This window comes from Camellia sinensis, chromosome 3, assembly GCF_055761805.1.
Source record: "Camellia sinensis isolate YWXY chromosome 3, ASM5576180v1, whole genome shotgun sequence".
Classification (NCBI taxonomy): Eukaryota; Viridiplantae; Streptophyta; class Magnoliopsida; order Ericales; family Theaceae; genus Camellia; species Camellia sinensis.
The window spans coordinates 73,045,429-73,117,517 of record NC_138963.1 but is presented as its reverse complement, the minus strand read 5'-3'; the positions used below and the strand labels follow the sequence as shown (position 1 = coordinate 73,117,517).

Below are 72,089 nucleotides of genomic sequence, written 5' to 3'. Positions count from 1 at the left end.
GGCTATTCTGCATTCAAGAGCTCGGTTTGTGATCTCCAGTGCAGTGTTATTCAGACTAGGGGCAACTTTCCAGTTGCTGAGGATCCGGGGTTGTACATCTCAGTGATAGATCTCGGGCATGTCCAGTTTTGATCCATATCGAAAATGGTTTTGAAAAGTTTTAACAAAAGTTGATTTTTCTCAAATTAATCTTTTTATGACTTAGACCATTTTTTGACCAAACGGAAAATTTTCAGCACCCACAACCTTCAATTACATTGATTTCAGTACAGAGTTCTCCTACTCTTGAATACAAATTGAAGTTGTTTTTTACTACATTCACAAAGAAAACTTGAAAGTACTGATTAAAGCAAATAAATTTGGGGTATAGTCAAGTCAGGTGTTCTTGCGTCCCCTCCCAGAGCTGGTCGAAGCCTCTGATGCCAAAGTAGGCCCTACATGCGCCTCTTCATCAAGCCAAGCTATGCACTCATCAGAGAGGGTGCAACTGAAAGTGGGAGCGGGGGCCAGAAGCTCTCTCATCCTCCATACTGTGGCATACCAAGCTAGTTGTGCGCCTCGAACTGGAAATGCAGCAGGGTACTCTATCCCTGCCTCCGGGTAAGTCTGATCATGACCAAACTGACGCCAGATTCGAAACGAAAAATAAAGGACACAGTGTGTCAGGCCGATCAACTGAATCCCAGGTTGGCGAGTCATGCTGTAGCTCATCACCGATAGATTAAGCCAAGGGCAGCGCCAAGCAATGTCAAGAGCAGTCAAACTGCGCATCCATTCGTACCACCATCCCTCATCAGGGGCATCAACTAGACGTCGCCAGAAGAAATAGCTGCGAGCTGAATATGTTGGGCATGAGTTCACAACTTTTAATTTATCCATCAACCATATCTAGGGAGGGATGAAAAATGAGAGATTAAAGAATAAAGAGGTGTATGTGGAGAGAAAAGTGAGAAAAGGGTTTTGAGAGAAAAACCGAGCCTGAGGGCCGAGTGATGTGAGAAATATATGTGAGATAGGCTGGGAAACATTACCTGCAGCAGTGGACTCCCCGTGAATCTAGTCGTCTCTCGGTAATGGAAAGCGTCCAAACCCATCAATGTCTCGGCTAGTGTCATGGCAATGCAATTTTTGCCCTCTTTCAAGCCCTCGGCAACCTCAATCAAATGAGCACTAAACCCTCCAGAGCCTGGGGCAAGCAAGAAATGTTACAGCATGCACAAGCAAAACGCATGTCGCCGAAAGCCCTGCCAATGATGGTCGCCGCGGTCACCGACATCAGAAAACCGATGAATCAAACTTGGAATGTCCAGCACTCCGTCACAAATCAATGACCGAGCGACATGCAAAGTAAGCCCACACATCCGTCCTAAGGCTTGGACATGGCAGAAGCGGAACTGGGGCACGATTTCTTGGTTGCGTTCGGATTCCATCAAAACTTGGAAGTCTTTGAAAGTGGGACACATCTCTTATCCGCCAAAGCTAAAGACGTGAGTTACCGGATTCTAACATCTTGGCACGGCATGAAGGAACAGAAAACTCAGCGGGGTGCAACTCAACGTGAATAGTGCATTTATGCCGAAGCCCCGAAAGTTCAACTTTTCCGAGCCATCTAAGTTGGTGATCCAATTTGTGAGATTTTGGACGATAACTGCCTCCATTTTGGTGCAAAGCTGAGTTAAAATGAGGGAACCACGAAGCTAGAACCTTTATAAAGGATAAGGCACTGTTTGGAGGACAAGTGTCAGAAAACTGGAGGTCCCCAGGCAAAGTGGTCGGCCGACCACTTTTTCTGGTTGGCCAGCCAGTTTAACTGGTCAGCCAGCTACCTTTTTTGGTTTACAGACCAAAAAATTGGTCAGCAGGCTCCTATGGTGGTCGACCATGAGCAAAAAGGTGGTCTCCAGCTGTTTCTTGTCTCCAGAAGGGAGTCTCTAGTTTTCCTGTGTGCTGAGAATGCTGAAGGTCTGAGTTTACCTCTATTTCGGATGCATTCCTTCGCTTCGTTTGTCCAAAATGCATTTGCTTATCAAGTTGTTAAGTTCTGCTTATTGAGTTGTTGCTCTTTGTTTATCGAGTTGTTACTCGTTGCTTATCGAGTTGTAAACTATTTAAGGTCTTGTTGTTTCTTAGTGAGTTAAGTTGTTTAGTTGGTTATGTTGGTTCACTACCTGACTTGGCAATACATGAATGTTCAGTTTCCACTCAATCTCATTTTTGTGCAAAATGGTGCGATGCAATGCTTAGAATACAAATACAACACTTTTTGAACAAGAAGGCGTTTTCATTCCATTATAGCTTCTTTTTTTACAACATTTTACAACAGGGTACAAGTTTCGAAGAAAATAAAACCACCTAAACTGTACAATGTGCTATAACTACATGTAAAAAGAAAAATAAAGCAGGAACATCTGCATGAGTGCTATCAAGCTCAAGACCGAGAGGCCCTCTTCACCCTCTTCGGCTGAGCAGCCTCTGCACCACCGCCGCTGGCACCACCATCTGAATCGGAGTTGCCGTCCTCGAAATCCTCCTCGATGTCACCTCCACCCTCAGAACCAGAATCGGAGTCGTCATCTCTGCCTGTAGATGTCTCTCACTGTGGATGTGCTAACTCCTCCTCCTCGCTGGACTCGTCATCCTGTCTGGTAGGTGTTCTGCGTCCCCCTCGACTGCATGCTGAGGCCCCTCTCCTAACTGCTTGATAAGGCCTAGATGGCCCAGTCTGTAGAGGTGGGACCTGAAAAGGACAGTTTGAATGCATCAGCCAGTACGTATATCAGATGCAGATGCGAGAATGATACATAGAGTGGGTGCATGCAAGTATAGTATGTGGATGTGATGTGTCAGATGTGCTCTATACATGTAATGAATCAATGCAGTGAAATGTTCAGTTTCCATATGTCATCAGAAGTATGATAAATGCAAGGAAATTGAAAAGTACTCGAATGCCGGAGACGTACAGCAGTGTCTCCCTCTGCAGGACCATGCTCTCGAGTGAGGCCACCACTCCGAGCAACCCCTCAGTATACTCTCTAGAAGGCTACAGATGCAAGTTCAAGCCATCAATGAATGAATGCCTAAATATCTGAGTGATAAATGAAAACTGTGGAGCATACCGATGGTGAGTCAGGGTCACTGACGTATCGATGATCGGACAATGGAGGCTCTAGTGGAATCGGATATGATGTCCCATACTACCAGCCCGTCAGCTCGGTCGGAAGATCTGGCCACCCAGCATACTGGCAAGTCGAAGGCATCCCTCCAGCCTACCCCTCGATGTGCTAGCCCTGCTAATGGAAGGAATGTCTGCAGCTCGAGCGTGACTCGATGATGGCATATCACCACCCCTCCTCGTAGGAGTACGGACGCCTGTCAGTGGAGGCATCAAGTATGTATGGCAGTATGTCACGTACTCTCCCTCCTCCAGGAAAAGAACTGCGTCGGCACCCTGCATAAGGTCGTCAACCTCCTGGGGAGTGAGGCTCTCTGTAGAACGCATGTCCAGTGAGGGCGGTAAGGGGATCTCCTAAGCGGGATTGCCCATCGTCTGATGCATGAAGCGATCCCTGAGAAACCAGGCTCTGCCGGCTAGTCCCTCAAACAAAACCCTATATCAGGAGGAGCCCCATACCCCGGCAAACTGGAACCGAGAATAACCGGGCATCACCAACCAAGGCTGTCAAGTGATCTGCGGATAGCAAGTACATAAACTGATTAGATGTCATAAATATGCAAGATGAATCAAAGCTGAAAGCATGAAGAACTGAGAGTTCTAGTTTACCTCGGTCGCCCACACCGTGTCAAAGTACTGCTGGAGATATGGAAAAGTCTCCCGGGGCCTGGACCGGCACCGGCCATCGAATCTGCATGAGTACAGTATCTCAAACGGTGCCTCGACCTCTAGCTCGAGGGCAAGCATCGGGAAGTAGGCGTAAACCCACAGCTATGAAAGGCAAGACAGTGGTGATGAGTACAGAATGTACAGAGAATGCAAAATGCTGAGTGTAGAATGCAAATACAGAATGTATAGAAAATGAAGAATGTTGAGTACAGAATGTAGGGTACAAAATCTGATGTGTGCAGTGCACTGCGTACAGATAATGAAAAGTAGAAATGTAAATCAAGTGGGCAGAATGTACCTCCCAGGCTCTCCAGTAGCCACCTACTATGGTCTCCCGCTCACGGGAGGTCGCGCTCATGTAGCAATAAAGGGTAGCGAGGCCAGCGCCACCCCAATCAAAGTGTCGAACCTGTGATAGGTCTACCAGAGCACTGAGCAGATGAAGCCTAACTGTGTTCCCCCTATCGGAGAATAGAGTGGTCTCGAGAAGGAACATAAAAAATCCATGGGCATACTGCTCTATCTCCTCAACAGCCTCAGGCATAGTCCTCCTGTACTGCTCAGCAAATCAGGTGTACCTGACCCTGCCTGATGATTTGTCGATCGGCGGATGGGCTCCGAGCAGATAAGTCCAAGTCGCCTCCCACTCACCCATATCTACATCGTATGGGATCGGCCGACCCGCCACGTCAAGGCCCGTCAGTATGGAAAAGTCATACGGGGTCATCGTCATGTCCCCGGTGGCAGAAAAATGAAAGGAGTTGGTGGTGTCCCACCATCTCTCTACTAATGCGCCCAAAAGGGTCCTACTCGCCGGATGACGCAACAACCCCGCGCAAAACAGGCCAAATCCTACCTCATTAACAATATGCCAAACAGCATCCGGGAGCTTCATGTACCACTCCCTCGCAATGATCAACCCATAACCTCGTGTGAAACGGGAAGATACCTATATATAGAAAGAACAAATGTATTCAGTTTCAAAATTAAATAGAATGTTGTGTTATGAACTGCACGTTCAGATTGAGCAGTGTTATGAGCCGTGTGCAAATTAAATAGAATACTGTATTATGGATTGTATGTTCAGATTGAGCAGTGTTATGAGCCGTGTGCAAATTAAATAAAATCCTGCGTTATGAACTGTGTGTTCAGATTGAGCTAATCTTGCGTTATGAACTATGTATTCAGATTGAGCAAAATCCGGCATTATGAACCGTGTGTTCAGATTAAGCAAAATCCTGCATTATGAACTGTGTGTTCAGATTGAACAAAATCTTGCGTTATGAACTGTGTGTTCAGATTGAGCAAATCCTGCGTTATGAACCGTGTGTTCAGATTGAGCAAAATCCTGCGCTATGAACCGTGTGTTCAGATTGAGCAAAATCCTGCGCTATGAACCGTGTGTTCAGATTGAGCAAAATCCTGCATTATGAACTGTGTGTTCAGATTGAGCAAAATCTGGCGTCATGAACCGTGTGTTCAGATTGAGCAAAATCCTGCATTATGAACTGTGTGTTCAGATTGAGCAAAATCTTGCGTCATGAACCGTGTGTTCAGATTGAGCAAAATCCTGCATTATGAACCGTGTGTTCAGATTGAGCAAATCCTACGTTATGAACTGTGTGTTCAGATTGAGCAAAATCCTGCATTATGAACCGTGTGTTCAGATTGAGCAAAAACTGCGTTATGAACTGTGCGTTCAGATTAAGCAAATCCTGCGTTAAAAACTGTGTGCTCAGACTGAGCAAATACTGCATTATGAACTGTGTGTTCAGATTGAGCAGAATACTACGTTATGAACTGTGTATTCAGATTGAGCAAAATATCACGTTATGAACTGTGTGTTCAGTTTGAGCAGAGTACTGTGTTATGAACTGCGTGTTCAGATTGAACAGTGTGCTATGTTATGAGCTGTGTGCCCAAAATGAGCTGTGTGCCCAAATGAGCTGTGTGCCAAATTAACAAGAGTGTTGTGTTGTGAGCTGTGTGCCAAGTCAGCATTGTGTTATGACTAAGCTGTGTGCCAAGTCAATAATGTGCTATGTTATGAGCTGCGTGCCAAGTAAACAAAATACCGTGTTGCGAGCTGCGTTCCAAATCAACAAAGTGTTGTGTTTTGAGCTGTGTGCCCAAAAAGAGCTGTCTGCCCTAAATGAGCTGTGTGCCCAAATGTGCTATGTGCCCAAAACGAGCTGTGTGCCCAAATGAGCTGTGTGCCCAAATGTACTGTGTGCCAAACGAACAAAGTGTTATGTTGAGAGCTGTGTGCCCGTATGAACCGGATGTTGTGTGCAAGTTATGTTCAGAACATGTAGAAGTACTGTGTATGTGAATGTGTTCGAAACAAGCAGATAAAATACATAGCGAAAGCATGAAATGTGCAAGAAATACGAAATACTTCGCAGGAAATGTAAAAGTGAAGTACGCACCTCTCGCGCATGATGAGATAGGTGAGACTCAGGCTCCCGTAGAAGTAAGTCTGCAGGCGCCCGTCGCGCGAAATCGGTAAAATGATGGAAGGTACTGGGAGGTAGGATGTGCTCCTGCGGGCGATACTCCTCTGGGTCGAATAACCGCATCCTCGGCGGCAACAGTATAATGTCAGGCTCATCCTCTACTCTCGGGGAGCCTCCCCCATATGGAATATCATCAGCCATCTGAAAAAAGATGCAAAAATGAGCAAAATGGGCCAAAATTACAAAAAGCAACAAAAGTCAACTCTCAAGAAGAGAAAAATTCAACAAAAATCCACGCTCGGGAAAAGGTGCTAAACTTCGAGAGAAACTTACCTCAAGTGGTGAAAATGGAGAAAGAAGCTCCGAAAACAAATTCTAATCGGTTCAAAACGAAGAGAATCGAAAGTTTTCGCGAAACAACTTCGCGTGGGGCGTTGGAAAACGCGCATAAAGTGTAGATTTGAGAGAGAAAAGGATCTAGGGAGGGAGAGAAATGAATTTCGGCCTTGGAGGTGTGATGAAAAGTGTTTTGGATTTGAATTTTTAAAGATCTCCATGTGAAAAGACCAAGCTGCCCCGAAATTGTGTAAATTGGTCAGCTAGCCAGTTTTTCTGGTTGGCCGACCACTTTGGTGGTCAAGAAGTGGTCGGCCACTGGCCTAGGTGGTCGGCCATTCCTCCCGGGTGGTCTCCAAGGTCCCATTGTCCTTCCTGTGTGTTTTGGTAATGATTGGAGTCCTCGGCTCTCGAGAAAGTGCATAGAAAGTACACTTTTCAGCTCAAAATCGTCCCCGTGGGAATTTCGAATCAAGTCTTCGATGCATAGCTCATCAATTACTCGTCAAGAGCAAGGTATATCCTTTTGAATACTTTGTGACCCCTCCGAGAGGTAACTCAGAGGTTCAGGTTAAATTGCTCGCGTTAAGATATATATCTCTTTTTTCAGTATTTTGCTTCGAACGTACTTTTGGAGTTGCACATTTCAAATACATCCTTATGCACACCTCTCTCGCATTGTAATGCACATCACTTCTTGCATTGTTATGCACACCACTCGTCGCATTGTTATGCACGTTTCTCTCGTATTGTCAGGCACACTTTATTTGCGTTGTCACGCACATTTTGCTCGCATTGTTTTGCACATTCCTTTTACATTGTTATGCATTTCATCCGCATCGTTATGCGCACACTGAGGTTGCATTGTCATGCACCCCTCCGCCCGCGTTGTCGCGCATACTTAGGTTACATTGTCATGCATCTCTTCACCCGCGTTGTCACGCACACTTAGGTTACATTGTCATGCATCTCTTCACCCGCGTTGTCACGCACACTTAGGTTACATTGTCAGGCACTCTTCACTTACGTTGTCACGCACGTTTACCTTGCATTGTTATGCACTTTTCACTTGCGTTGCTATGCACTTTTCACTTGCATTGCTATGCACCTTTCCATTGGCATTGTGTATGCACGCGCTTATCTCACATTGGAATTGTATCCTGATATAGCATTGAACATGTGTTTCTAACTATATTGTACCTGTTGAGTGTCTTTCTTGTGCAGGCACGATATTGTATGTACAATTCATTTGAGGCTGGTGTGACTAGACGATATCGTATGTACGGTTCACTCAAAAGAAGTTTTGACGCAGTTTGAGAATTGCATAATTTTCTTACATCCTTTCTGCATGAGATGTAGTTTGGTTCGTATTTGCTTGCTTAAAATGTTGCATTTATTTTGCATATTTGCTTCATCACAACCCTCTTTGCATGATTATAAGTTATGTTCAGCATCGTGCATGTCATTTGCATCTTGCCCCTGCCTGCGGGCACATCTCTTTGTTATCTTACCTGTTTGTCTAAGTCTTCGGTCTTGTCAAAAATGGGTCGTCTCTAGGCTTTGACATTCACTCCCGTCACTTCTTGACTTTCAAGTTCTGTCAAAGAGGGGCAACTATAGACATCCCATTTTTGACTGACCTTAAGACTCAGACGTCATCGATTGAGCGCTCGGTGATAGTGCATGTTGTGCTCGTTTCGAGTTTCCAAAGTCTTGGCTGAGGGCCTTGCCTCGGGCCTCTGAAGTCTTTGTGCTTTGGCCCAGTTTGTGGACCGAACCTTGTTTTCCTTCCCTAGAGGGAGGGAGGGGTCTTGTAAACCCCCTATTGTGGTCATAGACCACTTTTTGCGCTTGGAGACTAGTTTCTAATTTTTGAAGTCTTCAGTCGCATGCCTTGTCTCAGGACCGCTTAACGTTCTCCGTTTGGCGTGATTTTTGAACCACACCTTGTTGCCTCTGCCTAGAGGAACACTGTGGTCTGCGAGACCCCTTTTGTGGTCATAAATCACTTTTGATGCCTGTAGACTAGTTTTCGAGGCTCCCCGCTACGCGCTTGGCCTCCCGAACTTTCGTCTTGCATCCTTTTTGGTTTGTTTTTGGTACAAACCTTGTTTTCCTTGTTTGGAAGGTGGTACAAGGGTGGGAGACCAGTTCTTCCCCTTGGAGACCACTTTTCTCCCCGCCAGCCAGTTTTCTGGTCGGCCAACTAGTGTTCTTGGTCTTTGGACCACCTTTTCTGGTCGGCCACCACACCATTGGCTTGCTTTCAGTGTGTATACTTCTCCTACCCATGGCCGACCAGTTTTCTTCTTAGGAGACCACTTGTGGTGGTCGACCGACGACTACAAGTAACTGGCCGACCACGACGACTTCAAGTGGTCGGCTGCTTTTCATCACCTTTTTGGAGATATTTTTAGGCCAGCTGTGCCAGCTGGAAGGCACAGAAGCCATCCTTCATACACGTGTATGGAAGGATGGCTTTAAGCCTAAAGCTTGTCCAACAAGCTTGAGCATTGTTTTTCTATATAATGGAGCCTTCTCCCTCATGCCTTAGGTTCAGATTTTTGGGCTTGAGCTATAGATACATATATATCTCTATATCTCTCTTTTGGTCTCATATTTGTGCCTTAAAGTGTAATTTCTCCATACTATTACACACAAACACACACTCAAACACCATCCTTTTGTTGTTGAGGCTTCTTGAGGTTTGTTTTGGAGTTTTTAGACTGGTTTTGGTTAGAAAAAGCTGCTGGAGTTGTAGCTTCAAAGGTGTTCTTCAAGGGTGAGTCAGCTAGCCCTTTTACCCTTGTTTTGGTTTAAGCTTTTGAACCTATTTGTATGCTGTTTTTGCCTTGACTTTCTACTGAAAAAAGTTCTGTTTTTCAGTTCTTAACATGTTTGTTTAAAATACCTTTTGTGTTGGGGGTGGTCTACCCCCTCTTGTGCCTTGTTAGGCCTTGTTTTGTACCATGCTTTTAAGCTATTGGGATCGCCTTGTTTTGGCCTTCTCGCCACTGAAACTCAGAGGAATTTCAGTGGTGGAAATGGTGTTTTGAAGTCCCAAATAGGAGAGGGTCATCCCCTCTCCTTGTGTTCTTATATGCTTGCTTTGAATACCTCATGTTTGAGCATGTTTGTTAAGCTTGTGTTGGCCACATCTCAGCCTATTTTAGGCCTTATTTCAGCATGGCATACCACTATTTTGACTTGGTTTTGTCATCCTTTGCATGCCTTATACACTTGTAGTATAATCATCATAAACTATTCTTGTATGCTTCATGAAGTAGCATGTTTTGAGTCCATCTCAGCATGTTCTTGCTGTTGTTTTGCCATCATATACCTCTGTCAAGGTAAGGTTTGGTTTGATAGCCCCATGCATGCTCCATGCACTTGTAGTGCAATTCCATGAACTAGCCTAATGTGTACCATGCTTTAGACTATCATTCCAACATGATTTTGGCTTAACTCTAAGAAGCTTTTGTCCATGTTTTAGCATTCTCTAGCTCTGATTTGTGTTGTTTTAGTCATGCATGCCATGCTTTGTATAGCTATAATGCATTCTAGCTTATTAGCTTTGTGTATCAAGTCTACTAGCATGCATTGCTTGGCCTCTTTGAATGATTTGGAATCATTTGAAATGTTATTTCAGTCCATATAGCATGGTCATACACTCTCATCTTTCACTCTTTCAGTGCTTTGGAGAGTTGGTGTTTTATGCCTTAAACATGAGTCATTGTGTATGCCTTCATGCCTAAGCTTGCGAGCTATCATTTCAGTATGTTTTTGGGGTTATTTTGCCATGATATAACTCTGATTTTTGTTGACAAAGCCATCCCATGCTTGGTCTTGATAGGTGTAGTGTAATCCTCCCTTTTGGCCTTGCATATTCCATGCTTTATGCCCTTCATGCTAGCTTATTTTGGCTTCCTTCCATACATGTTTTAGTATCATTTTGACATGTTTTAGGATTGTTTTGGGTTGCCTTGGCCATATGCTTCAAGTTTGGTATAGCTATAGTACAAATGTCTATGCTAGTTTCAAGCTTTGAGCACCATAGTATGCTTCATTTGTGTTGTGCACATGATTTGGCATCATTTATCGTGACATTTCAGAGCTTATAGCATTGTTATGTTCCCACTTCATTCACCCTTTGAGAGCCTCTAAGGGTTGTGCATTTGCCACCTTGTTTGTGGCTAAGCTTGCACGCCATCTTGCCTAGGTCCTTGAGCCCTTATCTTAGCATGTTTTGGTCTTTGTTTAGACCTATTTGAGCTCTGTCCTTGATTGGTTCATGCATTTTTGCCATGTATTGCATGCCTCCCCTTTGTAGTCCTCTTTACTAGTTTCATGCGTTAAGGACCCTAGCATGCCATGCTTACATTGTTTGAGTGATTTGGCATCATTTCTTGTTTAATTTTAGAGCTTATGGTGTTGCTACACTCCCATGTTTATCACTCCTTGAGCACTCTTGAGAATTGTGCTCTTAGGCCTAGTTGATAGGCCAATGCATGTGCATGCTTGTATATGATTTTGTTCCTTCATTTCTTAGCATTATGGCCACTGATTTGGGCATGACTGAGGTCTATCCATTTTGGTTTAAGTCCATCGAGCATGTTATGTAAACATTGCTACATTGTATCATGTTGTTGCATGCTTATGTTGCCTTACATTGTGTGTGCATGCATTAGCATTGTTTGCATGTCATTAGCGTTGTTAAGTTGATCATGTCACATTGCATTGAGTATGTCATGTTGTTGCATTGCATTGTGTATGCATGCCTTACATTGTGTTTTGCATGCTCGAGTTGCATTACATGTTTGCATGCTTGAGTTGCATTGCATATTTGCATGTTGATTGCTTGCATTGTGTTTGGATTAGGTGTTAGTCCAAACACGGGAAATGAGGGACGTTTCATACTTGAAGTGATGAAACGTGCCTCAATTCTCGGTCGCCGACGCTCTTGATCATACATGATAGAGTTCTAGGCTTTATGTGTTTATGTGTGCATTCATTTTACATTGAATTGTGAAATTTGACTTCTCGGCCATTATGCATCGAGATGCATGATTGGTGGCCCGAGGGTCGAGTACCGCACTCCCTTGAGCTTATGAAATGATAGGGAGGGTGGTTGTGCACACATATCTTGCAAACACATTGCCATGCCCTTTCTTGCTCTCTGTTGCAGCAAGTTGGAAGAGTGCAGCAAAAACTGGTCGACCAACTAAAAGAACTAGCTAGCCGACCACTTTTTCTGGTCTGCAGCAAAGAAAAGTGGTCGGCAGGTGGTCTTCCCCATCAACAACTGGTCGGCCATGTTAGGTTCCCATGGTGGAGTTGAAGTTTTATGGAGCTTTATGCAATGTTCTGAGAACAGTTGCAAACAGAGGCAAATCAGAGCATCGTGACGGATTTCCGAACGAGGCGACCGGGCATGCATGCACTCCTCTTCCCGAGGACCTCTCTTTACTGCTTTCCTTAGCTAGTTTATGCTTTGGTTCTGTGTTTAAGTAGTTAATGCGTTTAGCTGCTTATTTGTGTTGTAATAACTAGTTAGTTAACTTGTTAGTTAATTAGCTTTGTTTTGTACTTAATTAATTAGCTTGTTAGTTAATTAGTTTTGTGATGTAATAATTAGTTTAATTAGCTTAGATTAGCTAGTTAGCTCATTATTCGGACCCTTTATCGAGAGGGCCAACTGTTGTAATAAGCATGCGTGTGTGTGATGCATGTCTTCCAACCCCCATTTCTTTCTCCCTTTTACTTAACCGCTTACGATGGTTAGTTTTAGTGCATATTTTGATTAGCATACTTATGCTTCGCATGCGTGCATTCATTCATCTGTATTGCATACACCGGGCTCGGCGCATCATACTAACTGCATTGTATTTCAATACATTTACTTGAATACGTGTTCAACAGCATGTTATCAAGTTGCATTTCACATGACATCTTAAAATAGTCGGGCCCTATCTGAGTTGCATTTTCGCATGTGTTGCATTAGCCATCTTAACATGAACTAGGATCATGCATGATTTCTAACTAGTTCTCTGTTTTAGGTCGGAGTACACTGTGAGTGTTTACGCTTTAGCATACTGCATGAGATGTGCATATTGCCATGTTTAGCATGCTTGCCATGAGGCTAACTGCTTATTTGATTAACTGCCTGAATGCCTGTGGATGAAGGTTAGATTACTTGAATTTGAACAATTCATTCAAATCCTCGTCTTAGCCTACTTGCGAGTAGCAAACTTCAAATCATTTTCACAAACGAATATGCAATGTTTTGTTCCAACTTAGGCGATCTAGTCTATACTTGTTTGTTGTGCGCATAACATAGTAATTCTAGGTTAATAAACAGAATAAGAGCACATGTGTTCTCAAAAACAAAATAGCTTGCTTAGTAAAGGCCGATCTTTTGATCGGGCTAGCAGGTGTGCTCATTGCATGACCTGCCCCTCTCGTACCCAAGTTCTTGAGCCGAGGCAACTTTGGTGATAACGGACACGTGGCCTTAGGCACGAGTCAAGGTTTCCTAAATTTCCCCAAAATAAAATATTTAGGTGGCGACTCTGTATCTGGCAAAGTAGTCCATGTTTGGCACTTCTTTATAAAAATCAGCTTTCCAAAACGATTTGCTGGATTTGGACTCTTTGGTGATTTATCAGTCTCACATTGCACTTTTGTAAGATTAGATTCAGAACCGTGACATGAGTCCGAACTTGTAGTAGCCTAAAGAACAAAACAGAATTCGCGCCCTCGCGCGCGAAACCGAGAGTTCTCCGGGGCAGTCTACAGGTGATTGTAAATAGGTTGACTAAGTCTACACATTTCATTCTGATGCGCACCGGTGACTGAATTAAGCAATTGGTAGAATTATACATTAAAGAGATAGTTCGACTTCATGGGGTCGTTGTAACCATTGTATCGGATAGAGATTTTCGTTTTACCACCCGGTTGTGGCAAAGCCTTCAAAAGCGTTGGGAACTAAGTTGACCTTTAGCACCGTTTACCACCCTCAAACCGATGGGCAGTCGAAGCGTACCATTCAGATTTTGGAGAACATGCTTAGAGCTTGCGTCCTTGATTTCAAGGGGTCTTCGGAGAGACACTTACCATTGATCAAGTTTGCCTATAACAATAGTTACCAAGCTAGCATTGAGATGGCACCATTTGAGGCCTTCTATGGTCGACCTTGTAAATCACCGATTTGTTGGGCCGAGGTGGGTGATGCACCATTGTTGGGTCTTGAGATTGTTAGAGAGACGACCGAGAAATTTGCTCTCATTCAGAAGAGGTTAGCTCCGGCCCAAAACCGATAGAAGAGCTATGCCAATAAGAGGAAATGACCTTTGTCCTTCGAGGTTGGTGACCACGTGTTCCTTAAGATCTCACCCAGGCAGGGTTTAATGAGATTTGGCAAGAGTGGTAAATTGTCTCCCAGGTTCATTAGGCCTTTCGAGATATTGGAACGAATTGGGGAAGTGGCTTACTGGTTAGCCTTACCGCCACAACTTTCGGGGGTTCACAACATGTTTCATATATCTATGCTTAGGGAGTATGAACCCGACCCTTCTCATGTCCAAGATTGGGTTGATTTTGAGGTAGATGGGGATGCCTCTTACAAAGAACGACCGGTGCAAATTTTAGACACCCGAGAACAAGTGTTGAGGGGAAAGACTATACCGTTGGTGAAGGTGTTATGGAGACAACATGGGGTTGAGAAAGCCACTTGGGAACGGGAGGCGTAGGTCTGTTCCAAGTATCCGGATTTGTTTAAAAATGCTTAGTTGTTTTAATTTGTAATATCCCCTAATGTTTGAGGGAAATCTATTAAGATTGTTAACCTTGTGTTGTTATGAGTATTGTTATTTTGAGCATAAGATTAATATGGATTGCCATTATTATTGTTGGAAATTTTTATGCTTATGTGGTATCACGACACGTTGTTGTTAACCTTGTGACTAAGGCACTTGGAAACCATGATGATAATGGTGAACTTTGGTTGAGAATTGATATTGTGATATGAAATTGTATTTAGCATATTTTTAATCGCTTGTTGTCTTCTTTTTGTTGTGTGGTTTAATTTAATTTCGGGGACAAAATTTCCTATGGTGGGGAGGTTGTGATGCCTGGGTACGTAAACGTCTCATTCTTCCTTGGTTTATGTTGAGTTTACTCTTGTTAGAGTGTCGGGTTTTAATGCGAGTCCTTGTCATCTTTTGGGCTCATTGTTTTTGTAAACTTGCTGTCAAAATTCTCGTTCTTATTTACTTTGATTCTGAGTTTCACTTGTTTTGGAAAGTGTGAGGTTGGACCCGAGGTGTCTTGGACTGGATTAGTGAATTTTTCGTCTGGGCTTAGGCCGCACATACGGGGGCTTGGGCAGCATGTGCAGAAAAGGGGCCGCACGTGAGTTGAGGAAGGGAAGTTCTGGGTTGGCTGCTACATTATATGCAAGTGCAGAGGGAGTTGCGGAGGAAGAGTGTCGCACGTGCGGGGGTGAGAGCCTCACGTACGGAGGGGGTTGCCACACGTGCGGGAATGGGTGCCACACATGTGGGATAAAGCTGAGTCCGAAAACTTTGCTTTTTCATTCTTCTTGGGCTGAGTGTATATCACTTTTTCTTCATCTCTCTCTCTCTAAAAACACATTTCTCTTCCTTCTCTCTACATTTCCTACACCAAATTAGATTAAGTGTTTGATTTCTTCAAATCCATTGGAGTTTTGACCCAACACCCTTTATTAATTTTGGAGAGCTAACCTAGGGCTTCGTTTTGTGCGGTGAAAATTAGATTTCAACACCGTCAAATTTGGTGGTTTCTCACCTTTTCTTCTCCAAAACTTGAGGTAGGGATTTTCTTAGAGTTATATATACATTTTTACAAGATTGTGTTGATTCGGAACTTCGTGGGAAGCATGGAAACTTTGAGTTTGGCTCGTGTGTTGTGAATGACAAAAATGAGTTTCTTAAATGTTTTCCAAAATGTCTAGAGATTTTGGGTCATTTTGTTGTAAAAGAGCATTAGTTTGAACTAATTTATTTTGAAATAAAGAGAAGAACTTAATTTATGGAAACCCTACAAATTTTAAAATTTTGACAAAATGTGGTAATATTATGAAATTGATATTTGACTAATATTATGACAAATGTTGGCATGAGGAAATTTATGGTATATGAGTATTGGTGGCTTTGGAAGTTTGTTTAACAATGCTGATATAGTCATGAAGGGACTAATTGTTGAGAATGCATGAAATGTGGGAATGTACTACTCTTTTGATAAATGTAAACGAATATATGTTTATTTTGTGGAATTGCATTGGAAAGAGGAATGAGAATTGTGATCATAATGGATCGCTTGTGTGGAAGAATTGAAATGGAAGGATGTTGCATTACACCAATAATTTTTGTATTGGCATTCAACACTTTTGATTGTTACAAAATTTGAATTGAGTTATGAAACTTTTGCATTGAGAAAGTGATGTTGTGGAACAAGTTTTCATTGTTTTGCTTTGGGGTAAATATGTTGGTAAGCCCGGATAGGAGGTGTAGATGAAATTAATTAAGTTGGCTTGAGTGTCCAGGGTGAAAGACCGAAAACACTCGCGGAGTAGGTACCACGTGCCTCCCGGTTAGCTACCAGTAAAGTGGGGTTTTTGGTAGTGCTAGTTATGCCTACTTGCAGACACCAACCTAGGAATTACATGAGTCGTATTTACTGCCCCTTGAGCTTGATGTAAAATTATTGAATTGTTAAGTTTTCAAGTTTTCATGGAACATGATGATTTTCAAAAAGATGTTAACATGACTTATTTTAAAAGCATAGCATGGCATGTGCATTTCAATTTATGAGACTTGTATAAAACGCATATACTTTGTTTAGAATTCTTTACTGAGCTTCATGCTCACCCTATGGGATTTTGGTGCAGGAAAAGATGTTATGATTCCGCCGAATTAAGTGCGCTGATATACGTGTTTAGAGCACAAGGCTCTTATTTTGTTATGATCATATTTTTGCAAGCCAAAGGATATATTTGTATTGGTTCTAACAAGCACTTTGTGTAACCGGGCTTAAGCCTTGGACTTTGTAGCTTGAGGACATTTATTTACTTTTGACCGTATGTTCTACATGCTATAGATTCATGTACTAGACATTGTTGAATGTATATTCGCATGTAGGACTATTTTGTAGCCATCTCTTGATGTATGTAATGCAAATGTTGGGGATTTTGTTCGGTTTATCATAAGTGGCGATGGTTGATGCATTTTATTTTTGTATTTTTTTTTTTTTTTTTTTGAGGGTGGGACGTGACGACTTGGTATCAGAGCTACTGGGTTTGAATACTTGGGGCTCATGGGAAGTGGTTATTTTGCCACAATGGATTCATTTCGCATGATTAGGAGATGTTATATATCTTGTGGCTATGTGATAACATGTTTATATGACTAGATTGGTATGGAATTGGACTTTTGGGATGTGGTTCGCACCTATTAAATTCCTTGAGGTCTTATTAGAATGGTACTTGATCAATACTCGTTCTACTAAGAAGCCTTGGTATTTCGTGGGACGAATTCCATTCGTAAAGGCATAATCTATATGTGTTTACGTGACTAAGTGCTTTGTGGAATGAAATTTAATTGTTTATATGGTAGAGAAATATATAAACTTGTTATGATCGAACGTATGAGGCAAGTTGCGAGCACATTTGGGATTATGTGCTAAATTGTTTACTTTATTCCTTAATTAGGGTATCAAGAAAGGGTTAAACCCGCGGTGGTAGAGGTAGGAGGCATAGTAGGCCTCGCCGAGGTGTGCACGAAGTACCGGTCCATGAAGTTCTGGTGTAAGAGGAAGGGTTCGGCCAAGCTAACGCGGCCGAGCAAGCGGGCCAAGCTAATGTGGCTGAGCAAGTGGGGCAAGTGGGGATTCCGGAACAAGCGGGTCAAACCACAATGGGGACCTTAGCCCGAGAAATGGCAGGGGCTTTGAAGGAGTCGATGAATTTTTTGAAGGCAGAGAACCAAGCCCGAGAGAATGCCGTGGAGACAATGGCGAGTTTTCTCACTAGGGAGTTTTTACGAGCCAAACCGGATGAGTTCCATGGTGGCCTCGAGCCCAAGAAAGGGGATGAGTCGCTTGAACAAACGGTGAAGACATTTGAGATGCTTCACATAGCAGATAGTGGGCTAAGAGTGAGTCTAGCAAATTACTACCTTAAGGGGGACGCGGGCTAATAGTAGAAATATGCCAAGGGTAGGGTGGAGCAGACATGGGAAGCCATTGTGATTGCTTTCCAAGACAAGTACCTACCTCCCACTACTGGGGAAAGATTGGGGCAAGAGTTTCAAGAACTCAAACAACTTAACCTATCCGTGGCCGAGTTTGAGGCGGCCTTCACTAGCTTGTCCCTGTTTGCGCCAAAGTTGGTGGCAACGGAAGAGCACTGTTGCATAGAATTTGAGAAAAGATTGAGAACAAAAATTATGTTCAAGGTTGCAGGAAATATGATTCAAAACTATGGTCGTCTTGTGGAGGCGGCGGCACATGTAGAGATTACGGTGCAGGCTGAGGAGGAAAGACTTCGGGGTTCGAGGTCTAGGGGTTAAGAGTCACAGGGAGATTTTAGATCTAGCAAGAATAACAGGGGCACCTTTTCATCATAGTCCCAACCACAACTGTCTAGATCGATTTTTCCCTTGCCTAGTGAGGGCCTAAAAAAAAGTGCACCGAGTAGTTTTTCGTGTTTCAAGTGTAGCCAACCCGGTCACAAGGCCTTTTCCTATCCACAGAAAGGAAGAGGGTAGTAAATGTTACCACCACCACCTAACCAATCTCAGAGTCAGTCCCAAAATAGAGGGCCATGGCCTATTTGTTTTCAGTGTGGTCAATCGAGGCATATGAAGAGAACTTGCCCACAGTTGGGAGGTGCATCTGGCGCATCAGGATCGAGGCAGACTCAGAGCCACCAGCAGGCTCATTCAGTTCAAACTTCATGAGCTAATTAGGGACCATTTCGGCTCAGTCAGTACAGCAAGCCTATGCTTCGAGGGATGAGTAGGTTGATCAGAGGCCACAAGGACGCATATATACTGTTACAGCGCTAGAGCAGTTACTAGGATCCTCAGTTGTGAGAGGTATTTTTGTTGTGTGTAATTCTTTGGCTAATATGTTGATAGTGCATCTCATTCATTTATATCTACTGCATTTGCTTCTGCATTGGGGTTAGAGATGGCATGGTTAGTACCTCCTCTCAAGGCAGAGTCACCAGTTAGGGGTACAGTTGATTTAGACCTGGGGATGTCACGGTTGTGAGATAGAGATTGCCCGGCGATGACTTTCGTTTGCTTTTGTGTTGCTAGATATGTCAAGTCTTGATGTTATTTTAGGTATGGACTGGTTATCTTCATACCGTGCTGTGATTGATTGTTATCATCAGAGAGTCACAGTGTGCACCTTGAGTGGTGAATGCTTTCATTTTCTAGGGGACTGAGTTGATAGGGTCTTGTCACCAGTTTTTGACCCTCGTGGTAGGAGCAAGCTTAGTGGCCTCCTTGTGACTCTTTTGGATAGTGAGGGCAACGGGGCCCGTGTTGAATTACCAAGGGCAGTTTGTGAGCACCCGGATGTCTTTCCGAAAGATCTTACTAGTTTGCCACCCCACCAAGAGATCGAGTTCTCCGTTGACTTAGTACCTGGCACGGCACCAATTTTCATCGCGCCGTATAGATTTGAACCCGCTGAATTACATGAGTTGAAGATTCAACTACAAGAACTTTTAAATAAGGGCTTCATTCGCCCTAGTACATCACCTTGGGAAGTGCCGGCTCTCTTTGCAAAGAAGAAGGATGGGTCGTTGCGGTTGTGTATTGATTACCACAAGTTGAATTGAGTTACCGTTAAGAACAAGTATCCTCTACCCAGAATAGATGATTTATTCGACCAAGTTAGAGGGTCTCGCTACTTCTCGTAGATAGATTTGAGGTCCGGGTACTATCAATTGAGAGTCTGAGAGGAGGACATCCAGAAAATGACCTTTCACACGTGTTATGGCCACTATGAGTTCCTTGTAAAGCCTTTTGGTTTGACCAATGCACCTGCTTCCTTCATGCATTTGATGAACCAATTTTTTCTAGAATTCTTAGACCACTTCGTGGTCTTCTTTGTGGACGACATCCTGATTTATTCTGCCTCTGAGGAACACAAAGCTCACTTGCGGACAGTGTTTGATTTACTTAAGGAGCGCCGATTGTATGCCAAATTTGAGAAATACGAATTTTGGTTAACCGAGGTGAAATTTTTAGGGCATGTAATGTCGAGAGAAGGAGTAACTATAGACTCTTCGAAGATAGATACCGTACAGGATTGGGAACAACCAAAAAATATTTTTTGAGATCCGGAGTTTCTTAGGATTAGCCGGGTATTATCGATGTTTTGTAAGAGACTTCTCTAGACTAGCCTCACCTTTGACTAGATTGACAAGGAAGGGTGTCAAATTTGTGTGGAATGAAGCTTGTGAAAAGTCATTCCAAGAACTTAAGACTAGATTAACTACCACACCGGTCTTGATAATTCCGGAAAGAGGTTTGGGTTACACCGTTTATTGTGAGGCATCCCGAGATAGGCTTGGTTGTGTCTTGATGCAAGAGAAAAAGGTTGTGGCCTATGGTTCACGACAATTGAAAGCTTATGAGAAAAACTACCCCACCTATGATTTAGAATTAGCGGTGGTAATTTTTGCCTTGAAAATTTGGAGGCACTACTTGTATGGTGAAAAGTTTGAAGTTTTCTCCGATCATAAGAGCCTAAAGTATTTATGCCAAAGGAGGAGTCAATTCATGATAGAATTTCCAATGGGAAGGAAGAGAAGGGTTTGAACATCCACTCGGATCTGAGTGTACGTTTTCTAGACCGTTTGGTTGCACCAAAATCTTGTAGAGAATAAGTACTTTGAGAATTCCATCACTCACGCCTTGCGGTACATCCGGGAGGCACCAAAATGTATCATGATCTTAGTCGCCAGTTTTGGTGGAGATGTATGAAATGGGATGCGCCTTTATTTGTATCGAAGTGCCTTACTTGTCAACAAGTTAAGGCGGGTTTGCTGCAACCCTTACCGATAACCGAGTGGAAATGGGAGCATATTGCCATGGATTTTGTAGTTGAGCTTCCTAGAACACAGCAAGGCAATGATGTCGTTTGGGTGATTATTGATAGGTTGACTAAGTCTACACATTTTATTCCGATGCACACCGGTGACTCAGTTGAGCAATTGGCAGAGTTATACATTAAAGAGATAGTTCAACTTCATGGGGTCGTTGTAACCATTGTATCGGATAGAGATCCTCGTTTTATCATCCGGTTGTGGCAAAGCCTTCAAGAGGCGTTGGGAACTAAGTTCACCTTTAGCACTATTTATCACCCTCAAACCGATAGGCAGTCAAAGCATACCATTTAGATTTTGGAGGACATGCTTAGAGCTTGCGTCCTTGATTTCAAAGGGTCTTTGGGAGCGACACTTACCATTAATCAAGTTTGCCTATAACAATAGTTACCAAGCTAGCATTGAGATGGCACCATTGAGGCCTTGTATTGCCGACCTTGTAGATCACTGGTTTGTTGTGCCGAGGTGGGTGATGCACCGTTATTGGGTCCTAAGATTATTAGAGAGACAATCGAGAAAGTTGCTCTCATTCGAAAGAGGTTAGTTGCGGCCCAAAATCGACAGAAGAGTTATGCCGATAAGAGGAGACGACCTTTGTCCTTCGAGGTTGGTGACCACGTGTTCCTTAAGATCTCACCCAGGCAGGGTTTGATGAGATTTGGCAAGAGTGGTAAATTGTCTCCAAGGTTCATTGGGCCATTCGAGATATTGGAACGAATTGGGGAAGTGGCTTACCGGTTAGCCTTACCGCCACAACTTTCGAAGGTTCACAACGTGTTTTATGTATCTATGCTTAGGAAGTATGAACCCGACCCTTCTCATGTCCAAGATTGGGTTGACTTGGAGGTAGATGAGGATGCCTCTTACGAAGAGCGACCGGTGCAAATTTTAGACACCCGAGAACAAGTGTTGAGGGGAAAGACTATACCGTTGGTGAAGGTGTTGTGGAGACACAATGGGATTGAGGAAGCCACTTGGGAACGGGAGGCGGAGGTCCACTCCAAGTATCCGGATTTGTTTGAAAATGCTTAGTTGTTTTAATTTGTAATATTCCCTAATGTTTGAGGGAAATATATTAAGATTGTTAACCTTGTGTTGTTATGAGTATTGTTATTTTGAGCATAAGATTAATACGGATTGCCATTATTATTGTTGGAAAGTTTCATGCTTATGTGGCATCACGACACATTCTTGTTAACCTTGTGACTAAGGCACTTGGAAACCATGATGATAAGGGTGAACTTTGGTTGAGAATTGATATTGTGATATGAAATTGTATTTAGCGTAATTTTAATCGCTTGTTGTCTTTTTTTTTTGTTACCTGGTTTGATTTAATTTCGGGGACAAAATTTCCTATGGTGGGGAGGTTGTGATGCCCGGGTACGTAACCATCTCGTTCTTGCTTGGTTTACGTGTGTCGGTTTTTAACATGAGGTCTTGTCATCTTTTGGGCTCGTTGTTTTTGTGAACTTGCCCTCAAAATTCTCTTTCTTATTTACTTCGGTTCAGAGTTTCACTTGTTTCGGAAGGTGTGAGTTTGGACCCGAGGTGTCTCGGGCTGGGTTAGTGAATTTTCCATCTGGGAGCAGGGTCGCACATGCATGGGCTTGGGCCGCACATGCAGAAGAGCAGCCGCACGTGCGAAAAGGAAGGGAAGTTCTGGGTTGGCTACTACATTTTATGCAGGTGCGGAGGGAGGTGCAGAGGAAGAGTGTCGCACGTACAGGGGTGAGAGTTACCCGTGCGGAGGGGGTTGTCGCACGTGCAAGAATGGGTGCCGCACGTGTGGGATAAAGCCGAGTCTAAAAACTCTGCTTTTTCTTTCTTCTTAGGCTGAGTGTATGTCAATTTTTTTCATCTCTCTCTCTCTAAAAACACATTTCTCTTCATTCTCTCTACATGTCCTACACCAAATTAGATTAAGTGTTTGATTTCTTCAAATCCATTGGAGTTTTGACCAAACACCCATCATTAATTTTGGAGAGCTAACCGAAGGCTTTGTTTTGTGCGATGGAGATTGGATTTCAACAACATCAAATTTGGGGTTTCTCACCTTTTCTTCTCCGAAACTTGAGGTGGGGATTTTCTTAAAGTTATATATACATTTTTACAAGATTGTGTTGATTCGGAACTTCGTGGGAAGCATAGAAACTTTGAGTTTGGCTCATGTGTTGTGAATGATTTTAAAAGTGGGTTTCTTAAATGTTTTCCAAAATGTCTTGAGATTTTGGGTCATTTTGTTGTAGAAGAGCATTAGTTTGAACTAATTTCTTTCGAAATGAAGAGAAGAACCTAGTTTATGGAAACCCTAGAAATTTGAAAATTTTGAGAAAATGTGGTAATGTTATGAAATTGATATTTGACTAATATTATGACAAATGTTGACATGAGGAAATTTATAGTATATGTGTATTGGTGGCTTTGGAAGTTGTTGTTTAACAATGTTGATATAGTCATGAAGGGACTTAATTGTTGAGAATGCGTGAAATGTGGGAATGTACTATTCTTTTGATAAATGTAAACGAATATATGTTTATTTTGTGGAATTGCATTGGAAAGAGGAATAGGAATTGTGATCACAATGGATAGATTTTGTAGAAGAATTAAAATGGAAGGATGTTGCATTATACCAATAATTGTTACATTGGCATTCCACACATTTGATTATTACAAAATTTGAATTGAGTTATGAAACTTTTGCATTGAGAAAGTAATGTTGTAGAACAAGTTTTCATTGTTTTACTTTGGGGTAAATATGTTGGTAAGTCCGGATAGGGGGTGTAGATGAAATTGATTAAGTTGGCCTGAGTGTCCAGCGTGAAAGACCGAAAACACGCGCGGAGTAGGTATCACGTGCCTTCCAGTTAGCTACCGGTAAAGTGGGGTTTTTGGTAGTGGTAGTTATGCCTACTTGCAGACACCCACCTAGGAATTACTTGAATCGCATTTACCACTCCTTGAGCTTGATGTAGAATTATTGAATCGTTAAGTTTTCAAGTTTTCATGTAACAAGAAGATTTTCAAAAAGATGTTAACGTGACTTCTTTTAAAAGCATAGCATGGCATGTGCATTTTAATTTATGAGACTTGTATAAAACGTATATACTTCGTTAAGAATTCTCTACTGGGCATCATGCTCACCATATGGGATTTTGGTGCAGGAAAAGATGTGGTGATTCCGCCAAATTAAGTGCGCGGATATACGTGTTTAGAGCACAAGGCTTTTATTTTGTTATGATCATATTTTTGCAAGTCAAGAGCTATATTTGTATGGGTTCGACCAGCCACTTTGTATAATTGGGCTTAAGCCTTGGACTTTGTAGCCTTAAGGGCATTTATTTACTTTTGACTGAATGTTCTACATGCTATAGATTCATGTACTAGAATCATTGAATGTATATTCGCATGTGAGACTATTTTGTAAAAATTTCTTGATGTATGTAATGCAAATGTTGGGGATTTTATTCGGTTTATCATGAGTGGCGATGGTTGGTGTACTTTATTTATGTATTTTTTTTGGGAGGGCATAACATCATTCATCCGGAAATGGTTTTGAGCAACCAAATACACGATATTATTCACTACGCAGCATTAAACACGAAACCAATTTGTAATGTTAAAAATAATGCTCAGGCCCCACCTTAATTAATACTCAAAGTTAGCAAAAGATAAGGTTTTACAAAAGCCATTTTTCAACAAATAATACAGTTAGTCTCATAGTTTATATAATTATAATGAATCTTCATAAAATTTTAATTAATATAAAATTTAACTCCATTTTTATTAATAATTTGTGAGTCATGTAAATAGAAAAATAATATTATCAGTTTTTTACGTTGATATATATTTTTTTATTAATTCTATTTTTTTAGTTGTAGGATATTATTGGAGAAAAAAATTTTGGTGTTTGGGAAGATAGTTGAGTTTTTTTGTAGTTGGATGTGATGTTTGTAGGAGAAAAAATGAAATGATTATGGGATTGGATGTGATTTTTTGTTTGGATGTATTTTTTTTGGTTTTGCGAAAACTATCTTTTAGTGAAAAAAATCAAAAAAACCCCAAACCCAAAACTTGCTAAACACCTCCCATATATTTTTATTTGTCTTTGTATCTTCGTATTATCTACATTAATTTTGATCTCCCTATATTAAAATTCTAAGACTTTATGTATGTATATATATATATATATATTTATTCAAACCTTATAAGAGGTTATCTATACTTTTTATCTTTTATTATAATATGTGAACACCTGAGGTGTTGACAAAAAGACTCAAAATTTTAATTCTCAAAATATCCCACAAGAATTACATAATATCACATGTATTTATTTATTTTTTAATTAGTTATAAAATGTTACAATCCTAATTTTAGGAAGCCAATACTCTAATATAAGTGTCATGTCTTCTGTAACTGTTCAGATTAGGGGTGTTTGCGGTTCGGATTTAGACGGTTTGCGGATTGGTTTGGACCCATCCGTATCTATGCGGTTTGAGAAAAAGACAACCCGCAACCGCCCACAATGCGGTTTGCGGTTTATGTGGATAAGGCTCGCGGATGTGCGGGCAGTTATAGGCGGTTTGCGAATTGGACTTTTTTTTTCAAAAATTTATTTTTGAGCCTTATTTTTTTTACCATTTGTAAATATTTATTTTGGGTCATTTTCTCCCTATTTTCTAAAATGCTCCAACATTAATAATTAATAAATTAAAACTTATAAAATTAAAAATACAACAAAATCAATTCGTAACACAAATAAATCATTCAAAGTTTTAAATCAAATCATAAACTAACACAAGTACATATTTCAAAATTCTAAACTATAACTACATATTCATTAAGAAATTTAAAATTCCAAATCACACTTCATCCGAGACAAATTCAATTATGTAACAATAATAATATAATTAGTATTTATTCAATTTCAGTTGATATAATACTATTAGCAAATGTAGTGTTAGAGTAAGTTTAAAGAATAAATGAGTTTTGTTTTGGGCAAAAATATCTAAGTGGGATATATGAATAAAATCAACGGTTAAGATAAAAAAATAAAAATAAATAAATAAAAGTGCGGGCGGTTTTTTATGGGTGCGGGTTAAACCCGCAACCCGCAAATATGTCATATTTCAAAACGCATCCGCCTGCATTATATTTGCGAAACCATCCATTTGCATGCTGATTGGGCGGGTTGGACAGTTTTTGCGAATCGAATAAACCGTTGCCCACCCGTGGTTCAGACCAAAATTTTCTATGACTAATAAAATTTAAATCCAAATCAAAATTTATAATTCATAATTGTCATAAAAAAATTTCAAAATATCCCACAAGAATTACATAATTTCACATGTATTTTTTTAATTATTTATAAAATGTTACAATCCTAATTTTAGCAAGTCAAAACTTTAATATAAGTGTCATGTCTTCTATAATTGTTCAGACCAAAATTTTCTACAACTAATAAAATTCAAATTCAAATCAAAATTTATAATTTATAATTGTTACTTTTTATAGCAAAGCCACTAGCACTGTTCTTTGTTATCAACTCCAACCCTTTGCACGGGCAATTTGGAAACATGCGTTAAAAAAAGTAAAAAATTAATTTTTTTATTTATTTTTAGTCATATTATCTTTCACATTAAAAAAAAAAGTCAAAAAATTAATTTTTAGAGTAATGATTCATCCCCCATTTTCCTCCACCCCCTTTGACCCCCTCTCTCTCTCATTGGTTATCTTTTCTTTTTCTTTTTCTTTTTTTTCCTGCTCCTCCAATCACCCCCTGCCACGTGGCAAAGGGGGTGAGGGGGTGACCCCCAAAAGAGGGTCCCAAGCATTATTCTAATTTTTAATTATATTTTCAAAACACTCGAATGTGGGTGCCCATTTTACCACACACAATTCTAAACACTTGGAACATAGGAGTGTTTGGGAAATATGGTTAAAAATTGATTTTTTTTAAAAAAAAGTTTAGCTTTTTTTGAATTTTTTTATGCAAAAATTGATATGATTCAAAATAGATTAAAAACTAACTTTTTTACCCTTTTTTTTTTTTTAATTATATTCCCAAATGGCCCCATAATTTCCCCACCCCACTACCATGAATGTACTAGTTCCAATATTTAATCCCAAAAACGTTACTCCTTCAATCTCAAAAAATTTTGGAGAATGTAATTTTTTTTAATAGTGCAATTTTTTAAAAATATCAATTATTATAATTATATTTTTTATGTTATTAATGAATTTAAAAGAAAAATAAAATAATAAATTTATATTATTTTATTTCTTAATTTTTGAAAAATAATTAATATTTTAATTTAATAAAAAATAAAATAAAATATTTTAATATTTTAGGACAAAAAAAGTAATCTACTTTATTATTTTTTTTAGCGATTTTTTTTTTTTTTTTTACCAATATTGCTCAGATTAGAGTTCAGTGTAAGTCCCATCTGTCACAATCAAGATTTGGCTGTTCACATACTTCGTTTCTGGAAAAATTATTGGTTGGTTCGGATATCACGTGGTTATGCACCAATCATGGTTTGTTTTGGGAATAATAGTAAAAAGTTTATTTTTTAACTTTTTTAATTTTTTTAGATAAAAGAATCAATTTTTTTATTTAAAACAATCCAATTTTTTGTTAAAAAATTTTTTTAAAAAGTCAAAAAATCAAAAAATTAACTTTTTATTAATTTCTCAAAACACCACATATTGTACTTGTTTGTATTTTTTAATCACTTATAATATAAAATCATGAATTTTATCTTCTCTATCGATCACAATATGTATAGGAGTGATTTGAGAAGTTATTTAAAAATTAATTTTTTATCTTTTTATAAGTAAAAAAATATGAGAAGAGATGTGAGTTAAAATAAATTGATAACTAAAAGTTGACTTTTAGGATTAGTTTGGAGTGTCCTAAAAAAGTGTATTTTTTGTCTTTTTACGAAAAGATGTGCAGAAAAGTAGAGAGGTGGTGTGATGGAAAAAAGATAAAAAGATGGATTATATAGGTTATGCCAAACCTAGCCTTAATTAACTTGCCAAAATACCCCATAGATGGTTAAAAGTTGGTTTTAACTTTTTTAACTTAGTGCCGTCTTGGGAACCAAAATAAAAAGTCACGTTTTTGTCAAACTGTCCAAAAACGCAAGTGGCAAAAACGCAACAAAATTGGTTTGGGAAGTGCCAAAAACGCAAGTGTAAAATTACAAATTGCGACCTATGACAAAAAAATTAAAAAATAAATTTCTTATATTGGGTAAGAGTATTTTGGTCATTTAATTTGATTTAACACCATAAACAAATATTAAACTAAAAAGTCAAAAGCTACCTTTTTACTAACTTCCCAAATCACTTTTCAAAAAACTAAAAAGCTTGGTAAAAAGTGAAAAGTCAGTTTTTACCAACTTACAAAACACCCCCTTAGTTTTTCAATTTTTTTAAAAAGTGATTTAAAAAGTTGATAAAAAGTTGTTTTTAACTTTTTTTTGTTAATAATTATTTATAATGTCACATCATAATAAAATGACTAAACTATCTCTACCTAATTTAAGAAATTTATATTTTTTACCCATGTATAGTCCTAAACAACGGCTCCTTTTGGGAAGTGAGTTATAATCTACTTTCCAGATTATAGCTCACTTCCTCTCTCACAAAAAAATAACTTATAAATAGTTTTTAACTAAAAAACTGAATATAATAATCTTTCCAAAATAATTCACGTAAAAAAATATAATTATAATTTTACATATAATTTTTTTAAACTTATCAAATGACTTTTATGTTAAAAAAGTCAATCTAATTTTTTTTTTTAATAAGTTGCAAAACGTAACTTTTTATGCTGAGAAAGTCAATCTAATTTTTTTTTTTTTTTTTTGAATAAGTTGCAAAACGTAACTTTTAAATAAACACTTCTGTGTGGGTCTTTTTCATTAGTCAAACAATATTTGGTAGACAATATGGTGGCCTGAGAACATCAAATAATTATTCCCAAGTCACTCTTCCGAAGAAGTGCCCTTTGGGTTTGCGTGTCATTTGCTCATTCATTTACTCGTACGCAAGTCAAAAAAATGTTCAACAAGGATAGAGATTATTAATTTTGGAATTTTAAAAAGATTATTAATGATATGATACTCAATAAAAAAAAAATACAACATCAAAGTCAAAATATCAAATCATTCATGATGAGGCCCACTGTCACATCATTAATTGTAGCACTAATTAGTGCTCTCACTCATTTTTTAAAAATGTTGGTACCAGGGGAACCGGGAAGAAACAAACTAGTGAACCTTACGCTTTGTCGGGGATGTTGGTTGATTTTTTAATTTTTTTTTAATTTTGTGGTTATTTTAATTTGAAATTAAAAAGATTTATTTAAAATAAGTTTTTAAATTTTTATACTTTTATTAAAAAAATAAATAAAATGATTAGGATGTAGATGTGACATTTTATTTTATTAATTTTTTAATTTATTTTATCTTTTTATAATTATTTTGACCTTTTAACCTAAAACACCTTATACAAAAAGAGTGCTTAAAGCACCCAATTTCTTTTCTCCAAAGTTTACACTTTTTCAATTTGTTTCACTTTCAACAAATTATCATTGTGTATGAGAGGGCTTAAGAATGTCGTTAGAAAATTTGAAAATCTTTAAAGAAAAATTCAAATTCTCTAAAAAATAATGAAAGATTTAGATTTTTCAATAATCACAACTAAAAATACAAAAATAAAGAAATGATGGAGATAAGAGATTGGGTGAAAAAGAAGACAATGTAGTTAGAGAGAATAATGGCAAGGCTCTCCCACGGATCTCCCACTTACACTCTCAAGGTTGATAATGGAGAAATGAAATTAGTTCTTTCCCAAGAGTTGTCTTTCCAAAATCCATCCTTTGTAAAATTATGGGTGGACGCTATTTATAGGCTCCTCATGATGTAGGATGGAGCCCATGTGCAAGGCACATGGGGAATATTCTCTCTAACCACCTTGTCCGAGAAGGTGACCTCTCCAAGAATAAGGAAAACCTCGAAAAGGAGATCAACTTATCGGCGAACCTTTCTTCTTAGCCACACCTAACCAATTATACCCAATCATCCCAAAGGTCAGAGGTAGTTCCAAAGGACGCCCTGCTGCAGAAGGGTCAGAGGTAGCTCAAGAGGACGCCCTATCGCAAATATTGCCGAGTCTCAGGGACCCCCTAGATCGTGCCACCTCGACCCGGGTATAGGCTAGTTCAGCCGAAGAGTGAATTTATCTCTATTCACCGTCCTCGGAATCGGGTCCTTTGTTCAAACTCCAACACGCCCATGGTTCTGGTGCGTAGATCTCGGAAAGCTCCGAACCCACAAGTGTTCTGAGACTCATTAACGGTGCAACTTCTAGATTTCATTCGAATCCGTTTGAAGCCAAGCTCTTCAAATCTCTAGGTTCGTGGATCCGAACTCTTTCGAGTCCGAGCTCAAATAAGTCTCTAGGTTCGTAGTTCCAAACCCTTTGATGACTAAGCCAATACCTCAGAGAATGGATCTCCTCCGAGGATTTCATCTCTTCTGAAAGTAACGTTTAACCTTTTGGAACGCCCGTATCATTTGGGCTTCCTCGGATAGGCTTGTTGGACTCTCTTTAGAGATATCTACTTGATGAGTCTTTCTCAGCCCAATTTGTTGGCTTTCTTGTGGGCCCATTCAATGGATTTCACTTGGGCCCGTTTGGTAATAATTTCTCCGGACCCACTAATTTTGGGCTTTTCGATTGTGCTCCGATTGGGCCCAATTAATTAGTGGACTTAAGTTAACCCCTCTTACACATTGTAGCACACATACACATAAATCCTACACTGCATAAATGCATTTTCAACTTATTTGAATTTTTTTTTTTTTTTTGATTATTTGTTTAACTGAAAAAACTATCTTTGAACTGACTTGTAAGCGTTGGCAAAAAATACTCCATAGTCCATATAATTTTCGTTTGTTATATTTCTTTGATCAACTTTAAAATAATATTTGGTTCACTGAAATTAAAATAATAGAATAGAATGAAATAAAATAAAATAGTCATTTTTAAACCTTTTTAGGATATGTCTATTCTATACTATATATTAAGTAAAAGGAGATTTTTAACCCCAAACCTTGTTGGAGTTCCAATCTCCCAATCAAAATTTTCTGATTTTTTGATTTAAAAAAAAAATCTTAACATTTATTAACTTCTCCTAACTCCCAAGTCTTACCCTCATAATAACACTTTAATACATTAAGAACAAGTATAAAAAAAATTCTTTAAAATCCAACATATATGAATTCCTTGAAAAGTCTCAACACATATGATTATTACCCTTATAATAACACTTTAATGCATTAAGAACAAGCATAAAAAAAATTTCTTCAAAAGTCCAACACATATGATTATTATCAAAATATTAAATTTTAATATAATATAATAATAATAAAAAAGACATTTAATTACTTGAAAAATTCAACACATTTGATTATTATCAAAATATTAAACTTTAATATATTATAAAAAAAGGAAAAAAAGAAAACATTTAAAAAAAATTAAAAATCACAATTCACATATATAGATAATTGTAAACACAATAAAATAGGAGGACATTCATGTCTACACGTTTTTTTATAAGATCTCCTCCATTATAATAAGATAGTACTTTATTTCTCTCATCTTATAATCTATATATATATATATATATATATCTATATTATCTATCTATCTATATCTATACTATATATTAAGCAAAAGGGGATTTTTAACCCCAAGCCTTGTGGGAGCTCCAATCTCCTAATCTAAATTTTCTGATTTTTTTATTTAAAAAAAAATCTTAACATTTATTAACTTCTCTCAACTCCTAAGTCTTACCCTCATAATAACACTTTAATGCATTAAGAACAAGCATAAAAAAAATTCTTTGAAATCCAACACATATGAATTCCTTGAAAAGTTCCAACATATATAATTATTATCCCCTCATAATAACATTTTAATGCATTAAAAATAAGCATAAAAAAAATTCCTTGAAAAGTCCAACACATATGATTATTATTTTGAAAAGTCCAACACATATGATTATTATCAAAATATTAAACTTTAATATAATATAAAAAAGGAAAAAAAGAAAACATTTAAAAAAAAAACATTTAAAAATCACAATTCACATATATAGATAATTGTAAATACAATCCATGCATAGTACAGGTGATATGCTAGTTCTTTATAATAGTAAATGGTTATTATATTTTTAATACATTTTTTTACCCAAAAAAAAAAATTTGTTGTGATCGCTTCTTCAGAGAAGTCCATACCTCAAAGCAATGATGAAATTGAATAACAGAAGAATAGATCACAGGTGTAAGAGTTGTAGTGATGCAACTAAGCAAGTGTGCATCAATCATGGTCCATTGAAGAAATTTGGGATTAGAAACTGCATCACCTGTTGAATCAGTGATTGTAGACGAAGGACATATGATTGAGCCATCAACATAACCAAGAAGATTGGTTGCTTGAAGAATATTCGAGAGCTGAGTCTACCAAATGATGAAATTTGATCCGTCAAGCTTGACTGTCACAAAGGATGACAAGTTAGAGATTAGGAGAGTTAAATTCAAAGGGAGCGAAGAAGATAATGGTGATGCCATGGATTAGGTGCTTGTTAGAGCTAGAAGCTCTGTTACCATATAGAAATACGTAATCAAATCATATTTCATTCGACTTGAATATACCAGTATACATCTATCATACTTATATACAATGAACCTAACCAACTCTGTAACTAATCTAACAAACACTGTAACTAATTCCTAACCAATTCTATGAAAATATTTGAGCTGATGACTTAGCTAAGTTGAGCTTTGAGGCTTCGAGCTGCAGTCCGAGCCTATGGTGCCTGAGACTGAGCCTGAGTTGCCTGAGCTATGATCCTCAACATCCTCTCCAGTTGAATAGTTGGACTAACTCATTTTGAGGCCCACTTCGAATTATTTGAACATTTAATTTTTGTTAGAAATTGGGCGCCCATGTGGCATGACCCTTAGAACCTTTTGAACCTCATCCAAATGGGTTTTGAATTTAAATTCAAACCTATTTGGATGAGCCACTCAGGATATATATCTATCATATCATGATATGGATAGATGATATAGATATCAGATATTATCTCATTTAACCAATGGATAAATGAGATAAATATAATATATATCTGATATATGGTTATGGGTAACCAAGAGAGAAACAACGTATGTTTTGTTTCTACCCATGATACTGACTCTCTCCCAAAAAATAACGATCAAAGTCATTTTGCACTGTGGTTTGTGTGGGTGATATTCACCATTGTAATATCACCCCACTGCTGGGATTGATTGATTGAGTATGAAAGCACGTGATTTATCCACGAGGTTTTAGATCAAACGAGGTATGATCTAAACACTTTATTCCGCTGCATGTTTTGTGTTTTGATTTACATTGTTATCAGAGCCATTAATGGATATTTTCGTGCTTTCTTTTATCATATGTATATTTATAAAAGATAGTGAGATCCAAAATATTTCATTTTTATGATCATTAATGTCATTTTTTAAGAGCATAAATGATTTTATTTTGGAAAAAGGAGTCCGAAAGTACAAAAATCGGACCAGTCAGTACCCTGGAAGGCGGCGCGTGGCATTCACGCGCCACCACGCCGCAGCCACGCGCTCCCACGCGCTGTCACGCGCGCCCACGCGCTGTCACGCGCCATCACGCGCGCGTCGGCGGCGCTGTCCACGCACGCGCGCCGTCCGCGCCCGCACGCGCGCCGCGTGCTGGAGCCGAGCGCCGAGCCGATGGCTGGAGCCGAGCGCCGAGCCGCGGCTGAGCCGCGCGACGAGCCGCTCATTGAGCCGAGTTGCGCTGAGCCGCGAGCCGAGCCGAGCCGTTTTTCCCGCCTGGCTTGGCTCTAAGGCTCTGTTTGTTTGTTTTTTAATTCTGAATTGCGTTAATTGGCCATAATTTATTCGTTATAGCTTTGTTTTAAGCATGGTTGGTACCCTTAGACTCAGAATTAATTTTTCTACATTCTATAAAATTTTGAAAATTTTACGAAAATAAAAAATATTTTTTCTGTGTTAATAATTCATTTTTATGCTTTAAAATGATGCTGGTATTGCATAAATAATTTTCTGGGGTTGAAATTTTTATTGTGGACTTCTGAAATGTTTTAATATCTACTGGTAATATTGTCTCATTTTATCAGTTTCTGGATTTTTTATTTCTAATTTTATGTGTATTTATTAGTCATTTAAAATTCCAGAATATTTCAGAAAAATTCCAGAAAATTTCAGGATGATGTACTTTCTGTTATGGCATAATTTAAATATTGAATACAGCATATTTTTTTTTGGGTTTGTAATATGTTGTAATTAGAAGAGCATGATTATTTATTTATTTATTAGAATTCCATTATTAAATAAATATAGCATGAGTTATTTGTAGATTTACATTAAAATGCTATTGTATGGAATTTATCATGCTTTGTATATGCCATAGTCAGTGGGAGGTTATTCGGTTGAGAGAAATCTTTGTAGATTAACTCCCGAAAACCAATATTTTGCGCATAAATTAAACTAAATTTTGGATAATTGTCACTTGTGGCGCAAGAGATGATTACGAGCATAGCAGATTTTCGATCTTGCGACTTGTGTAATATTGTCACTATTTAATTTAGATTTTTGCGGCAAAATTATATTATGCTAATCAAATTAATCCCAATGCGAATTTCTCTCTAAATTGATTTAGCTTATGGAAGTTAATTTGGTTGACCTAAACTTAGTAGAGATGTTCAAATGTGAACAAACTAATCCCATTCTTTAGATGAGAAAAAGTCTTGGAGACTTTAGGTCAAACCTTAATTGAGCCAAAGTAAGGAAACATGACTCAAAGTCGCCGTGTTTTTGTTGCCTTGTTTGGCACAATAAAAACTAATGTGTGCGCTATAGTTAGCGGCACGCTACATAGTTTTGGTTGGCGAGTTTTGGAGTTATGAAATTAGTAAGCCCTCAATAGATCTGTATATGATCTTGACTAATGAGCTGCGCGGATTGACTTTGTAATTTGACTTGTAAATAATGTTACATCATTGGATGAAGTAACATTCAAGAGTCACGTCATCCAAGAAATGCGAGCTTAAATAAATTAGTCATTAAGTGTAAGACGAGTAGCCAGTACGAGCAGTGTTTTGCTCTCTACCCAATTATTGGGAGTGGATTGAGCGAAATTTCATGCACTATAATAGTGTGCGTTGAAATATCACGTGAAGTTAAAAGATTAGCGCTTAGAAGCTGCAAAATCTATTAACACTGAGTGAAAAGATTAGCGCTTAGTGGCTGCAAAATCTATTAGCATTGCCAACTTGTCTAAGTGTGGACACTTACTGTTTCCACACTTGAGTGTGAAACATGGATGAGGTGCTTCTTTGTGTGATTCCTTTACTAGGCTAACGTTTTGAATAACATTTACCACTAAGCGCAAACGTTGCAGCATAGTAATGAAAAGGTTAAGGCTGACAAGGTTGTTATGACTCTAAGAATTTAACGCATCGCTTGTAAGAGCATTGTGTTGAATTAGACTCTTTAGCCTAATTCGCGCTTAAGTTACTTCAGGAGCTATCATAGTTGATAGCTTATTCTCTCCTTCTTGTGGATAGTAGAATTAATTGCAAGTAACTATGAAGCGAGAAATAGAGATGGCAACAGGAGTATCGTCATCTTTCAACTAGATGTATTAAAGTGTATGGAGAATAAAATTGACTTGAAGGTGCAGGGGATTAGCACTTACTAGTTAAATTTGCGACTTAGGCGCAGTTGATATCTCCATGACATCCTTTTTATGATCTAGTGAATATGACTTAGTCGTGAGTCATTACCTAGTTGGGCCTAAACTTTTAAAACTTGTCTTCGAGAACTCACACATTAAGATGATTGGAATTAGTTTATGACATTGGTCATGAACCAGTGGCTTATTATACTTAATCACATTAATGAGATGATGACACGATGGTTTGAGTAGGCCTTCTCGGGCCCACTCGCTTATGACATCCTGCTCTCATGTGAATGTGTAACTTTGTTCGCAATGGGTGCGCACAAGTAAGTAGGAAAGCCGCAGAAGGTCATTTTTTTTGGCGCATTTAGTCCACTATGATATTTTGTGACTAGATATGTGTGAGGGTACAATAGCTAAGCCTCAATCTCGACACATTTATAGATTACGATACGCATCTGAGTCAAGACTATTTGATCTCCCATAAGTCAAAAGTTTTGAGATGATTTTTGACATTGCACATATGAGGTCGAGATCAATTAGATAAGAGTTTTTTGTGCTTTTAGTTTTGACCAAGGTGGCGAGTATCTATTTGAGTTATTTTTTCAGAAAAACTCTGTGAAGAGAGATGGATGCTTAGAACATTGATTATTCCTAGTACTCAACAACACACTGGTGTAGTAGAGATAAGGAATTAAATATTGTTAATGTTAGGTAGATAATGGCGCAAAATGTTTCCCAATTGGGAATTGCACTAGTTTGTTGCCTATATCCCTAACTAAGTGCCCTCCATATCAGTTTTTACACTCCATTTTGAGTAATGGGTTAGCAGAGAGCCATCTATGGGCGATCTGTAACCATTAAGCAGCTTATCTTTATTCTACTTCTCATAAGATTGCGAAGTTAAGACCTAGGGTTCTATAGCGCATTATTGTATGCTGTCTTGTAAACACAAAGGGTCGTGTGGCGCATTATTGTATGCGGTCATGCAAACCCTCCGGGTCATGTGCATATAGGTAAGCAGCTTTGTGGTAGTGTAACTAAGTCACATAAAGTTTTATTAGTAAAGGTGACGTGAATAGAGTTTTCGGAACTCTATAAGATGGAGAATTCCAAGCATAGCGCTCTATGTAGCCTAGTTGAGAATGGAAAGAAATTTCCAATATCCTAGGGACAGTGGGAGCGATGTGTCTACTAATGGATTACTCCATTAGAGCAGAATACTCTACATTCTTAGTTGCGTGGTAGCAAATGTGAAAATTTTCCACGTCATCACTGGGTGATTGAGAGGGAAACATTCATGATTGCTCCGCAAGATGATAAAGAGCCTAGGATAATGCCAAAGGCTCTAGTCTCCTATTTTTAGAAAGTGGATCAATGTTGCGCAGTTTAAGACAAAGTCTTTGAGGATTAACCATTTTTTATAATTTGGTTGACTTTCCATTATGACGCAAAACTGTTATAAAGTTATGCGTAATTTGGATAGTCATTTTTGAGGCATAAGGCTCGCTAGATACCGAATGGTCGCACCATTGAGGAAAGTGTAGACCATGAGAAGACTTCCTCCTGGGGAGTGAGGTTATTTTGACTTAGGCTATAATTGACATAAGTTCGGAACATTGATTTGTGGACATTGTGACCCGATTTCTCATTAGAGAATTGGATAAGTAGATCCGTACGGATTTACCTTCTGCTTTTATGGTGAAAAGTTAGGAGCGCAAAAAGGTTGCTAGTTCCAATAAATCTTTTACAGCCTAAAGCAGTTATCCAAACAGTGGTTCTTAGATTTCGTCAAGCCATGATAGGGCAACGATGATCGATGAAGACCACTGAGGCATGATCAATGGTCCAAAAGAAGTTTTTCCTTACTTAGTCATTATGAGCCAGGAATTTATAAGGTTGTCGCCACCTAGGGTGGGCAGTCCTCCATTTTAGATATGATGGACATGGGTGATGTAATTCATATGCTCGGATGTACGATCCTTAGGGATTGTTTTAGGAAAATTCTCGGTTTGTCTTCGATGACTTACATAAGGAATATCCTAGAACGATTCTAGATGCAAAATTGCAAACCCATTGACTTACCTATCGGTAAAAGCCAGAGCCTTAGCTATTGAGTGAATCCTCAGATTGTCTTTGGGAGAAACAGATGACCTATATTCCTTGATTTTTTCTTTGTTGTGGGAGCCTAAAGTACGCTATGTGGGCGTATTCGGCATGATAAGTTTTATCTTTGATAAATGGTTAACTGAGTTGTTTAGACATTGACCTTGCTCATTAGACTGTGGATAAAATGCTTTATTAGAAGCATATTAATTTGCTCCTTGTAAAATTCAATGCGCTAGTTGGGCGCATCTGCGCTAGTTGGGCGCATTAAGAATGAACGCAAATTGGTCACCAAAAATATCTTTAGAGAGGTTATTGCGCAAGAGGTAGTGATCTTAAATCATTTCATGTGAGGCGCACATGGTGGATTCCGTTGTATATACTTATCGCAAGAGGTGCTGATAAGGCTTATGTTTGGAATCTATAATTGCGCAAGCTGTGGTCAATTTTTTTTTAAATCGATCACTTATTTTGAGATGATGGGATGTTGACACTATTATGGTTTGTGTCATAATGATTAGCAAATGATGATGTCAGCAGGCAAGAGTGGCTCACTCACACGAGCAATCGCCCTTGGCGCTTGGGAGCGAGCAAGGATGAGACTGGTGGTTTATTTTTATTCGGAGCCAAGAGAGGCTTAAATCATCCACTATGTATGTCGCCTTGGTTATAACCAAGATGAGGTCGTGTTAAGGACCAAACATGGATGTTAGTACCCACTTTCCATGTTGTGCCTGTTATGATTAGCCAGATTCGAGATCTCATTTGGCGCCTAGAAGGCGAGCAAATAGAGAATTCGGGTTAGGCGCTAGAAAGCGATTAGACTAATATCTGTACGGTGTATCGAGTATGACGTCACTCTTTATGGAAGAGTTACTCCACCGTAACATATATTCATACTATATGTGCTTAGCGACCGAGTAATGAGGTGAGAGAATGGATCCCTGCTTCCTCACCGTGTGAGTCTTACGAGTCATTATTGATATGACTTTCATTTATGTACCCTTTTGTGACTTTTGACTATGTCATAAGGTAAGGGGTTGATGTTCTGCTACTTTGGTATGTTGCCTGCGGTCATGCATGATTCGGCCTTAAGGGACATCACTGGGAAAGCGGTCAATCCTAAACTAAATGGCATGAGTGCAAAGGGAAGATCATCTAGTATTACACCACTGTTGTATATTCACTGCCGGCAACTCACATCGCTCTGTATGAGAGGCGAATTGAGTGTGAATATATTGCAAGAATTGAGAGGGTCAAACATGCTCTTTTTGAGGGATTAGAGATGTTTTTTGGACCGGTGTAATTAGATGGGTCTGGGGTATATGAGACACTATTTCTATTCTTTTTGGGTTGATGTCTCTATGCTGGCTCATTTTGAGTTTCTAGTATAGAGCTCCCACATGCAGGTGTTCTCAGCAGTCGCACGGTGCAGTGGCTAGTATGAGATTGTTTATTTTTGGGGAGATTGAGATTGAGACGTGGCAGTGTCCTGCCAACTCATGTCAGAGTGGGAGATGTTAGAAATTGGGCGCCCATGTGGCATGACCCTTAGAACCTTTTGAACCTCATCCAAATGGGTTTTGAATTTAAATTCAAACCTATTTGGATGAGCCACTCAGGATATATATCTATCATATCATGATATGGATAGATGATATAGATATTAGATATTATCTCATTTAACCAATGGATAAATGAGATAAATATAATATATATCTGATATATGGTTATGGGTAACCAAGAGAGAAACAACGTATGTTTTGTTTCTACCCATGATACTGACTCTCTCCCAAAAAATAACGATCAAAGTCATTTTGCACTGTGGTTTGTGTGGGTGATATTCACCATTGTAATATCACCCCACTGCTGGGATTGATTGATTGAGTATGGAAGCACGTGATTTATCCACGAGGTTTTAGATCAAACGAGGTATGATCTAAACACTTTATTCCGCTGCATGTTTTGTGTTTTGATTTACATTAGGATCTGTCAAGAAGAGTATCCACACAAAAAAATTAGGTTGATCTGCTATTGGTAGCCAGATGATCAAATTATATTCGCCTTAAAAAAAATTAAACAATCTATGTTCAAAATCATATTTCGCATTTAATTTTATAAGACAAATGTAATTAAAATATGGAGTTACCAATATTGAATTACCTTTATTTTTTTATATGAATTATCTTTTCAACAAATCTTACAAAATGAATTGTTTAAAATACGAAGATGAACTCAAAAATGAGCCCACCAAGCCCAACAACCCTTCTCCAATTAGGTCACCAAGCCATTCCCAAATAAAACGCTACTCACTCTTAATGCAACTTTGCATGCTTGATTGCCAAACTCATGCAATCAAAAGAGATTGTTAAAATCTGTGCGGGCTAAAGTTGGAATTGTGCTCAAAGTTCGTAACTTGCCAACTTGCTTTCTTCATTGTAATTGTTTATTATTTTTTAATAATATATATATATTTGTCAATAAATAAATGAATAAAAAGTATCTCACTGGCATTGTCAGTGAATTAAACCTTGGTGCACAAGACACCACAAACACCAAAATGTTACACCTAATAATTAAAAACAAATGTGACAGTAAAGCTTGGAAATGACCAAACAAAGAAAATGGATTCAAATGATAATAAGGTTTGTTTGGGAGTACATGTCAAAAAACAATGTAGTACAAGAAATTTACCAAATTCTAGTACTTTTTTGTCCAGACCTATTTGCCTTTGGAATCAAAAGAACAGATGAGATGTGTGGAAGGAAGGAGAGAGATTCATAGAGCCATTTGATCAGTGAGCAAGTCTGAGCATGGCATCATCCCCTTCCATCCTTTATTATGGGACACATTGGTGAAATATCAACTGCCTTTGGGGCCTCTTTGCAGTCCTTTGTCACATTCACATATATATAAATATATAGTAATGGTGGTAATGATGACCAGGTATTTTTTTTTGGTACATGGTTAGGATTGGATTAATAATTCAGCAAATTAAACATATGATAATCTTACTTTTGATTAAGAAAATTAGGATCTAGATTAATAGTTAATTCAGATATAGTATTCCCCATATGGAATATTAGGACGGGTGAATATTAAATGAGAGATTTAATAGATATTTGAACTAATTAATTAAGTTAGATAAATTAATAAAAGTTTATCAATCGCTTCTTCAAATCTTGAAAGGGTGTTGCATAAGAAGTCATGTTTGGCATTTTGGTGTTGTGTTGAATACAAATGCATTTATGTATCTTTGTTTAACTGAAAATTTAATAAAAACTTTACATTCGTCCCTAATCGATAAGGTCTCTTATTTGTTTCAAAATAATAATAATAATAATTTTTTTATACAACTTTTTTTCAAAAATGTTTTTAAAAGTTAATGTGTGAGTGGTTGTATTAGTGGTGAGGTAGTGGTGGCAGTGACACTGTGGAGATAGTAGGTGATGGCAGTGGTGGTGGGGGATGGTAGTAGTCGTGGTAAGGTAATGGTAGAGGTGGTGACGACAACGGTGGTGGTATTTCCTAAAACAAAGAATGATCTACTTTGTGTGTTTTGTGATTTCTGAATTATTGAAAAAAAATACTATAAATACTATATATAATCTTATTTTTTATCTCATTTTCTTATTTCAGGACACAAGCGAGCAGGTCTCATGTGCATGTACAAATGTGAGCTTGCTTTGTGTTTAGAAGTGAGAAAATAAAATAAGAAATGAGATTATAGAATTGCTCTTATTGAAAGTAACCATGTAAGTAATGTTACGTGATACTCTAGAATTAATAAGTTTAAAAAAAAAATGATACATATAATCTAATTTCTTATTTCATTTCTCACTCCTAGACACAAATAAATATGTCATAAACATTTATTGATAATTGTGCTTTGGATCACACAAGTGAATTAGTGCCATATGTATAACATCACTTTACCAAACAATTTTGCCAACAATATGGTATACGTAAAAAAACTAATAAATAAATTACCATTTTTCAACCATAATCATTCTGTATGTTTTCACATTTCTCCATCATTAGGGTTGGTTTGGGGTGTGCTAAAAAAGTGCACTTTTTGTCTTTTTACGAAAAGATGTGCAGAAAAGTAGAGAGGTGATGTGATGGAAAAAAGATAAAAAGATAAAAAGATGGATTATATAGTAGATGACAAATAAGGCTTTAAATTTACAAGATACACTTTACTTCTGAACTAATTCGCAAAGAAAATGAAGGTTATTTTTTAATCTCACTTTTTAGATTTAATGATGTGTAAATGAAATGCCTGATTGATAATTAAAAAAGATATAAGAGAAAAAAATAACACATGAGAGTGATTGGTTAATTGAACATTGAATTTGAAAATTAAGTCTAATTTTTTAATTTAAATAATCCTATTTATTTTGGAAACAAAAATTTATGATAAATAGTATTTTCCGAATTTTTCACATATGGTGGTAGTTTTTGACATGTGGACGTATATACCATTAGAACTTGGTTGAAGGACCAATGTATGTACACATTTTTTTTTTTATTTTATTTTTTTTTTTTTTTTTTTTTTTTTTTAATAACTGGGTGCCGGAGTCAACATGCATACCAATTAATCTCGAGACCCATGTAAATATGTAAACATAATTATTGGCATTAGAAGCTTAATTATAAAGGAAAATTGTGATAAAATTTATAATTTTATCTTTTAATATTTATAAAATTTATTATTAATTTAAAAATATTTTTTAAAATATACACAGCATTGAAATTATCCCTAATTATAAAGTGCAACCCACCACCATAGCATAACATATATATCTTCTATATTTTATGTAGGCATATATCGCATGGATAGATCTAGGCTTTTATAGTGTTACATGAGAGAGAGAGAGAGAGAGAGAGAGAGAGAGAAAAGGGGATTTTGGAGGGGGAAGATAGTGGCTGTGAAGTGTGAAGGTATTTTGAGTTGTGTGGTTGGCTTGGGATTTGGGAGTTCTTGAAAGGCACAAGGGGAAAAGCCTCAAACACAATCTGAGGCCCAAACATGGCAAAGCAGAGGTAGCCACTCTCTGTGCGCGTGTCTGTGTGCTAGACCTAGACACCCATACATTCAATTCACTTTTCACACAGTCCCAACACATGAGCCTCCAAAAAAAAAAAGAGAAGACTTTTAGAGAGTGAGAGAGATTGGAAATCAGAGTGTCCGGGTGAGAGATTAGTCAAGAAGAAGTTGAGAATTCGATGTTAGAGAGGTGGACAAGGAGAAGATAATCAGATCGATACATCAAAAGAAGCAAATCATTGTTCAGCATTTTATTTAAGAGGGGTTTGATGATTATGATATGATGATGATGGAGTGGAAGACTCACATTCACAGATTGTGGTTTATCAACAAAACAACTTTCTTTTACCACTACCGCTGTATCATCTCCTCCATCTTCTTCTTATCTACTGCTTGCTCATTTCTCGGCACCGCTATCTGCATCAAAACTACTACCTTCTCAGGTAATTCTCGATCACAGAACTGGATATAACTTTCTCACTAGCCGTTATTTCCAGATCAGATAATTTTTGTTTAATTATTTAGATGTCTGTAATTATTTTTGACAACATTATTTGTTTTGCTTCACCTTAGAATCTTAATAAGTAAGAACACAGTAATTATCATTCAATTTATGCCAAGCATTAATGGCATTAATATCTTGTGATATCCTGTTTCATCAATGCTAGGTATCATGAAAAGCCTTTCATGAAAATAATCATGAAAATTTTGTGACTTTTGTATTACACTTAAAATAAAGCACTACACATTAATTAAGGTAATTCAAAGATCATAAATCTTTCATAATCATGAAAAAAAATTTATGATCCCTAACTTTTTTGGTGTTTTATTTGTCCAGGAGGTATGAGCTTTCCCTTGGCTGGTAAAGTTGATTTTTACTACGTTCAGGTGGGTGAGTTTCCACTTTCTACCCTTAACTAACACTTCAAATTTCTTGCTTTCTCATCTTAAATCATAGATACAAACATGAATGCACATTTATATGGGTGATTATTTTGTACTTTCCTAATATGGACATGTGATTTTTTATAAAATTTTGATTAGTAAAGTGGGGTAAGGTTTCACAATTTATATTGGGGATGAAAGAACAATATGAAGACTAAATAATTGGTGATTGGCTTGGAATATGGTCACGTAATATTTCAGAATTATTAAATAATTTCCCCATTTATATATATAATCTTCTGTCACTTGTTACAATATACATAGGTACATTACACTTACCTCTCCTAAGGTTTCTGACAATTACCTGTAATTAAAATAATTATAGAACTTTTCTTTACTGTTGAAATTATTATTAAGATTCCTTCACCGTTTAATTTTCTGTTAGTTAATTTAACAGAATATGTTCATATCATGCTGATGTCATGTATTATGAGTCAAAAATATCAAGATTGTTCTTATATATTTAAATAGTAGATTTCACTCACTTTTCCTCTGAGCTTTTACACAAAAAAAAAAAAAAAAAAAAATTAATAAAAACCCGTACATTATTTTACAATATTAAAAAAAAAATTCTAATTTATTAAGATATTATAGAAATATTTAACCAAAAAACTAGGTTTATATTTGTAGAGTAGTTTTTGAGATAAAAAAGTACAAAAATTTGTTTGGTTTGCCTTTTTCTAAATATTCTCTCTAAATTAACTTTGATTTTTTTTGTAGAGTAGTTTTTGAGATAAAAAGTACAAAAAGTTATTTGGTTTGCCTTTTTTGCAAACATGTTTCAAAAGTAATCATGAAAATTAGATAACCAAACACATTTCTGAGAGTTTCTTGAGAAAATCTATTTGGTTTGATTACTCTTAAAAAAATGTTCGTAGAGTATATTTTCAAAAAAAAAAATTCAAAATCAAACCAAACAAGACCTATAATTCTAAATTCTTTATTTTATTTCATTCATTCTTCTTTTTATTTATCCTATCATTTGTTTATTTTTTTTTATAATGTCACTGCAACCAACATCAACACCACATAATTTATTATTATTATTTGTTCTCTTTCCTCATGTTCTTTCTTTCATTTTTTTTCATAATTTTTTTCTCATTCATCAATGCTAGCAAGCATCACCTAATACCATAACAACTTACAAAACGTAAATTGTCTTTTGATTTGTAAACATATTTGTGTATTAAATTTTTTTTAAGAAAAATAAACATAATAACATTGCATATTTATAATATATAAAAAAAGAAATTGACTTATAAAAATTACCAAATGCAACCTCATAAATATATATTAAAAAATTATCATTTTTATCTTTTCACAATCCTATATTATTATCAAATTTTAATTTATATTTTTGAGTCTTTCAATTTTCACTTGATGAATATTATAAAATAAAATAAAATAAAAAAGATCAATATTTCTCACTTTATTAACAAAAATTTTAAAAATAAATATAAAAGTAAAAAAAAATATAATCACACTACAATAAAGTAAAATTAGTTGATAGAGAATGAAAGATAAAAAATTATTTGAGAATAATAAACTATTTACACAATTTGCCATTTCTTACATCTAATTAAAATGGAATTTTACTTGAAGAATGAAATTATTTGAAAATAATAAAATACTCAAATAATTTGTTATTTATTACATCTAAAATCTATATCTTAATCTTTGTTTCTCTTATTTAAATTATTTTTATTAAATAAAATCTTAAAATTAATTTTAAAAAGAAACACGAATATGCTTTCTTACTTTCATTAATGATTGATTTTATTTTATTTTTTGTACCGTATAAAAGTTAAAAAAACTTATAGCGGAAAAAAAAATGTAGAGTCAAGGAATTACATAAAAATTGTGAAAAATAAAATGAAAATTGAGGTTATGAATAGTATTTAAAAGGAATTATGGTCATTTGCACAACCAAGTTAACACCGTTTGGACTAAATTAACAAGAGGGAGAATCTTGACAATATCAAAAAAAAGTAAGGGAGGTCAATGTAATTTCAGAAATCGTAGAGGAGGTCCCTGTAATTTTCAGAAATCTCAAGGAAGGTAACTGTAATTTATCTATATATATATATATATATTTAAGTACTATATAGATTACATAATAAAAGAAAATTATTAGGTACTCTCAGAGTACCACGTGTCCACACTCTTTCACCAATTATCATTTACCATGACCCATCATTCCTCAATCACCCAATACAAAAATATAATATCTCATTTTTTTTACTAATCACAATATCATGGAACACCACGCAAAGACGGAGGTATAGAGAGACGAGGGGTTCATGTGCCCTTGGGCTTTGGATTTTTATTTTATTTTTTGCAAATATAAAGAAATAGGTAGTGGTTGTGGCGGTGGCAAAGCGGCGATAAGAGAGGGAGGAGAGAAGAGCTACAGAGAGACGCTAGTGTTAATGTATATATTGTATGTATATGGTATATATTTCTAAATATATTAGGTATTGACTCCTAGATAAATTAGGCATTGATTTCCTAGATATGTTTGTATTGCCATAGTTAAATTTCGTGTAGGATACTCTTTCTCATAATTAGATTTCTTGTAAGATACTCTTTCTTAGCCTATATATACAGGCCTTCTATTGTATAAATTAATTGATTGAATACAATACATATTATTTCCTCTCTCTCTACTATTGTAACATAGTTTCAGAGTTTTTGTTCTAAATCCTAACTTTGCGTCGCTTTTGTTAACAGTGCGTCAATCACTTCCATTATCACCCATACACGCACTATCATGCGCGCACAAGCAACTTCCGTTTTGCTGACCTCAACCCTAGTCGCGCCAGCCGCTTACTTAGCAACTCAGTCGTTCTCTCTGTGTTGTTGACATCACGCTCTTGTCAGTCCTACACTCGTTTCTACGTCACACGTGACGTCAGCACTCCATGCTTTTGCCGCACGCCTACTGACGTCATCAGCCTCTTGTGTGATGGCAACCCTACTATTTTTTTGGCCTGTTAGGTCAAGTTTTGATCATTTTTTAACCGATTCATTTGGTTTCCACCTATTTTGGACCTTCTAAATCCACTAGTATACTCTATTTTCAGTAGTTTTCTTTCGAAAGTGTTGTTACTATTTATTTGCCTCTCTCATACTATTATTATAGATCGTCATAATACCTCTCAACCGATATTTGTTATTCTTGACGGCTTCAATTACATATTATGGGCCCAAGCCATGTCTGGTTTTCTAAAAGGCAAGAAACTCCGGCGCATTATCACTGGGGATGTGACCAAACCGGTAAAAGAGACTGATAAAACTGCAGCCAAATATGAAGACTGTTTAGAGGATTGGGATAGTAAGAACTACCAGATCATTGCTTGGCTTCGAAATACATCTATTACCTCTATCAGTCTCCAGTTTGGTCATTTTCAACTTGACTCTATTATCACTCCTGCTAAAGACATTTGGGATTTTCTGAAAGACCAATACTAGACTACTGGTCTTGCTCATTAACATCAACTTCAGAGTCAACTTCACTGTATGCATCAAGAATATAGTCATTCCATTAAGGATTTTCTTTCTCAGATATATTCTGTTTAGGACCAACTTGCTCTCTTTGAACCTGAATGGCCTTATACTGAAGATGCTACTTTGTTCACTAAGTATCCCAATTAATAGTCGGTAGTCAATTTCTCGTGGCTCTCATTACTCAGTTCAAGCTTGTGCATACATCTCTACTTCATCGTACTCTCCTGTCTATTCTTGAGTAGGCTATTTCAAAGTTGTTATCTGATGAGACATGTCTTGGTACTCTCTACACTTATCACATGGACTCTGTTCTTGCCACTCCTCTGTCATGGGGTTCTTCTTTGACCACCTAGTGGTCCAATGCTTGCATTTACTGTCAGAATCGAGGCCTTTCTTCTATTCATCTTCTCGTTCATTGCCCAGTCAGATCCTGCGAGTATTGTAATAAGATTGGTGTTGGTCATCTACAGCAAGATCGTTTTCGCAATCCATCCCGATCATCTCCCCCTAGTCACTCCTCTCATGGTGGCTCTTCACCGGGCGGAGAGGGTCCACATCGCTCCGGGAATCATTCTCGATCTCTGCCCACTTATCGTACTGCTACTGCTGCCTTTAAGGATTCATCAGAGCCTTTAGATTCGTCTGCTCCTGTCTTTTCCTAAACCGATGTTAAGGCCATGTTTAAACAATTTCTTTTCACCTCTGGTACACCTTCTTCTACTGCTTTGTCTATGACTTCAGGTACATCTTCTTGGTATTTTGACTCAACCTGTTATAATCAAATGACTTCCAATTCCACTATATTTTCTTCTATCTCTTTATCTTCTTATATTCCCTCCATTCATACTGTTAATGGTTATCTTATGTCTGTAAGTCATGTTGGTTCTGTTCCCACGTCTCATTTGTCTTTATGAAATGTTCATTTTATTTCTACTCTCACCTTAAACTTTATTTCTATTAGTCAATTATGTGAGTTTGGTTTAACTGTCACATTTTCTACTAATGATTGTTTAGTGCAAGACCCTCAGACGGGACAGACTCTTGGGATCAGCCGTAAATATGGACGTCTCTATGAGCTCATCTATCTCTATGTTCCGAACTCCACACAGTTTGCTGCTCCTACATCCGCTTCCATCTTGTCCCATTTTCATCTTTGGCATTATCGTTTAGGGCATATTTCTATTAGTTGATTGAAGTCTTTAGTTTCTACTAGTCAATTAGGTCATATTATTCCAGATACTTTAGATTGTTTTCCTTGTCAACTTGCAAAACAGTCTACTTTACCATTTAATAAAAGTATTTTTGTTTGTCATGCACCGTTTGATCTTATACATTCTGACATTTAGGGCCCATTACCTAGTGCTACAATGGGGGGATCACGTTATTTTGTTGTTTTTATAGATGATTTTTCTCAGTTTACTTGGTTGTTTCTCATGAAAAATTGATCTGAACTTAAACAACTTCATTACAATTATGCAAAAATGGTCCAAACTCAATTTTCTAAAACTACTCTGATAATGCTATAGAGTATAGGGATCATGATTTTCTCTCTTTTCTTCAAAGGTATGGTACTCAACCTCATCGTTTATATGCCAGCACGTCCCAACAAAGTGGACGTGCTGAACGGAAACATAGGCATATTCTCGACACTACTCGAGCTCTTTTAATCTCTTCTTTTTGTCCTGAAACTTTTTGGAGTGAAGTTACGCTTACTGTTGTCTACGCCATTAATTGTGTACTTACTCCTATCATCAACAACTAAGCTCTCTATGAACATCTACATGGCACTAGTCCTCTACACACAAATCTTAGGATTTTCGAGTCTGCATGTTTTGTTCTCCTTCAGCCTCATGAACACATCAAACTTGAACCTCATTCTCGTTTGTGTTGTTTTCTAGGATGCAGAATTGAACATAAAGGCTACCACTATTAGGATCCTATCTCTAAGCATCTTCGTATCTCTCGTCATATGGTTTTTTGGAAACACAATATTTTTCTCTCTATCATCGTTTCATTTGTCCTCACGTTCCACCTCCATCATGTTTACTAATCCTTCCACAAGCCTCTTTTCTGATGTGTTTAATGCAAGTTTCCTTTCTACATCTCTCGAGACACCTCTGCTTACATCTAATCCCGCTGAGCCTACTCCTCCCGATGGTCCTACAGTTGCTCCCTCGAGTCCTATTGAATCTTCTTCTTCTTCTTCTAATGAACCTGTTGAGTTTTCTCATGATACCGGTCCTACCAATCATCCAAAATGGGTCACTCAACCACCTGTGCATCTTGGTGGTCATATTGTTGGCTCCACTGCTTTTAGCATTTATGAACCTACCTCCTATCGTGAGGCTCGCTTTAATCCTCTTTGGCAGCAAGCTATGAACGATGAACTGCAAGCTTTAGATGAAACTCATACTTGGGACATTGTTAATATACCCCCTAAAAAGACTGCAATTAGCTGCAAATAGGTCTACAAAATCAAAATCCATTTTGATAGATTTATTGAGCGCTACAAAGCTTTTCCTGTTGCAAAATGCTTTACACAAAAATATGGCATTGATTATAAGGAGACTTTTTCTTCTGTTGCTCAGTTTACCTCAATTTATAGCTTAATTGCTGCTGTTGCTACTCGGCAATGAGATCTTTTTCGCATGGATGTGAAAAATGCCTTTCTTAACGGCGATCTTGAGGAAGTTAACATACAACCTCCTCCTAGGTCTACTTGTCCAGCAAATAAGGTTTGCAAACTTCGACGTGCTTTATATGGTCTTTAAGCAAGCCTCCCATGCTTGGTTCGCTAAGTTCAGTGCCACCATTCATGATTTTGGCTTCATCTCTAGCTCATATGATTCTGCCCTATTTGTTCGCAAAACAGCTCAGGGCACCACTCTTCTTATTCTCTATGTGGATGATATGATTATCATCGGCAATGATATAAATGGTATTCTTAGCCTCAAGCAATTCATTCGTCAGCGTTTTGAAATGAAAGACCTGGGTACTCTCAATTATTTATTAGGTCTTGAAGTCTCTCATGATTCTACTGGTTATTATCTCTCACAGGCCAAATATACATTAGATCGTTTGACACGTACTACCCTTACAAATTGCAAGACTGCTTCTACTCCGATTGATCCTCAGACTCATCTTACTCCTCTTGATGCAGTCGTGTTTATCTCACTGTTACTCACCTCGATATTGCATATGTTGTTCATCTTGTTAGTCAGTACTTGTCGGCTCCTCTCACACCTCATTATGATGCTCTGCTTCGCATTCTATGGTATCTCAGAGGCACTCTCATTCATGGACTTCATTATTCAACTCACTAATCTTTTCAGCTTCGTGCCTTTTCTGATGCTGATTGGGCTAGAGATCCTACTAATTATTGTTCCACTACCGATTTCTGTTTCTTCGTGGGGGACTCTCTTATTACTTGGTGCAATAAAAAACAAACTCTCACCACTCGTTGTAGTACTAAAGCTGAATATCGTGCTCTTTGCTGACACTACTCAAGAACTTATATGACTTTGATGGCTTTTTGCAAACATGGGTGTTACTTCTTCTGGTGCAACCTCTCTCTATTATGACAATCAGAATGCTATTCAGATTGCTCAGAATGATGTCTTTCATGATCACACTAAACATATTGAGATCGACTGTCATTTTACTCGACAACATGTTGCTCGTGGCACTGCTCATCTTCTTCCTGTTGCCTCTGCTGATATTTTCACCAAGACTCATCCTTCTGGCCACTTCAATCACCTTGTTTACAAACTCAAGTTGGTTAATGTTTATTCTCCTTGAGTTTGAAAAGGGATGTTAATGTATATATGTATATATTATATATATTCAGATAGGATCAATCTCAGATATGATGTGGCTCTAGGTTCAATCTCAAATTTGGTGTGTTGTTCTGTGGCTCTAGTTTCAATCTCAATATGATGTGGCTCAAGGTCACTAGCCAGGTTTGTTTCTGGTTTTGAGCCAGGTTCAATTCTGTTGCTGGTATGAGGTTGGTTTGTTTTTGGACTGTTGGATTTCTTTGTTGTTCTCTTCTTTGTTTCTTTTCTTCTTGGGTTTGATTCCTCACCAAACTCCTAGGAGAGCAAGCTTGCTGCTCTTCCCCTCCTTTTTTGATGTAATCTCTGCTTTTGTATGGTTTTTGCATCAATAAAGGTTCTCTTTGGCTGATCCAAAAAAAATGTATATATTATATATATAGTATATATTCGTAGATATATTATTTTAAATATATTAGGTATTGATTTCCTATATATGTTTGTATTGCTATAGTTAGATTTCTTGTAGGATATTATTTCTCATAGTTAAGTTCTTGTATGATACTCTTTCTTAGCCTATATATTATTGTACAGATTAGATTTGTTAGGGTTTAGATTGGTTTGTGAAAATGAATTGGAAATAAACAGGTTGGTTTAGAATATATACGTGGGTGTTTTGGTCTTTTCGTTTAGGCATGTGCTTATGAACAGAAAAGTTTAGTGTGCACCTTTGGCCGCAAGAAATTTAAATTTGGACCCTTCACCCGAGCGCTTAATTAAATATATGATATAAATTTGATTTTAAATTGTGCCGCATTTTTTTTGTTCCAAGTTGTTGGTCTTGCTATTTTTCCTTTTTCTTTAATTCTTTTTTAGACATAAAATAATGTTATTCTGAATCACCAAACCTCTATTCACCTTGCTACTCACTCTATCTGGTTCTGTGAAATTTTTAACAACACTCAAAGTTGTGGCGATCATTTTTTTACACCTCTAAATTTATAGAGGGAGGATAGTGTTCGAGCTTATGAAAAAAGTCAAATTCTTAGTTATGTTAATATAATAACATGCTAATTAGTGGGGGTTAAAAAAAAATGCTTCCATTCAATATTACACAATCTTGTTCGTATTACTTTATTTGTATTTTCTTTATTTATTTAAATGTCACATAACTTCCATGAGAGCTATTAGTGACCAAACTTATTACATGATTGTGGATTGAAAAGTATTGTTTATGTGATTTTTTTTTTATTTATAATTTTTCATATTAAAAAATTATTTAATTTTCACTTTGTAGGTTTCAGTTGTATCAAACATCACATTAGATGGTGTTTAGCAATTCAGAACTTAAACTAAATGTTTTAATTAAAGTACATTTGATAATCATAATTTGTGTATTTTAAAAGTTTAAGTGATTTATTAAAATGTAATCTAAAAGTTTTTTTTTAAAAAAAAGAAAAGATAAACTAGTAAATATTAACTGAATTTATTATTACTTTTACATAATTATCAGCATATACTATTATAAACTCATCACAACCGCCCCAACTCAACCACCACTATTGTCATTTCTACCACCTCTACCAATACAATTGTCATCGTTGCCACTAGCAGGATGGACCTAAGATTTGGGGGCCATTTAGAAGGGCTGAGATGAGATTGGGTTTAAACAATTTAAATAATTATTAAAATATCCAATATTTATATAAATTAATGATCTAAATAAATATATTTTTTTATTTTTTAAAAAAATATATACAAAAAAATAAAAAAAAAATGATGTGACTCAAAAAAATAAAAAGACGTGTTAAAGTAGTGTATGTACAACTTTTTGTGAACCAATGTTTGGCTATAATTTTTAAAATTTAAATTTTTTGCACTTAATATTCGCGGATTAGTAAAGTAAACTAGGATAACTGAACGTTTGATATTTCTCCAAACACTCGTATCCCAGCCTTTCAATTAAGTTCTATAAATTTATTCTTCACATGCATAATAATCAATTCCAATTCCTCAGATATAATGGGAAGGGTGGCCTATGCATGATGGAGGGCGGCCATGTATTAAAAATTTTAAGACTAGAGAGGGGGTTTGCATTAAAGTTACTAAAAAGTCAAGTTTCTAAATAGGAACTGTGTGGGTAAAAATCTGACCACACTGCCTGCTTAGTGATCAACTGGAGAGCACAGGCAGAATAGATGGCTTCAGCAACCTGAAACAGAAAGAAAAGGCTCCGGCGGTGGTTCTTCCACCCGGGGGCACTCCGACGATCAAGTCAGTATATCTCTCAAAGATAATCAATTGCAAAACTTAATACTCAAAACATAAATTGCATACCTTAGACTCACGGGGGTGTCTCTCTTTTATAATATACTCAATCCAAGTCCCACTTGAAGTATGACTTCTATGAACTCCAATTTTAGTGCTTACTTTGGACTCTTTAAGAGATAAATATAAACTCCCTAAGAGCTTTATCCTTATCTTGGTTAAGTCCCCTCTTTGCCTTAGGACTCTTGTCCCTTATCTGCTTATCTCGGATTCCGATATCTTCGGGAATAACCTCGGCAACTCCGATATCTTCTCGGCTTAACTACCACGACACGTGGCACCTCGACTGACACGTCGGCGTCACCATGCCACGTGTTGGTATTCAGAAAATATATCCTCACAACTGCCTCTTAGGTTCTATTACCTCGGCATTCTGAGGTGATGGAACCTATACCGATATTTCAACATTTCTTTTCTGAGTAATGGCTCAAAAACTGTTTAGCCGAGATAATCCTCTTCCAGCCGACGTGTTCTCTTCGGAGAACAAGGTTTCGAACGTACTTTTCCACGCGCATGAGCTGTCATGCATTTCTAACCGTTCCTTTTCACGTGTTTTGTTTTCATTGGAGCGTGTCTGTGACGCGCCTGAAAGCTGTCTGTCATTTGTCTGCGCCGTCTAACGCCTGCGTTGCTCTAGGCGTAATAATTGCCCTAATTTTGCCGCCGTTTCAAATTTTTGACAAAACTCTTTTTTGCCTCTACTTTTCCTTCACTTTTTCGTTCTGGTTTCTTGCTCTTTCTCTCTCTAAAAGCTTTCTCTTCTTCGAACCTACCATTGCTTCGATCTCTCTTCTGGAACTGTCCTTAATCTCCCATTTTTGTGAAGCTTTCTTTGCCGTTGCAACCGATTTCTGAGCTCGGCGAACATTGCCCCGGCTTCATTTGTTCTGGTAAGACCCTTTCCTTTAATTCTTCTATTCTCTTTATGTGCTTTTACCATTACTGCTTTGTTGCTCGATTTCTCCCATACTTTGAACACTTGTACTGTTTCAATATTTTTCTTGCCATAATTCTTGACCTTTATCCCTTTGTATTCTTCGTGTTTCTGATAGTCCATCTTTGTTCTTGAATCTGAAACTTCGTCTTTGTTTTCTTTTTTTTGTATCTGTCCCAGATCTGTGCCTTCGATCTTGATCATTATAGTTCTTAGGTTTGGGATTTGTGCGTAGAACCTTCAAATTTAGGGAAAACTGAAACAAGCCTTATCAGCCCTTTCCTAGATCTTTGCCGAGGTTCTTGTAACCCTTCTTAAAAACGCCCATCTTCTAAAACATATTTTAAGCTGACATAATGGGTATGTGGAGGCATAGGGTAAATACCCCAACAAAACTTGAATACTTCAGGCAAGAATTCTCTATCCCAGCCGATGTTCACCTTAAGCTAGTTGGGGATAATGATACCATCATGCCCACAGATCATACAATGCCTTTTCCTATAGTAGCTTTTACCGAATGTGGACTTCGGCTTCCACTTCATCCCCTCTTTCGTGAAGTTCTTTATTTCTACAGGCTGAACCCCATGCAACTTACTATCAACTCATATAGGGTGATTAACGGTATTATAGCTTTAGCTAGGCAGGAAAATCTTAGAATCACCCTAGCCAACCTTCAGTACTGCTATACCATGTGTCCCCTCAACCTGAAGGATAGGGGCTTCGTTTATTACCTTAAGCCGAGATCCACCCAGTTTAAAATTGTAGCCGACCTTCCAGACTCCAACAAGGGGGCTGGAGATGACTTTGTTATTGCGTCGGGAAATTGGGAATTTGGCCCAGACGAAGATGTCCACCTCTACCCTCTTCCTCGAACAATTTCAGAGGGCAAGGGTAAGAGCCCTGAGCCAACACTTAGTTGTTTTTATTTAAGTCTTTAATACTTTCTGTTTCTGATGTCTGTTTGTTTTTTGTCCTGCAGATCTTCATCAGCCACCGAAAAACTTCCGCCAATCCTTTTTCCCAGGAACAGATCTGAAAAAACTCCTTGACCTTCCAGTCCACAAACGAAAAGCCCCACTGTTACTAAACTTTATCCCTACGTATAAATCCACTTTGCCCGACATCCCAAAAAGGAAAAAAAAGAGTTTGTCTCCACCTACTGCTACAACTTTAACCGCTTCTTCGTCCCGAACAGATCAAGGATCCACCTGTGACCCAGCCGATCTTCCATCAACTTCGGCCCCCTACTTAATACCAATTCCAGAGCGTAAACGTCGACGAAGACTTGTAAAGACTGCCGAGATGGTTCGTCCAAGGCCTGTCGTTCAAGATCTTCTTGCCGAGCTTCCAACTGATGTCGAAGCTGTACCAACGCAATCAATGCTCCCACCAAAACCAAAGAGAGTTAAAAAGGCTCAGCCCAAGGCCAAGGCTACAGATGCCGAGGCTGAGGATGCTTTGCCTATTTCTAAACTAGCAGAAAGCAAAAAATCAACCTCTGCTGCCACCAAGAGGTCTGCTGAGGGCCAACCCTCAGGGTCTACACAATCTAAGAGGCCAAGGTCATCGTCCGCGACGACCTCGGCGTCAAAGAAGCCCGACGTTCCATGGGCTCCTGAATTAACTCTGGAGGATAGGCCTATCATGGCCAGTGAAAGTGCCGACGATATTAACGTTGGTGTCGCCCTCAGCACTGCTCTTCTCCTTCCAAATGATTTGGATCGAAATGCTAAGCTTAGTGAGTATGAGAATTACGCTCTCATGCTCCAACACTCCGTTCAAGTAAGTGTTCCTGTTTGCACTTGCGATTTTTCCTTCTGTTTCCTACTGAAAATATTTTCTAACACTTCTGTTTTTCCTTAGGCCATTCAGCACGCTCATTCATTTTCAATGCAATCTTTTGAAAACCGGCAAAGATTGGTTGATATGAAGAGGGAAGCATCTTTCATGAAGAAGGAGATCAGATCTCTGGAATCAAGGATGAAAAAATTGGAAGATCAGGCCGAGGCAGCTACTAAGGCCCAAACTTTAGCTCTTGAGAAGGCCGAATCCGCTGAGGCCGTGAAAAAAGTTGCTGAGGCCGAGAAAAGAGATGCTGAGGCTAAGAAGGCCCAGGCGGAGAAAGAACTTCTGCAAGCTTTGGCCACCAAAGAGGCCGAAGTCAAAGAAGCCGACGAAAAGGCCTATGCCCAGGGCATGGCTGACGTCGCAGAGGACTACAAACTTCAAGTCAGGCAAGCATGCAACAGGGGATTTTCTCTTGGTTGGATGTCCCTGATAAAGAAGCTTGATCTTCCTGCTGACTCGCCATTGCGCCAGGCCGACGCTATTCCTTTACCATTTCCTCCACCTCCACCTGAAGGTGAATCAGAGTCTGAGGCTGATGTCAAAGACGAAGATAAGGAAACCAATGAAGAAGCCTTGGTGAGAAAACCCAAGGATGCCGTCGAAGCCAAGTCCCCTCCTCCTGCTGGGCAGGTTATGGACTTAACCTTGGATGAGGAGGGTGATGAGGTTGAGGGAGCAACCAAGGAAATTGTCACTGGGCAGCTATCGTCCGATCTTCTCTTGATAGAAAGAAGTGTTGAGACAACAATCGCAGAGATTGATGCCGAGATACAAGCGGAAAAAGTGGCCGACGAGGTTCCACCAGAATCGTCCGAGGTCCCAGTCCCTGTAGCTGCTGATACTGAAGAGTCTTGAAAAATGTCTTTTGTACTTTGTTCCTTCTTTTTTCTGTACTTTGTATTTTGTACTTTTTTAGTTTCCAGACAATGTATAACTCCTTTTTGTGGCCGAAGTAACTTTTTCAACATGTAACTGCAACTGCTCTTTCTATAGATGCTTTTTAATCTTGTGATGTTCTGTTGATTGCTTCTGCATCGTTCTGTACTTAGAAATTTTTGTATGCTTCTTCATGTTGCATCCTTTATGTAATCTTGTCGGGGTTACATACGTCGGGTATAACTACAAAACTTTTACTTCGGCAAAATACTGACCTGCAATCTTGTAAATTGCTACAAATTTCAACAAGTGTTAGCATATACTGTAGTTTTTTCTAAGTGTTTAAATAAATAAATTTCAACAAGCGTTTAAACAATATACTTAGCCTTTACTTCACTTGTAAGTTTCTATATACCTTGGCTGGTGACCATATGTCGGCTTAACATAAACTTGTAAATTGCTAAAATTTCAACAAGTGTTAAGCATCTTCCTTAGGGTTTAAACAACCACCATATTGCTATGAGAACTTAAGCAATAACCTCGGCTTAACTTCAACTTGTAAATTGCTACAAATTTCAACAAGTGAAGATAAGGAATCAGCTTAATTCCAATTTGTAAATTGCTACAAATTTCAACAAGTGAATTAAGGAATAACCTCGGCTTAACTTCAACTTGTAAATTGCTACAAATTTCAACAAGTGAAGATAAGGAATCAGCTTAATTCCAACTTGTAAATTGCTACAAATTTCAACAAGTGAATTAAAGAATAACCTCGGCTTAGCTTCAACTTGTAAATTGCTACAAATTTCAACAAGCGAATTAAGGAATAACCTCGGCTTAACTTCAACTTGTAAATTGCTACAAATTTCAACAAGTGAATTAAGGAATAACCTCGGCTTTGCTTCAACTTGTAAATTGCTACAAATTTCAACAAGCGAATTAAGGAATAACCTCGGCTTAACTTCAACTTGTAAATTGCTACAAATTTCAACAAGTGAAGATAAGGAATCAGCTTAATTCCAACTTGTAAATTGCTACAAATTTTAACAAGTGAATTAAGGAATAATCTCGGCTTTTTCTTTGCCCCCAATGTGAACCTGAGTTTGACTTGGGTTCACATTAATTATGTCTTCAATAAATATCAATGCATAACTTTCTTAATCATGTGTGTTGAAAGAATTCTGAAAGGACTTTATTGATGATATCGGCCAAAATATGATGTACATCTAATGATAGAAAAATTTCAAATTACAAGTATTCCAAGGTCTGGGCAGTGCTTTGCCCTCATTGTCCTCAAGCCGATATGCTCCATTGCCTAATATTGAAGTAATTCTGTAGGGTCCTTCCCAGTTTGGGCCAAGCTTGCCTTCCCTGGGGTCCTTCTTGTTTCCGACGACTTTTCTTAGGACGAGGTCGCCGACTTGAAAATCCCTTGGATTGACCTTCTTGTTGTAGGCTCTGGCAAGCTGTTGCTGGTATACTGCAAGCTGAATGGCAGCTTTCTCTCTTCGTTCTTCTAATAAATCCAGATCTCGGGCTAAGAGTATGTCATTGGTGCCATTCTCTACTCCCTGGGTTCTGATCCCTAGGATGCCGATCTCTAATGGGATGACTGCTTCTGTGCCATAAGCCATGGCAAAAGGGGATTCTCCTGTTGATCTTCTCGGCGTAGTCCGATATGCCCAAAGTACATTGGGCAATTCGTCTACCCATTTTCCTTTTGCTGCCTGCAGCCTTTTCTTTATTCCATCCAGAATTACTTTGTTGGATGCCTCTGCTTGCCCATTGCTTTGGGGAAAACTTGGTGTTGAGAAATAATTCTTGATCTTGAATTTTGCACAAAAGTTCTTGATGAGTTTGCTGTCAAACTGTGTTCCGTTGTCGGCAACTATTGCTCTTGGAATTCCAAATCTGGTGATAATGTTTTTCCATATAAAATTCTTGACGTCCACATCTCGGATTTTGGCAAGAGGCTCTGCCTCTATCCATTTTGTAAAGTAGTCTGTTGCTACCAGCAAGTATTTTCTCTGTCCAGTTGCCTGGGGAAGTTATCCAACCAGATCCATGCCCCATTGGGCAAACGGCCAAGGGCTGGATACTGGGTTTAGGTCAGCAGCTGGTTGATGTATCAAAGGTGCAAACCTTTGGCATTGTTCGCACTTCTTCACATAGGCTTCGGCATCCTTTTGCATGTAGGGCCACCAATACCCCTGGGTAATGGCCCTGTGGGCTAATGATCTGCCCCCAGCATGGCTTCCACAAATTCCTTCATGGATTTCGTAGAGAAAATCTTCAACCTGCAAAGGGTGTACGCACCTTAAGAGCGGTCCAGTGAAGGACCTTCTGTAGAGATGGCCTTCTGCTGTTAGGCTGAATCTGGCCGACTTCAGTCTGATTTTATGTGCTTCTTTATGGTTTTCTGGCAGCTTCCCTTCTTTTAGGAATGCAATGATTGCATCCATCCAGCTTGGTCCCAAGTCTACGCACATTGCTTCTTGTTTGGTGCTCTGTTTGTCTATGCTCGGAGCCGACATGTAATCGATCATAATTGTCCTTGTTCTTCCAGTTTGAATTGAACTGGCCAGGTTAGCCAACGCGTCGGCGTGGGTGTTGTCATCTCGGCTAACTTGGAGTAATCTGCAGTTCTGAAATAGGGCTGCCAGTCGGATGACTTCCTTTGCATATGCCGACATTCTTTCGTCTCTGGCTGCAAATTCTCCTGTTGACTGGTTAACAATGAGTTGTGAATCACAAAAAACTATTACCTCGTCTGCCTCTGCTGCTGCTGCTAGCTTTAGCCCTGCAATTAATGCTTCATATTCTGCTTCATTGTTGGAGGCTTTGAACCCCAGACGGATGGACTGTTCTACAATTTCTCCATCTGGAGATATCAGCAGTACTCCTGCTCCTGCTCCCTGGCGGTTTGAACTTCCATCGACGAATAGTCTGAATGAATCGCCGATGTAGATGCTGCATGGTCTGAGCTTTTCTTTCTCTTGCTTTTTTTTCTTTGACTGGGATTCTTTTTGCTTGTTGGGGCAATGCTCATCTTGGCTCGACGGAGCTCGAGGTGTGATGGCTTCAGGTGTGAGTTCTGCGACGAAGTCAGCCAAAACTTGGCCCTTTATTGCTGTTCTCGGCCTAAACTCTAGGTCAAACTGGCCCAGTGTTACTGCCCATTTTGCTATCCTTCCTGTTAAGTCTCCTTGATGCAACAAGGACTTCAGTGGGTGCTCTGTTAGGACCACAATCTTGTGTGCCTGAAAGTAATGGCTCAATTTCTTTGAAGCCATTACCAAGGCTAGCATTAATTTTTCCAGTGGTATGTATCTTGTTTCTGCGTCGGCCAAAGTTTTACTTACATAATAAACAGCCTTTTGTTCTCCTTTTTCCTCTCGGATTAGCACTGCACTGACTGTGTGTTCTGAGACTGCTAAGTACAAAAACAGTTCCTCCCCTGGTACTGGGTTGGAAAGAACCGGAGTTGTGGTCAAGTACTTTTTTAGGTCGGTTAAGGCGGCTTCACATTCCTCTGTCCATAGGAAGTCCGTGGCTTTTTTCACCAGGTTGAAGAAGGGTCTGCACTTATCTGAGCTTCTGCTGATGAATCTGTTTAGGGCTGCGGCCCTTCCAGTAAGCACTTGAACTTGCTTTGCCGATGTCGGGCTCTGTAAGTCCAGGATGGCCTTGATTTGGTCTGGGCTGGCCTCAATGCCCTTTCTTGTTACCAGATATCCTAAAAATTTACCTGATCCAACCCCAAAGGCGCATTTTGAGGCGTTGAGTCGGAGCCGATATCTTTTGAGTATGTGGAAGACCTCTTTTAGGTCGGCAAGATGACCCTTTGATTCCTTTGTCTTTACGACCATATCGTCGATGTAGACTTCTACTGTTTTGCCAATCAGATGCTTAAACATCTTTGTTACTAACCTCTGATAGGTTGCTCCTGCGTTTTTCAACCCAAAAGGCATTACTTTGTAACAGTACAGGCCTTTAGGGGTGATGAACGCGGTTTTCTCCTCGTCTGGAGGGTACATGGCAATCTGGTGGTACCCTCTGTATGCATCCAAAAAACTCATCCTCTCATGTCCTGAAGTGGCGTCTACCAGTTGGTCGATTTTGGGCAGAGGAAAGCTGTCTTTGGGGCAAGCTTTGTTGAGGCTGGTAAAGTCTACACAAACCCTCCATTTGCCATTCTTCTTTTTTACTACTACTGTGTTGGACAGCCATGTCGGGTACTGAACTTCTCGGATGGCCCTGGCCTCCAGGAGTCTGTCTACCTCTTCTTCTACTGCTTCGACGTGCATCAACGTCGGTCTTCTGGCTCGTTAAATCACAGGTTTTGCCGATCTGTCGACATTCAGTTTGTGGCAAGTGACCTCGGGGTCAATGCCTGGTATTTCATAAGGTGTCCAGGCGAACACCTCTATGTTTGCCCTTAAGAAATCTTCCAGTTCTTTCTCTTCTTCCCTAGCTAAGCCTGAGCCGAGAATAAAGAAACGCTCTTCGTCGTCCTCTTGGACGAAAACTTTTTTTAGCGCCTCTTCGCTCTTTTCGGCTGGTTCTTTCCCGACGTCTTCTAGGACCTCCATGTCCTCATCTTCAACTTCTGCGTTCCTTGGCTCCCGTATACTACAGGTGGATTTCATTGCTGTCATGGAGCAATTTTTTGCTTGTAGTTGATCCCCTCTGACTTCTTCAATCCCATGCCCTGTTGGGAATCGTAGTAGTTGATGCAACGTTGAGGGAACTGCCCCCATTACATGCAGCCACGGCCTTCCCAAGATGATGTTGTATGGTGAGGGTGTGTCAATTATCAGGAATTCCGTCTGGATCTTCTTAGTGCCGGCTTGTACCTCCAAGCTTGTTGCACCCAGTGGCCATGTCGGCGTTCCATTAAAGCCGACCATCGGGCCGCTGGATTGTTCTAAGTCATCAGGGTGAAGGCCTAGCTCCTTGTAACATCTGACATACATGATGTCACAGGAGCTGCCTTGATCTATTAGGATGCGTTTCACTTGGCACTCCCCAACCTGGAGGGATACTACCAAGGCATCATTATGCAGATGTTGGACCAATTCTAGGTCGGCTTCAATAAAGGCTATCATCGGCCCTTGGCATTCTTCTGGCCGATGTCTTTTTTCCCCGACTTGGTAGATATGCTGTAAATGTCTTACCCTCTAGGTCTCTCCTCTGACTTCGTTTTCGTTGACCCTTGAGTGGATCACATTAACCACCCTCGGTTCTCCTGCTTGTGGTAGCTGTGCTGGGGGAGGGGGTGCTGCTGGTGCTTAAGGCAACCTTGCCTGTTCTTCCCTTGTTCTGGCCTCATCGACCAGGTCCCTCAGAAGGCCTTGTCTTACCAGGTCTTCCAAGTGTGCTTTTAAGGCTCTGTAACCTTGAGTTGGATGCCCTTCTTCATTGTGGTAGGCACAACGTCTACCAACGTTCCTTCCCATGAATTCCCCCGGTGCTCTTGCCGAAGCCCTGAAATAAGGTTGATTTCGAATCCGATCTAAGACTTTATGGATTGGGATCCGGAATACCGTTGTTACCGCCTGTTTATTTCTCAACTCTGTTTCTTGTTTGGTCGGTCCAGTGTTGCTTCGGCTTTTCTTGCTTTATCTCTTTTCTTGCTTTATCTCTTTGTTTATCTCTTTGTTTATCTCCGATCGAAGCGAAGCCGTTTCCCTTTTCTTGCTTTATCTCTTTGTTTCCCGATGTATCTTCTTCGGCTCTGGCATACTTCTCGATCCTTGCCATGAGTTCTTCCATGCTTTTTGGCAATGTTTTTGCCAAAGACTTCCGTAGCGGGCAGTCATCTTTTAGGCCGTTTTTGAAAGACACGACCGCTACCTCTTGGTTGCATTCGGGTATTCGGTTGAACACCTCGTAGTACCTCTTCGCATAGGCCCTAAGGCCTTCTTCCTTGGTAATTCTTAGAGCCATCAAAGCATCAACCCTCAGGGGTTGCAGCATGTTGGTCACGAACCTGGCCACAAACATCTCGGCCAGGCCTTCCCATGTCTTTATGCTTCCCTTTGGTAATTTATGGAACCAATCAGATGCAATTTCCCCAAAGGATGAGGGGAATACTTTGTAGAGCAACGGCTCGTTCCCGCTATATAACGCCATTGAATTCAAGTATAGTCCAACATGAAAGTTTGGGTCTGACTTGCCATCATAAATTTGGAACCTCGGCATGCTGAATCTTTTTGGTGGTTCGAATTTGTCCAGTTCCACCGAGAAGGCTGTCTTCGGTTTTACTGGGGAGTTTACCTCGGCTTCAGCATTATGCTGCCTCCTTTTGAGGTAGTCCCTCAGGTCTTCTTTGCTCCTCCCTGGAGCTCAGTTGTCTTTGGATTTTAGTCTTTTTGGTACACTGCTTTCGTCCTCGTGGTGGGTCCGTTTGGATCTTTCTCCATGGGTTGTGTCAAAGCAGAGTGCTTGCTTTTGAATATGCCGATGTTCTTTGGGCTCTGGATTCTTCGTGTGGTGCGTCCTTCGGGACTCCTCTTGCCTCGGTTCTTCTCGTCCGACTTCCCCGGAAGGCCGGTGAGAATGCCTTCCGCTCCTGGTATGCTGAGGGACGTCGGGGATTGTTTTTCTTCCGCCCCTCTGGGCGTTGGTTGCTGGCATCGGCGTATCTTGTAGCGGGTATGGTGGCTGCATAACATTATTTTGCATCATGAAGTTGACGACTGACTGAAGGTCTGCCAGCTTGTTCGCTAATTCTTTTACTTCATCATCCCTCCGTAGGCACCTGTCCCTCCATACCTGGAGGTTATCTTCGTTGTAGTACTTTCCTTGGTTTGTCCTTTTTGACGTGTCGCCTTCCGGGGTGACGTTGTTCTCTCTGTGACCTTGGTCGCGGGCTTCTGTATTGTGGTTGTCTCCTTCAATGTCAAGGTCAATTGGTCTGCCATTCCCAGTGGGAGCGTCATCCCCAATATTTTCCTGCTGTCCGTTACTGGCCATCTATTCTTCCTTCGTTCCCACAGACGGCGCCAAATTGTGTGGGTAAAAATCTGACCACACTGCCTGCTTAGTGATCAACTGGAGAGCACAGGCAGAATAGATGGCTTCAGCAACCTGAAACAGAAAGAAAAGGCTCCGGCGGTAGTTCTTCCACCCGGGGGCACTCCGACGATCAAGTCAGTATATCTCTCAAAGATAATCAATTGCAAAACTTAATACTCAAAACATAAATTGCATACCTTAGACCCACGGGGGTGCCTCTCTTTTATAATATACTCAATCCAAGTCCCACTTGAAGTATGACTTCTATGAACTCCAATTTTAGTGCTTACTTTGGACTCTTTAAGAGATAAAGATAAACTCCCTAAGAGTTTTATCCTTATCTTGGTTAAGTCCCCTCTTTGCCTTAGGACTCTTGTCCCTTATCTGCTTATCTCGGATTCCGATATCTTCGGGAATAACCTCGGCAACTCCGATATCTTCTCGGCTTAACTACCACGACACGTGGCACCTCGACTGACACGTCGGCGTCACCATGCCACGTGTTGGTATTCAGAAAATATATCCTCACAGGAACTAAGGGGGGATTTGGTATGGAATATGGGGATGATTATATCTTATTTTAATTTAAAATTTTGTGGCAAACTATTTGGTATAACTTTTGTTTAGAACTTTTTAGACAGAAATAACTTAAATAAATTGAGAAAAATTGATTATTTAGAAGTTAGGGAAGTGTGCTTTTGATTTCTGCTTTCTGATTATCAGTTTTTAGTTTACAATAAATTACACCAAATAATACCTAAATGTAATATATGTGCAAACGGTGTGATTTTAATAAATGCATGTATTATTGGTGCTAATTAAACTACTATGGCATAGGAATTTGAGATGGTTTTGGAGAAAATGAATGGCCAAGAGATCTTAGCATCGTCTAAAGGCAACAAGAGAGAGGCCTCCTCGTCATTGAAGTTGGGAGGAGGGACGAGGAGGTTTTTGCGTGGGCCCGGATCATCCCCGCCGCAGTGCATGTCAAAGTGTGGCACGTGTACGCCGTGCAAGCCGGTGCATGTGGCAGTGCCGCCACCAGGGACGCCGGTGACTGCCGAGTACTACCCAGAAGCTTGGAGGTGCAAATGTGGCAACAAATTGTACAAGCCCTAGCCTTGGTGTTTGCTATATATTAATACTTCACATAGAATCCTCATTTTCTCTCTTTCAATTTGTAGTATATTGGAAGAGAAATTTTTGGGTACTCAATTGTCATATAATACTTTACAACTAATTATTAATTATTGTTACTTTCTTATTATTATTAAAATTATTAGAGTAGAACAAGTGACCAAAACGGTACTAATGCCTTATTTGATTAACATGAAGGGAAAGAATTAATAATTTTATGAATTAATATAGAATTAGTTATTCAATTAAATTAGTATGATAATCATTTATTATGTATTTGTTTTCTTTCTTTCTTTTTGTTTGGTTTTTTTTTTTTCATACTGGAAAATACGATTCCCAATCCTTCTCAGTATTAGAAATTTGTTAAATTTATCAGATTGAATGTTCACCGTACATATAATCTAATTAATAAAATTTCAATCAAATATAAGATTGTCAGTCTATAAATTAACAATTCCAATCTTAGACCACAATCATACCGATCAAACATGTCATAAGTGTCTAAAAATTGCTTGCCTTGAGCACATTATCTTCGTTTTAGAGATAAATTATTTAGTAAATTTAATTTATAACATAACTATATATTCATTTAGGACTATTTTAGAAAGATAGTTAAAAGTCATTTTTCAGGTTTAACCTATTTTGAATTACATCATCTCTCACAATTTTTACACATTTTTTTTAAAAAAAAATTAAATCAATTTTTAACTATCTTCTTAAAACAACCCTCAATAATGAAGATATTAATAACAAAGAGACGCAATACTCGTATTTAAAAAAAAAAAATCATATACTTCTCTATTGTTAGAAGATACATCCCATGTAGAGTTCAAACTTACTGAATAATTTTTATTTATTAATTTATTTATTTAATGGATGTAGAGAGCTTGGTTTATAGTTGGACTCCAATGAATTAAAGCATTGTTAGATTTTTTTTTTTTTTTGGAACTCTCAGACAAATCACATTCGTTAACATTTATTATTATTATTATTATTATTATTATTATTATTATTATTATTATTATTTTATATGTATACATTAGAGAAAAATAAAATAAAACAAATTTGAATAAAAAGAGCAATGGAACCTGCAGATAGGGTATAGAATCTGTAGATAAGAGTAGGTACAGTAGTTGGTGGCGAGATATTGTTGTGATATGGTTGTCGGCTTTGATTCCCTTTGAGTTTTAAAATTAATTTTTTGAGTATTTGATTTATATTTTTATATTTGCAATAATTTTTTAAAATATTTTAATTAATTTTCAAAAAAATTTAAATCTACTTAATCTTAATATACTTAAAAAGTAAAAACTGTATACGAATTTTTTAAAAAAAAATTCATTGAATACAATAAAATATGAAACTGTAGTCACTTTGCTTGGTTTGGATTTTTTAAAAACATTAAAAAAAATTCTACTTTCTTATTTTTCGTATTTTTTATTTTTACTGAATTTTTTTAATATTTTAAGCAATTTTTTTAATTTTTAGCCACACCTAACATAAATACATTTAAAAGTATAATTTTTGTGAATTTTTTTTTAAAAAATTCACTAAATACGAAAAATAAAAAAAAAATAAAAAATTAGTATATTTTTCGTATTCTTGTGTATTTATTAATTTTTTCACAAATATTTTACTTTTTATATACATCTAAGTAAGGTATATCTAAAAAAGTAAAAAAATGCTTAAAATTTTTAAAATATTTACTAAAAACAAAAAATACGAAAAACAATAAACTCAATTTTCAAAAAACTGAATTCAAAAAACTAAAACTAAACACACTGATTAATTTTTTGTGAATTTTTTTTAATGTTTTTTTGTATTTGGTGAATTTTTTTTTTTTTTTTACAAATATTATACTTTTTAAACATATTTAGATTAGACATATCTAAAAATTAAAAAAATTGAGTAAAATATTAAAACAATTCACTAAAAATAAAAATAAATAAAAAAAACTCAATTTTTTAAAAAGTTGACTCAATTTTTTAGAACCAAACACGGTGAATGCAATATAACGTCAAGTTTGAACCAAAGTTTAAAGAAAGTGATATGAAAATTTACTTTTTTTAGATTTATTTATTAAATTTAATGATATGTAAACGATTAGTTAACTAATGATTAAAAAAGATATATAAAAAAAAAAAAAGAATTATCTTAAATATTTTAATAAATTGCCATATCTTTGGATTTGAAAAATAAATATAATTCTTAGGCCTAAAAAGCACTCTTCAAAGTTTAAAAGGTAAATTCTTTCGCTATTAATGAATATCAATTTATCCTTATCTTCTATGAATTTGTATATTTTAATTCCTTTAATTATAATAATATAGTATTTTTACCTTTTCACATTACCTTTGAAAGGGTATATTTGTATAACTTTAATCATTGAGGGGTAAATATATACGAATTCATAGGGGAAGGGATAAAGTAATATTCACAAATAGTTGGGGGTGAGTATGTATGGGTTCTATACATAAAGGAATAAAGTGATATTCACTAATAGTTGATGAGTGTAATTAACCTAAGCTTAAACTTAAAAAACTAAAGGAGCCCCCCAAGATAAAGCATAAAGGAGAAATTATAAGGTTCGTTTGGAAAGTGGGTTGATTTTTTGGCTTTTTAACTATTTTAGCCTGTGGTTAAAAAGTCTCGTTTGAGATGAATTTTTTGACTTTTTTAACTTTTGTGAGAGAAATAATGTAATAATTATAGGTTGAATGTGATATTTTATCTTATTAAGCTAAAAAATTTTTTTTTTTTTTTTGTAACTATTTTAACCAAAAAAGCCTTAAACCTAACTTCTCACACGAGCTCTAAATCAATTAAAAATATCAAAAATAATTACAAATATATGGGGTATAATTTTTTCTATGTAACAAAATCATAGCAAAAGTTGCACCTCACTTTTGGTAAATAATCTTTACTTTTTGCTATCTTGTAACTTTTATAGGAGGTGTAACTTTTTGGGAAAATTACTTCACAATGGTTTCTTTAAAAATCACTTTGCTTGGTTTCTAATTTTTCAAAACACATTTTAAAAAATTTTATTTTTTTATTTTTCGTATTTTTTATTTTTACTGAATTTTTTTAATATTTTAAGCAATTTTTTTACTTTTTAGACACACCTAACATAAATACATCTAAAAAGTAAAAAAAATTGTAAAAAAAATCTTTTAAAAATTCACTAAATACCAAAAATATAAAAAAAAAAATACAAGAATTCAGTACATTTTTTATATTTTTATGTATTTATTAATTTTTTAAAATATTTTTTCACAAATTTTTTACTTTTTAGATACATCTAAGTAAGGTGCATCTAAAAAAGTAAAAAAAATGTTTAAAATTTAAAAAATATTCACTAAAAACAAAAAAACACAAAAATCAAAAAAGTTAATTTTCAAAAAACTTAATCCAAAAAACTCAAACCAAACACAGTGAATGGATCTGGCTAATAAGTATCTCTGGTATATAAGTAAAGAATAAAGATTGGGATCTCCTTTCCCTCCACTCCTTTGACCTCCTTTCTTTTTTGATTAGTCACTTTTTCTTTTTCTTTTTTTTTCTTCTCCTCCAATCACCACCCGCCACGTGTGTGTGGGGTAGTGGGGGTTGAAGTTTGAGGGAGTCTAAATCACTGCTGATAAGCAAAAGATAAAAAAATTAAAGAACATAAAATATTTGTTATTAAATTCAATACATTTTTATTAAAATCAATACATTTATAACATTTCTATATATTTTCAAAATATTTTTTACATATTTTTTAATATTAAACAATACATAAAGAACATTTGTCAAAATTTAATTACTAATTAATGATAAAATTTATTTCTTCATATTTTTATATTTATAAAGTTTATCATTATTTATAAATGTTTTTTTAAAGTATACTGAAATTTTCCCTAACTTTTTTTCGGTGTACAGAAATCATAGCAAAAGTAGCACCGCCAACTTTTTAGTAAATAATTTTCTCAGTCTACACTATCTTGTAATTCCCCCATAAAGTTGAACTTCTGTGTAATCCAGATCTTGAAAGTCAAGATTCTATAATTTATGACCTCTTCTCTATGATGGCTCTATGCGGTGAAATTTTTTTAAATTAAAAGTTGACGACGGTGGAGGGAAGGCTGCACAGACGACGGTGGTTTTGCGACATCGGTGGGACTGCGACGGAGGAGGAAGCAGAGGCGGCGGCGGGAGCTACGACGACGGCGAGAGCTGCGACGACGGCGGGGCGGGGAGCTGCGACGCCGACCTTCTTCCTCTCCCTCCCTTCTCTTTCTCCTCTCCCTCTCTTTCTCTCTCTCTCCCTCTCCCTCTCCCTCTCTTCCTCTCGAGCCATTTTCGAGCCTGGTAGCTTCGAGCTACCAGGCATTTTCCTTAGAAGTAGATAGTTAAAAACATAAAAGTTAAAAATAAGAGTGTAATAATGAGCACGTTTTAAGGTGAGCCCGGCTCGTTAGGTCTGTTTGGGTCTGAGTCCAGACCCGAGTTTAGTCCAAGACCTTAGGTTAAGACTTGGGCTATCATTTTGAAATTTGATATAATTCTTGGGTTCGACCCATCGACCCACTCAAGACTCACTCAAGGCTCGACCCGCTCGAGATTCAGTATTTTTTTTAGTAAAAAATAGTAAAATTTTAGTAAAAAAAATATAAAAAATTTGTTCAGGCCTCCCTAAGCTTGCTCCAAGCCCGAGCCCAAGCCCAAGCCCAAGCCCAGGCCCAATGCCCGAATACCCCTTGGGAATTGGCCTAATTTTCTGGCCCGTGGGCCGGCCCGGCTTGGCCCAAATTTTGGCGAAAGTCCACGAGGCCCGACATGGGCCGGGCCAAGCTAAATTTACACCCCTAGTTAAAAGTATTCTTATTTCAATTTTTAAATAATCAAGTTATTCAAGTTATTTCCGCCCAATAAATTATAAGTAGAAGCTACACAAAATAATCTAGTACAGAGACTCCCAAATCAAAATAAGCCATAACCATCCCAAAAACTGTAACAAAGAGTCCTGATATATTGTTACTTCATAGCATGTTTGATTGGGTGGATTAGAGAATGAGATTGAGATTATTAATCCGTGGGCCCAATTATCTTATGTTTGTTTTAACATTTTGGTTTAGAATTATTAATCCAATAGATAATTAATCCAATAAGTTTGTAGGATTATTAGTAATGGGGTAGGGGTGAGATTATTAATCCAATGGATATTAATCCAATTGGATAATGAATACTACACTAATTTAATAAGATTACTAGTACTTCACTATTAGTCTTGTAAATCAAACATGACCTCAATGAATTTGCTTCACTGTAAGATTCACCATTCAAATGAATTTGCTTCAATGAATTTGTTTGGAAACACTATTTGGACTAAAATAGTCATATAAGATAAAATAGATTGTTTTAGTTAAGTATAATAAAACACCACATCTAATTCATAATCATTTCATTTTTTCTTTTATAAAAATCAAAAAAGTTAAAAAGCTTATCACAAACGAGATTTTTTAATCTCAAGATAAAATAATCAAAAGGCTACAAAACTAACCCATATCCCAAATGAGTTCTATGTACTAGTACTAAGATGAGTTCTAGACAATCAAACCTAATTTTAACAGTTAGAAAAAGAGCAATGGAACGTGTTATTTGGGATGTTTTGATTTTAGCTAAAATAATTATTAAGATAAAAAAATATAAAATAATTAATAAAATAAAATATGATATTATATTATATTATATTATATTTTATACATCAATTAATTATTTTTTCTCTCACAATCCTCTACTAAAATAATCTCACTTATTCTTTAGTGAAATTTTAGATTATAAGGTGTTGTTCGGGCTAATGAGGCATACCACAACTCTCATTTTAATAATCCGAACTATTTATTTTGTAAGATTGTTCATATATATATGAAAAAAATTAGATTAATCCGATAATCATAACTTATTTAATTTATCATATTTACCTAAAAAATATAGACAAGTATGTTTTTAAAAATAAATTATTTATTTTTTGGGTAACAAATGTAACAAAATAAAGATAATATAATGATCACATCATATGATTTTTTTTTTTATTAATGATAGACCCAAGTACCATACAAAATTAATAATTCAAATTATGAAAATGAAATGTACCTCACAAATCGAGACAATATCTTCCAATCCAAAGCAAAGAAAAGCTAGACCCATATTTGAATAATTTAAACCCATCATATAAAACTACTAATTTTAGTTAAATTATTTCCTTCACATGCAATTATGATTGAATTGAGCTATCTAAGCATGCTAATGACAGAATTAGGTCTTATTTTTTAACAATACATTTTAGTAAAAAAATCACTATAATTTATCATATCACTCTATTTATTTTTTTGCACATCTTTTTGTATAAAGTCAAAAAATTATTAAAATAGTATGTTCCTAAACGAGGCCTTCGTATAGTGAACTTGTAAAAAAAAGATAGGAAAAATTACCCCCCCAAAAAAAAAATCAGGTTATGACAGTTGTAACAAAACAAATTTTAAATTTTTGGTTTTGTCAATATAAATTTTTTTTTTTTCATTCTAAGTTATTTACCTATTTTAATTAAACTCAATGAAAAATAATATTTTAAATGTTTTATGCACGCATACATTTAATTTAATAATTAAAATATGATTTTTCTGCCAGTTTTACTTTACAAAATAGACAGAATGGTCTAGATTGAAAATAAATTAAAATATTAAGAATTAAATTGACAAAATAAAAAATATATATTTTATTACATGGCTCAAATTATTATTTTTTTTTTTAAAAAAAAAAAACTCCCCAACATGGAAATAGGGGTGTAAAAATGGTCTGAGACTCATGGGCTGCCCGAAACCCACCTGAGGTGGGCCCCGCCCTGGTTAGGCCTGGACGCGAGCGCAGCCCAGTACCTTGGACTTGGGTCTGGGCGCTTCATTTGAAGCCCGGTCGAACCCATTAGTCCGG

At 37.5% G+C, this 72,089-nt stretch overlaps 1 protein-coding gene across 1 annotated transcript; it reads left to right on the top strand.

Annotated features, from left to right (window-relative positions):
- Positions 1–42,491: 42,491 nt before the first annotated feature.
- On the top strand, positions 42,492–65,264 carry LOC114315168 (uncharacterized). Its single transcript, XM_028261743.2, has 3 exons — positions 42,492–43,189; positions 43,585–43,634; positions 64,815–65,264. Exons 1-3 carry the CDS (start codon positions 43,027–43,029, stop codon positions 65,094–65,096), a joined length of 495 nt encoding a protein of 164 aa, XP_028117544.1. The 5' UTR covers positions 42,492–43,026; the 3' UTR covers positions 65,097–65,264.
- The last annotated feature ends 6,825 nt before the right edge of the window (positions 65,265–72,089 follow it).

Excerpts from the sequence above, each read along its gene's own strand:
- LOC114315168 (XM_028261743.2), top strand. The coding sequence starts at position 43,027 with ATGATGATGATGGAGTGGAAGACTCACATTCACAGATTGTGGTTTATC. Across the intron at positions 43,190-43,584 it reads CAAAACTACTACCTTCTCAG|GAGGTATGAGCTTTCCCTTG; the intron begins GTAATTCTCGAT and ends TTATTTGTCCAG. Across the intron at positions 43,635-64,814 it reads TTGATTTTTACTACGTTCAG|GAATTTGAGATGGTTTTGGA; the intron begins GTGGGTGAGTTT and ends ACTATGGCATAG.